The sequence below is a fragment of the Ranitomeya imitator genome, chromosome 2 (genome assembly GCF_032444005.1).
Source record: "Ranitomeya imitator isolate aRanImi1 chromosome 2, aRanImi1.pri, whole genome shotgun sequence".
In the NCBI taxonomy this organism is placed as follows: domain Eukaryota; kingdom Metazoa; phylum Chordata; class Amphibia; order Anura; family Dendrobatidae; genus Ranitomeya; species Ranitomeya imitator.
The window spans coordinates 834596046-834668134 of record NC_091283.1 but is presented as its reverse complement, the minus strand read 5'-3'; the positions used below and the strand labels follow the sequence as shown (position 1 = coordinate 834668134).

At 43.0% G+C, this 72089-nt stretch overlaps 2 protein-coding genes across 2 annotated transcripts; one reads left to right on the top strand and one right to left on the bottom strand.

Annotated features, from left to right (window-relative positions):
• The first annotated feature begins 9740 nt into the window (after positions 1-9740).
• Positions 9741-11346, top strand: LOC138667830 (single-stranded DNA cytosine deaminase-like). Its single transcript, XM_069755918.1, has 3 exons — positions 9741-10157; positions 10304-10419; positions 10644-11346. The coding sequence occupies exons 1-3, from the start codon at positions 9857-9859 to the stop codon at positions 10695-10697; spliced, it is 471 nt and encodes a 156-aa protein (XP_069612019.1). The 5' UTR covers positions 9741-9856; the 3' UTR covers positions 10698-11346.
• A 17895-nt stretch (positions 11347-29241) lies between these two features.
• Positions 29242-67198, bottom strand: LOC138666076 (solute carrier family 2, facilitated glucose transporter member 3-like). Its single transcript, XM_069754199.1, has 10 exons — positions 67045-67198; positions 60790-60888; positions 43144-43304; positions 41986-42226; positions 41108-41270; positions 35249-35436; positions 35050-35154; positions 34360-34461; positions 33022-33231; positions 29242-32453 (listed from the first exon to the last, which is right to left on the bottom strand). Exons 1-10 carry the CDS (start codon positions 67057-67059, stop codon positions 32244-32246), a joined length of 1494 nt encoding a protein of 497 aa, XP_069610300.1. The 5' UTR covers positions 67060-67198; the 3' UTR covers positions 29242-32243.
• Between the last annotated feature and the right edge of the window lie 4891 nt (positions 67199-72089).

Sequence of the window (72089 nt, the reverse complement as noted above, 5' to 3'; positions counted from 1 at the left end):
AATTACAGGCTTTCTGCTATATCGCGCTGGATGAAATATTAATATATATACATATATGTGTCTCACTGACTTATATATATATATATATACCTATTCTATGTGTACACATTTATTCGACCTATTCTATTCTAAGCTGTCAGTGTGATTTTACTGTACACCGCACTGAATTGCCGGCTTTTCTCTCTAACAGCGCTGCGTATTCCTCGCAAGTCACACTGCTGGTCCGTGTGTGATCCGTATTTTTGGGGCTTCCATAGACTTTCATTGGCGATTCTCGGCCGCGAAACGCTGACAATCGCAGCATGCTGCGATTTCACTCGGATCCTGAATACGGCCGAGAAAATATCGGATGATGGGAGCTGCCCCATAGATTAACATTGGGACGAGTGCTATGCGATTTTTTATCGCATTGCACTCGTCCGTATTACGGTCTAGTGTGACCCCGGCCTTAGACTGATAAGTTTACCTGTTTCGTAACCGTTTGTTCTCACCCTGGCCCTATACCCAGTTTGACTCCCCTCTTATCCCCTTCTCTCCCTGCGAGGAGTATCCCTTGTAATAAATCCTTTAGCTCTTGTTCTGCCTCCTGCTCCCCACTGCATCCCGCCTTCCTGCTATTTTACATATGTATACAGTGAGGTGAGGCTGACCTCATTGAGGAAGGTTGAGGGCTGCAGTCTGTGTCCACCTATGGCTCCCGGGTGATGAGCCACCTCTGTGAGTATGAAGAAGCGACCAAGACTATCAGGAGGCTCCGGGAGGAGCTGCGCTGCACTAGCGCCATTGCTGCAGACGCCTCCAAACCGAGGAAGACAACTCCAGGCGGAGGTAAAAAAGAAAAAAAACATGAAAATTTACATTAATGAGCTGGAGGTAAGAAAAGCGTTTATCAGATAAAAAAAGTGGACCATTTAAAGAAAAACTACTGAATGAAGACAGATTCAGAGAAATAGCTGATAACAGAGAGCAAAGGCCAGGGGGTTACTGCCCTTATTGCTGTATGGAGCTCAGTGAGCAGCAGTACAGAGGGGGGCCCAGGACCCCATCTTGTGCTTATCCTCAACGGGCCCCATTGTGCAATAAAGTACTCTGCGCAGTGCAGACCTCAGCGTTGGGACCTTCTCCCGGAGCTCCACAGCTGTCTTACCTGGACGGCTGCGCAGCTCCAGCTCCTTCCGCCTTGTCTGGACTTCCGGTCAGGTGGTGGCGCGTGCACGATGACGTCATCACATACGCACCATCTTGTAGGAGGACACCAGAAGCGGAGCTGCGCCTGCAGGGGAATATCAGTGAGGTAACTATGAAAACTTTTTTTTTCTTTTTTTATAAAATGAATTAATTGGGTGAAGGGAGAGTTGGAGGGGGACTGCAAATGATGGAGAGGGACTGCAAATGATGAAGTGAGTGGGACTGCATTATATGCTATGAGGGGCCTGCATTATACTCTATGAGGGGGCTGTATTATTCTGTGTGGGGGGGGGCTGCATTATATTTTGTGTGGGGGGGGCTTCATTATACTATATGTGAGGGGGCTGCATTATACTGTGTGTGGGGAGTTTGCATTATACTCTGTGTGTGGGAGGGCTGCATTATACTGTTTATGAGGGGGCTGCAATATACTGTTTGTGTGGGGAAGCTGCATCATACTCTATGAGGAGGCTGCATTATACTCTATAAGGGGCTGCATTATACTCTTTGAGGGGCCTACATTGTACTCTATGAGGGGGCCTGTATTATACTCTATGAAGGGGCTGCATTATATTCTGTAGGGGGTTGCATTATACTCTGTGTGGAGGGGCTGCATTATACTGTATTTGTGAGGGTCTGCACTATACTGTGTATGTGGGGGGCTGCCCTATACTGTGTGTGGGGGGCTGCATTATACTGTGTGTGCGGGGGCTGCATTACACTGTGTGTGGGGGGGACTGCTTTATACTCTGAGGGGGCTGCATTATACTACTGTATATGAGGGGGCTACATTAGAGTCTGTGAGGGGGCTACATTATACTGTGTGTGGGGCTGCATTATATTCTGAGGGGGCTGCATTGTACTGTGTGTCATGAGAGCTGCATTATACTCTACGAGGGGGCTGCATTATACTCTATGAGGAGACAATATTATACTGTGTGTGTGGAGCTGTATTATTCTCTGCGGGGGCTGTAATATACTCTGAGGGAGCTGCATTATTCTCTGAGGGGGCTACATTATACTGTGTGTGGGGGGCTGCATTATACTCTGAGGGACTGCATTATACTCTATGAGGATGCTGTATTATATTCTATGAGGGGGCTGCATTATACTCTATGAGGGGCCTGCATTATAATCTATGAGGGAGCTGCATTATACTGTGTGTGTGTGTGGGGGGCTGCATTATACTCTGAGGCAGCTTCATTATACTCTGAGGGGGCTGCATTATAGACTGAAGGAGCTACATTATACACTGAGGGGGCTACATTATATACTGAGGGGGCTGCATTATACTCTGGGCGGGCTGCAGTATACTCTGCAGTAGGTGTTTGGGTAAATTACTGGTACTGCCTGATCTGACTTATGGACGTTAGACATGGACTGATGCATGAGATGCAGTACCAGCTCTCAGGTCAGTGCACGAGTTGGGAATGGTGGGCTTGAGTGTGGGGGTATTTAGTTTAGTCTTGTATACATTTGTATAGTTTGTATTTATTCGATATACAGCATATATATATATATATATATATATATACTAGATGGTGGCCCGATTCTAACGCATCGGGTATTCTAGAATATGCATGACAGAACTTGTTCAGTAAACGTAGCATATAACAGCCCACGTAGCATATAGCACCAATCGGACGCGACCAATCAGCGATGCGGGATTTCCGTTACAGTCTGTCTGTTTGTCTGTAACGGAAATCCAGCATCGCTGATTGGTCACGCCAGCCGGCTGTGACCAATCAGCAATATTGGTGCAGGATTTAAACACCTGCGATATTGGCGCAGGATTGGCAGACCAATCAGTGAAGCGTGGTTCAAATGCTGCACCAATTCGAGGCCTGTCGCTGATTGGTCGCGGGCGGCTGGCGCGACCAATCAGTGACACGGGATTTCCGTTACAGACAAACAGACGGAAATAGACCTTAGACGATTATATATATAGATGTTTATGTATATAGTTTTACAGGCTATTGTTTATTATATTTATTATTTGTTGGTTATTATTATGTTTGGTAACCGGACCAGAAGTCAGATGTGTAAGTCATTATTATTCTGTATATGTTAATAATATGTGTGTGAGGATAGAATGAGCGGCTGGGACAGTTTCATTATAGTGATTATTTTCTGGTTGATATTTTTGTTATGTTTCTTTTATTAATATTGTTATGTTTTTCATTTTCAAATAAAAGATCTACAGGATGTAACTCCGGATCAGTACAGGATAAGTAATGTAATGTATGTACACAGTGATAGCACCAGCAGAATAGTGAGTGCAGCTCTGGGGTATAATAAAGGAGGTAACTCAGGATCAGTAATGTAATGTATGTACACAGTGACTGCACCAGCAGAATAGTGAGTGCAGCTCTGGAGTATAATACAGGATGTAACTCAGGATCAGTAATGTAATGTATGTACACAGTGACTGCACCAGCAGAATAGTGAGTGCAGCTCTGGAGTATAATACAGGATGTAACTCAGGATCAGTAATGTAATGTATGTACACAGTGACTGCTACAGCAGAATAGTGAGTGCAGCACTGGAGTATAATACAGGATGTAACTCAGGATCAGTAATGTAATGTGTGTACACAGTGACTGCACCAGCAGAATAGTGAGTGCAGCTCTGGAGTATAAAGCAGGAGGTAACTCGGGATCAGTAATGTAATGTATGTACACAGTGACTGCACCAGCAGAATAGTGAGTGCAGCTCTGGGGTATAATACAGGAGGTAACTCAGGATCAGTAATGTAATGTATGTACACAGTGACTGCACCAGCAGAATAGTGAGTGCAGCTCTGGGGTATAATACAGGATGTAACTCAGGATCAGTAATGTAATGTATGTATACAGTGACTGCACCAGCAGAATATTGAGTGCAGCTCTGGAGTATAATACAGGATATAACTCAGGATCAGTAATGTAATGTATGTACACAGTGACTGCACCAGCAGAATAGTGACTGCCGCTTTTTTGATACCGTATATCCCCATCATTACACTGCAGCTGTGTGTGTTTTGTGGCATGGCTTCCTATTTTTAGTCTACAGAGAAAGTGAGTTTATATCTGTGGAGAATAGGCGGTAGTGGGGTGGGGTCGGGGTGCAGAGCTCGCCCTATGAGAGCACATAGCGCTAGATACAAACTTTCTGTGACGGGAAATCAGACCACAAACCATGTGCCTTCTGTAATGTAACTTCTAGCCCCTTGCTGCCGGCATTTACATAAAGCTGTTACCTATATTATTGATAAATCACAATTGATATGAAGGTGAAAAATGAAGGATAAAATCTATGACTAATATGGTAAAGACTCATCCTTAAAAACAAACACATTTGCAGAATTTTTTTGCTGTTTATTTTAATTCCTTTGACTGTGGCTTTTGCTGTTAACATACCCTAAACTAAAACTAAAAGTTTAGAGTATGTATGCAATGACTAAGGACATATACCGTAGTCTAAAACGTGTCTGATATTACTCTATGTCTGGAGTTTATATCGATTGGCAACAAATAACATTTTTTAATGGGATCACTATCACTATTATAATACTACTCCTATGTACAAGAATATAACTACTATAATACTGTTCCCTATGTACAAGATTATAACTACTATAATACTGCCCCTATGTACAAGATTATAACTACTATAATACTGCTCCTATGTACAAGAATATAACTACTATAATACTGTTCCCTATGTACAAGATTATAACTACTATAATACTGCCCCTATGTACAAGATTATAACTACTATAATACTGCTCCTATGTACAAGAATATAACTACTATAATACTGTTCCTATGTACAAGAATATAACTACTATAATACTGCTCCTATGTACAAGAATATAACTACTATAATACTGTTCCCTATGTACAAGATTATAACTACTATAATACTGCCCCTATGTACAAGAATATAACTACTATAATACTGTTCCCTATGTACAAGATTATAACTACTATAATACTGCCCCTATGTACAAGAATATAACTACTATAATACTGCTCCTATGTACAAGAATATAACTACTATAATACTGTCCCTATGTACAAGAATATAACTACTATAATACTGCCCCTATATACAAGAATATAACTACTATAATACTGCCCCCTATGTACAAGAATATAACTACTATAATACTGCCCCTATATACAAGAATATAACTACTATAATACTGCCCCCTATGTACAAGAATATAACTACTATAATACTGCCCCCTATGTACAAGAATATAACTACTATAATACTGCCCCCTATGTACAAGAATATAACTACTATAATACTGCCCCCTATGTACAAGAATATAACTACTATAATACTGCTCCTATGTACAAGAATATAACTACTATAATACTGCCCCTATGTACAAGAATATAACTACTATAATACTGCCCCTATGTACAAGAATATAACTACTATAATACTGCCCCTATGTACAAGAATATAACTACTATAATACTGCCCCTATGTACAAGAATATAACTACTATAATACTGCCCCTATGTACAAGAATATAACTACTATAATACTGCTCCTATGTACAAGAATATAACTACTATAATACTGCCCCTATGTACAAGAATATAACTACTATAATACTGCCCCTATGTACAAGAATATAACTACTATAATACTGCCCCTATGTACAAGAATATAACTACTATAATACTGCCCCTATATACAGGAATATAACTACTATAATACTGCCCCTATGTACAAGAATATAACTACTATAATACTGCCTTCTATATATACAAGATCGGCGAGGGTGAGAAGTAGCGGGGTTTGGAGACCTTTTCGGAGTTTATTTTCTGTGTCTTCACAAGAATCATTTGCTCTTGCTTCCATCTCACTTGACAGATACACCATATGTATATTACACTAAAATTATTGAGAAATGTCATTCAACCATTGCCCAGATCTCGTTAGCGTGGTCACTGCCTTTCCGTTATGCAATAATTAGGGACTACTAGTTTCTCCCATCCCAGGTAGAAGACCAAGCAATGTTGGGAGATGTTTGCGTTGGGTCACAGGATATCGCAGTACAATGGGCGAGGAGCTAATCGCCGAGAACATCATTCAGATTTACTTCTAGAGGAGGAACTGATCGGGTTGTAAACAAGTCTTCGGATGCTTTGTACATTTTTGAATCCTGACCGTTGACTGTGACAAATAAATGTGGGGTTGGGTGACGTCACACGGGGTATTTTAAGGATGCTACGTGCCCCGGAGTGACTCAGAGGCACCTTGGAGAGCCCCAGAAATGGACAGGTGAGACCCCCATCATCCCCCCTAGTTCCACTATGAGTCTTCGTTCCACTAGCTGAGTTTTTTTTTATTCTTAGTCATTGTCAGCAACACAAAAATGTACAATTATTTTTAGCAGTTTGCAAATAGCTGCGGCGCCTTCTCTTACTAACAACGAGAATGTCAACATTTGTTGTAAATTTGATGGACTCATCTCAGTCCTCCCTGACTCAGAGCGAAGCTTTTACAGTGATTCTCGCAGATGAGTGATTATACAGTAAGTAGGGCGCTTATTAATAATACCATACGGTACACAGCAGAGTATACCGCTATACATTCAGAGGACAGCTCTTTTCTTTAGTTCAGATTTTAGTTTTAAGAGTTGTTTTATGTTATTTTTAATTTCCGCCTTTTTGAATATTTTTGGGCTGCGCTGATTTTCTTGGTCCTACTACTTGATGTTATTTTCTTATTCTTTCTTTATTATTAGTTTTTACATCATTTTTTATCTTTCAGTAAATAAATAAATAGCTCCTTCTTGTCATCTGTCTTGTATATGTGTCCTGTTACTTACAGAGACCACTGTAAAAATGTTCAGTTTGTCTGATGTTTCTCTTTATGGGTATATTTTGGAGTAAAATGTAAATTGTTCTTTTATTCTATAAACTACTGACGTCTCCGAATTTCGAAGCAATAAATTTTGTATTTTTTTTTCTGAAAAGGAGAAATGGTCACAATAACCAAAAAAAAAACAAAAAACAACCCAGTGCTTTCAGACCTCAAATAATGCAAAGAAAACAAGTTCATAATCGTTTAGAAACAACAATACTAATGTTTTTAAGGAAGAGTTCAGAAATCAATATTTTGTGGAATAACCATGATTCTTAATCCCAGCTTTCCAGCATCTCGGCAGCTTTCCACCAGTCTCTCACACGGCTCCTGGTACAATAATGTCAGCAGTTCTTCTTTGTTGATGGCTTGTGACTTTCCATCATCCTCCTGATTACATTCCAGAGGTTCTCAATGGGGTTCAGGTCTGGAGATTGGGCGGCCATGGCAGGGTTTTCATGTGGTGGTCTCTTAATATTTGCCAGAGCTGTTGAGTGTAAGGCTGTGTGCACACGTTGCTGATTTTTCACGTTTTTTTTTTCACGATAAAAACGCTATAAAACCACAAAAAAACCGCATACAATAAGCATCCCATCATTTTGAATGAATTTTGCATGTTTTGTGCACATGATGCGTTTTTTTCCGGTAAAAAATGCACCATGTTCATTAATTTTGCGGGTTTTTTTTGCAGATTTCCCACTATAAAATGCATTGGGAAATGTCCGGATAAAAACGCATCAAAAACGCATTAAAAACGCGGCAAAAACGCAGGTTTTTCTCAGGAATTTTCTGCAAGAAATCCTGAACGTGTGCACATAGCCTTAACCTACAGCAGACAAAGAAGCATGGGATTTATCACAGTGGAAGAAAACTCTTAGGCTATGTGCACACGTTCAGGTTTTTTCGCGTTTTTTTCCGCGTTAAGAACGCTATAAAAACTAATTAAAAATGCATACATTATGCATTCTATCATTTAGAATGCATTCTGCATGTTTTGTGCACATGGATGCGTTTTTTTCTGTGAAAAAAACGCATCGCGGTAAAAAAAATGAGCATGTTCATTATTTTTGCGGATTTTCTGCATTTTTCCCGCAATTCTATGCATTTGGGAAAAAACGCACAAAAACGCGTCAAAAACGCGTCAAAATCGCGGTGAAAACGCATGCGGATTTCTGGCAGAAATGTCCGGCTTTTGTCAGGAAAATTTCTGCAAGAAATCCTGACGTGTGCACATACCCTTAGGGTATGTGCACACGTCAGGATTTTTTCCTGACAAAATCCGGAGAATTCTGCCAGAAATCCGCGTGCTTTTTTCGCGCGGATTTCTCGCGGAATTTGCGCGTTTTTTGCGCTGATTTTTTGCTGAGTTTTTGCAGATTTTTCCGGAATGTCCATTTTGATAGGAAATCCGCAGAAAATCTGCAAAAAGATAGAGCATGTCCGGATTTTTTGCGGTATGCGTTTTTTTTGCGGAAAAAACCGCTAACATCTGCACAAAAAATGCGGAATGCATTCTAAATGATAGGATGCATAATGTTAGCGTTTTTTTAGCGGATTTATAGCGTTTTTATGGCGAAATTCCGCAAAAAAAACGCTAAAAATCCGGACGTGTGCACATACCCTTACTTAGCACCAAATTTTCCTACAAAGCCATGCATCCTGTATACTAAGGCATGCTCCTTATATTTTACCATCAGTAGAAAGACGAATCTAATCTAGGCTGGCATTATACGCTGTCCACTGGTGCACCCCATTCTCCATTATAAGAGGCATAGGGGCAGATTTACTATCCAAAATGCAGCGGGATTCTGGAAGCTGTAAGGTACACCACATTTATTAAAGGGGTTGTCCAGGACTGATTTATTGATGACCTGTCCCTGGCATCATTTTCAGGAGAGTCTGAAAACCAGCACCCCCCCCGAATCATCTGCCACCAGCTCCAGCGCTGCCTGGATGTCTACATAGTAAAAAACTGGAAAACAGCACAGCGCCATGCACTGCATAGTGGCTGTCCCCCGGTACTACAGCTCAGCTCCTATTGAAGTCAATGAACACTGAGCTGCAGTATCCAGGAATGGCCACTACACAGTACATGGCGCTGTAGTGTCCTCGGCTTATAACTAGCATAAACCTAATTCCAGGCCGCCTAAATTACTGCAGCATTAATCAATCTGCCGCAAGTCAGACAACCCACAGCTGAGGCTTTGTTACAGTTGCATCCAATCCTCTGTCACCTGCACTCCACACTGATACATTGTAGCAAACATTATGCCCGACGATGTTTTTAGCTCACAGATGATTGTCCAGACTGGATACAATTGTAGCAAACCCTCAGCTGTGACTAGTATTGGATGTACCCAGTGTCGAACCGGGGTCACCAGTAACTAACTCCAGGTCCCCACCTTTCAGCTACGTTGAAATGTGATATTATCCTCTATCACACATTTTTATAGCAATGATCTGGTAGATTGTTACATGAATAAGATGCCGCTTTTGTCTGTACATAGTGAGTCAAGTGTATTGTGCCAAGTACAGCTCATATAAGAGGGTTGCGGCCCACCAGAGGATTCTCCTGCTCTCCTGCCGGCCAGTCCAGCCTGGATGTACTGTATACAGTTTTATGCATGCAGCGTGTCCTCCATGATCCATCTTACATTATAAACTCCCTTCACCCTCTAGTTTGCTCTTGAAGCGCCACAAGTTCCTGTACCACTACAAGAACCTCCGTTGGGCCCGAGGTCGGCATGAGACCTACTTGTGCTACATAGTGAAGCGCCGGTACAGCTCAGTCTCCTGCGCCATGGACTTCGGCTACCTGCGCAACCGAAGTAACTGCCATGCAGAGATCCTGTTCCTGCGCTACCTGTCCATCTGGTTGGGGCATGATCCAAACAGGGCGTTCCGGGTCACCTGGTTCAGCTCGTGGAGCCCGTGCTGCGACTGTGCGCGGCGCACTGCCGAATTTCTGCGCAACCACCCTAACCTTACCCTCCGCATCTTCAGTGCCAGACTGTACTTCTGCGAGGAACAGAACGCGGAGCCCGAGGGTCTGCGAAGGCTGCAGAGGGCGGGGGTACGACTGGCAGTCATGAGTTACAAAGGTAAGAAATGAGAGGAGAGATGGCGCCCATATATCGGATTGTCATCATAGCTTCGGTTAAATGACACATTCGACTCTGCTACATCTGCACGGAGAATATCATTTCTCACATTTGTAATCCTTTCTTACATTTTTATTCCTTTGTAGATTACTTCTACTGTTGGAATACCTTTGTGGAGACTCGTGAGCGAAGATTTGAAGCGTGGGATGGACTGCATGAGAACTCGGTGAGACTCTCCAGAAAACTGAGGCGCATCTTAGAGGTAAATACAAGTATATACATATATATATATAATGTAAAGGACTTTAATGGGATAGTCACATTAGAAAAACTTGGCTTATAAATATATTTAGCGGAATGCAGCAAAATTTTAAAAATGCAGCACCACTGGCAACCACTAGATGGTGCAAAGAGACCATTTACAATTAAAATATTATATTTCAGGTTCTCTTGAAGACTAACCCAATATTCCTTCTTTCCATACAGCCTCCTTATGACATGGAAGACTTACATGAAGCATTTGATCTTCTGGGACTTTAGAGATGGAGACAAAACAGATTCAAATTCATTTTTTTCAGATGAAATAGGCACAGAATCTTCAGTAAATGTAACCTGCAATTAGCAGAATGTACATCCAATGTCAACAGAGAACATTCATGCAGATGAAATCCAAAGTGGTTGCATTTTATCCTCTGAAAACTTAAAACTAGCATCACTGGTATATGTATTATGAAAGCTACAGGTGCCATAAACCTCCCAAACTAGTAAATAATAATAATATGCAACACCATTGTAAATAGGGAGCAGTATTATAGTAGTTATATTCTTGTACATAGGGAGCAGTATTATAGTAGTTATATTCTTGGACATAGGGGCAGTATTATAGTAGTAATATTCTTGTACATAGGGGGCAGTATTATAGTAGTTATATTCTTGTACATAGGGGGCAGTATTATAGTAGTTATATTCTTGGACATAGGGGCAGTATTATAGTAGTAATATTCTTGTACATAGGGGAGCAGTATTATAGTAGTTATATTCTTGTACATAGGGGGCAGTATTATAGTAGTTATATTCTTGTACATAGGGGGCAGTATTATAGTAGTTATATTCTTGTACATAGGGGGCAGTATTATAGTAGTTATATTCTTGGACATAGGGGCAGTATTATAGTAGTTATATTCTTGGACATAGAGGCAGTATTATAGTAGTTATATTCTTGTACATAGGGAGCAGTATTATAGTAGTTATATTCTTGTACATAGGGGGCAGTATTATAGTAGTTATATTCTTGGACATAGGGGCAGTATTATAGTAGTAATATTCTTGTACATAGGGGGCAGTATTATAGTAGTTATATTCTTGTACATAGGGGGCAGTATTATAGTAGTTATATTCTTGGACATAGGGGCAGTATTATAGTAGTAATATTCTTGTACATAGGGGAGCAGTATTATAGTAGTTATATTCTTGTACATAGGGGGCAGTATTATAGTAGTTATATTCTTGTACATAGGGGGCAGTATTATAGTAGTTATATTCTTGTACATAGGGGGCAGTATTATAGTAGTTATATTCTTGGACATAGGGGCAGTATTATAGTAGTTATATTCTTGGACATAGAGGCAGTATTATAGTAGTTATATTCTTGTACATAGGGGCAGTAATATAGTAGTTATAGTCTTGTACATGGGGGCAGTATTATAGTAGTTATATTCTTGTACATAGGGGGCAGTATTATAGTAGTTATATTCTTGTACATGGGGGCAGTATTATAGTAGTTATATTCTTGTACATAGGGGGCAGTATTATAGTAGTTATATTCTTGTACATAGGGGGCAGTATTATAGTAGTTATATTCTTGTACATAGGGGGCAGTATTATAGTAGTTATATTCTTGTACATAGGGGCAGTATTATAGTAGTTATATTCTTATAAATAGGGGCAGTATTATAGTAGTTATATTCTTGTACATAGGGGGCAGTATTATAGTAGTTATATTCTTGTACATAGGGAGCAGTATTATAGTAGTTATATTCTTGTACAATGGTGGGCATTATTATAGTAGTTATATTCTTGTACATAGGGGCAGTATTATAGTAGTTATATTCTTATAAATAGGGGCAGTATTATAGTAGTTATATTCTTGTAAATAGGAGCAGTATTATAGTAGTTATATTCTTGAACATAGAGGGCAGTATTATAGTAGTTATATTCCTGTACATAAGGGCAGTATTATAGTAGTTATATTCTTGTACACAGGGGAGCAGTATTATAGTAGTTATATTCTTGTACATAGGGGGTAGTATTATAGTAGTTATATTCTTGTACATAGGGGCAGTATTATAGTAGTTATATTCTTGTACATAGGAGCAGTATTATAATAGTTATATTCTTTTTAGTATATTTTAGTATAATATTTTAGTAGTTACTGAACGTACAGAAGCATTCATTTCTTCATGTCCTCATCTTATAATTTTAGAATATTTCTGATATCATTGATGTGAATTTTAGTGTCACATAATGCTCGTTAATTCATCTTTCTTGATTGTATTTTCTTTTTGATATATTGAACATTGTTGATGTAATATATATGTATCATATATAAATAAATAAATAAATAACAACAGAGAAAATTGTGTGTGAATTGATTTTTTTGCTGAAATTTTTATAAAATTCAGAGCAACTGTATTGTGTATGCAGATGATCAGTAAACGCTGCGGGTGTGCAATACTCAGGGACATGGCCAAGGTAAGGAAGGCTGAAAAATGACCACCTTTGAACAAGAAATGAGTCGCCCGCCAGGGCCATGGGATTTCCGGTACCAGGTCCGGTGTTCACAGGGGGATGTCACGGTGACGACCCGGTCCGTGGCCCTGGGTGCCCATGTAAAAGGGGAAATTGAATAAAGTTTATGTTCGTGACGCCACCTGTGGTATTCGGTCAGTGGGGAACGACGCTGCTTTAAGGGGTCCTCTGGGGTGATGTTATGGCAGCTAGATGGTATAACTTCCCACAGGTGAAGTGTGTCCCCAGGGCTCCCGGTGTGTAGATGGAAGACCCACGACCCACGATCGCCAGGGTAAAGGTCCCTGTCCGGGTGTTCTTCCCAGAGGTGGGACTCCACGTCTCTCCTATTGATAAAGATCTCCGCGTACAGGCCTGGCTCTTTAATGAAACCCCAACCTTTCTTTAGTCTGAAGGCTACCACTGTGCCCTGCTTCAGCGGGGCCTGGTTTGTCTGGCGGTCCTTGCGGGCCTGGGCCTTAGCACATAGGTCCCTCTCATCAAAGGCTTTGCGCCGGGCCTGGTACTCCTCCTCTTTAGCTTCCCATTTATGGACAAGTTGTTGTTGGTATTCCTCCTAGCTCAGAACCTCTAGGACCTCTCCTTCCTTCTTTTCTGCCTTGGGGAACCTTATAAGATCTGTCCCAGGGTTCACCCAGCGGTAGATAGTCCTTTCCGCACAGATTTCACTCGGCAGGCTGGTGGGCTGGATCGGGGTCTTCATGAAATGTTCCATCCCCGTGGCCTGGTCCCATTCCCCCAGGATCTGGATCCGTATGAATCCATAGCGGGGTGGTGCAGCTAGCGGGCCCACTAGGAGTTCCTCGGCTACTGGGGCAGGGTCGGTCTCCTTACCTTCCGCTGCAGTGTCTCCGGTGCCGATCTCCTCTGTTGGTATCGGGGGCCGTTGGACGGGACGCGATTCCTGCAGCTCTTCTCCTGGCGCCACCTTGCACGTGGTCCCGGCGTCCAGCTGCATCCGCAGAAGCTGGTCTATGAGTCCTTCCACTCCGGTTTGCAGGAGTTCAGGGACGGCTGGTGACGGCTCGCCGCGGCTTCCATCCAGGTGGCTGGGGGAGTCCTCTGCTTCCACCCCCCGCTCTGTTTCCGGGCTGCTTGCCATGTCGTCCTCCACGTTGCTCTCTGCGTCCTTCTCCGGTTCCCGCTCTCTCCTTTGGGGGCGGAGCTTCTTCTTTCTCTTCCTTCCGCCATTCAGGATCATGAGGTGGATCTCTGTTGCTGATGGACATGTCCACATGGTACAATAGTACTTGGAGTAGGCAGCCATTATTTTCACGCCCCACAGTTAGTTCCTGCCCACGACTTTTCTTTTCCAGGGCTCCTCTTGGCGCTATTGTGGTGGCAGTTTTGGCGGCATTTCACAGTGCACAGTCTCACAATTAAACACAGTTAGGCACAGTCTCTTAGGCGCACATGACCCGATTCTCAGGGTCAGTCCATCCTGTTCGTGATGCCAAGATGAGTCGCCCGCCAGGGCCGTGGGGTACCCGGTACGAGGTCCAGTGTTCACAGGGGGATGTGATGGAGGTGACCCGGTCCGTGGCCCTAGGCGCCCATGTAAAAGGGAAAATTGAATAAAGTTTATGTTTGTGACGCCACCTGTGGTATTCGGTCAGTGGGGCCCGACGCTGCTTTAAGGGGTCCTCTGGGGTGATGTTATGGCAGCTAGATGGTATACCTTCCCACAGGTGAAGTATATCCACAGGGCTCCCGGTGTGTAGATGGAAGATGGTGAGAGGTGCAGTAAAGAACGAGGACACAGGTTTGCAGTCTCTTTACCTGGTTTACTGAGGACTTCAGGCAGCCACTGTCCAGGGTACCAGATCACAGGGTAGGCAGGGTCTGGCCGGTTTGGAAGCAAATCCAGAGTCCCCTTTACCAGGTGGAGTTAAAAGCCTTCCTCTAGCGTGGTGGTGTTGTAGTCCCTTACTGCCTATGGCTTCAGATAAGGTCCTCACAGTTCTTCTCTCTGTCCCTCATATAGGATAGGACAATACCTGTATGACAGGTACAGGGACTCTATCACGCCCCAGGCTCTATATGTTACTGTGTCTTCAAGTGTGTGTGGCAGACAGGTAACTTGCAGTTCAGCTGTCCTGCTGGTTTCTGATGTAAGTCTTAGAGTCCCTTACAACCTCGGTGATCTGGCTACCGGTTATCTGTGCTTTGCCAGGGAGACAGTCTTTTCGCTGCTGTCCTCCCCCTGGTGTCACTCTCCTGTGCTTTGCTTTCCTGCACGCTCACTGAACAATGTTCGGCTTTCTGTATGTCTCTATCTTTAGGAGCTGTAGTACTTCAGACTACACGGCCCCTTCGTATGTTCTTCCTGCCTCAGACTGCTCCAGTCTGCTTCCTGGCACTTTCTGACTAACTTTCCCTCCAACCCACAATATATATGCATATGCAGGGGAGTCACCTAGGAATAGGATCAAAAGCTCCCCCTTGTGGCCTGGAGTGTGAACATATTGTGTGTATGGTGATTACCTGATAAAAGATATCCTTCATTGCTTCCAAACGTAACATCACTCTCCCCGTGAGGAAAGCAATACTACTGTGTTTACCAGGACCCTGGGGCGCCACAGAAACATAAGATAAAACCTCAAGACTGGGCCAAGAGATATCTTAAGACTGACTTTTCAAAGGTTTTATGGACTGATGAAATGAGAGTGACTCTTGATGGGCCAGATGGATGGGCCAGAGGCTGGATCAGTAAAGGGCAGAGAGCTCCACTCCAACTCAGATGCCAGCAAGGTGCAGGTGGGGGACTGGTATGGGCTGCGATCATCAAAGATGAACTTGTGGGACCTTTTCGGGTTGAGGATGGAGTGAAGCTCAACTCCCCGACCTACTGCCAGTTTCTGGAAGACAACTTCTTCAAGCAGTGGTACAGGAAGAAGTCGGTATCGTTCAAGAAATATATGATTTTCATGCAGGACAATGCTCCATCACATGCCTCCAACTACTCCACAGCGTGGCTGGCCAGTAAAGGTCTCAAAGAAGAAAAAATAATGACATGGCCCCTTGTTCACCTGATCTGAACCCCATAGAGAACCTGTGGTCCCTCATAAAATGTGAGATCTACAGGGAGGGAAAACAGTCCACCTCTCGGAGCAGTGTCTGGAGGCTGTGGTGGCTGCTGCACGCAATGTTGATCGTAAATAGATCAAGCAACTGACAATCTATGGATGGAGGCTGCTGAGTGTCACCATAAAGAAAGGGGGCTATATTGGTCACTAATTTTTGGGGTTTTGTTTTTGCATGTCAGAAATGTTTATTTCGAAGTTTTGTGCAGTTATATTGGTTTACCTGGTGAAAATAAACAAGTGAGATGGGAATATATTTGGTTTTTATTAAGTTGCCTAATAAGTCTGCACAGTATTAGTTACCTGCACAAACAGATATCCTCCTAAGATAGCCAAATCTAAAAAAAAAAAAAAACACTCCAACTTCCAAAAATATTAAGCTTTGATATTTAGTCTTTTGGGTTGATTGAGAACATAGTTGTTGATCAATAATAAAAATAATCCTCTAAAATACAATTTGCCTAATAAATCTGCACACAGTGTATTGCAGATTATCAGGCGGACATATTCACAAGTCCTGTACTGAAGGAAAATGTCGCCAATTTTTCAAGACTTCCCATGCAAGATCTTTTACTCCCACGTTTGCAGATACATGTGAATTTAAGCATCGGCTATGAACTACAATGAGGATAAAATATTTGAAACCCTATTCTATGTACATAGTCTAGATGCGACTCGTGAATCAAGAGCTGCGCTTGCCCCATCAGTCTGGGAACCCGGTGGTGACGTCACCTGTGAGTGACGGTGTGTGAAGATGCAGGGTGTGTATTACTGGGGGTTTACGATAATTTTTGGGGCATATTTGTATCAGGCACAATGAGAGTTTTTGCTTTATTTTGCACCTAGGACGGCATATTTGCCTTGACTTACACAGTGTGGGGCAATATTTATTCAGTATGAGGGTCTTTTTTATTTACCGACTCAAAGTAAGGCATTATTTATTTAAAGGTACATCTTGTGACATATTTATGTTCAGGGGTAAATTTTTGGGCATGATTTTACCCAAGAGAGACATTTTGGGTTTTTTTTTTTATTCAAGGGGGACATTTAGAGTATATTTTTATTCAATGGCCGTGCAGCACCCCAGGTAGCCGATTGCTGCAGTGATGTTGCCTTCCCTTCGGGGAGGGTGATTTCATGCTTGGAGGCAAGGGGGATTCTTTCTATCAGGTAAGGGACTTACATTCAACACATCTGAATCCAGGCCAGGAGGGGGAGCTCAGGACCCGGATTCAGGGGAGCTTCCTTACATGTATCCTGGTCTGGAGAAGGAGCTAGCTAGTCTGAGGGAGACACAGTAGGGGGAGACAGTTGATCTGCAGGAGAGGAGAAGGACATCTGAAGCAGACGTGGGGGCCGAGCAGCCACGAGTGAGCTGCTAACCCTGGAAAGAGAAGCAGAAAGAGAGTTGAATTGTGGAGGAGCTCAGGGCGAAGAAGCACAGAGGAGGAAGTGGCTCAGCAGGGGAACAGCAGAAGGACAACCTGGCAGTCAGAGTGCAGAACCGGGTAGCGGGAGCCCGAGGTCGTGTTGTTCTCCAGGACGCGCGACAGAACCAGAGGGCATAGTACTATATGTCAATTGCCTGTAATAAGTCTGAGGTGAAGCAGTGACCTTAAGAGCCGGTACATCTAAGAGATCCTATAAACAGGCTCAAACTGCCTATCGTACAGACATCTGTCTTAGGACAGGAGAGAGGGGACCCTGTCAGCAAGCTTTAAGCCGCAGGGACCTCGCCATCTGGCGCAAGTAGGAAAGGCTTACGGACCTCACCTGGTAGATGGATCTCCTATTGCCTCCAAGCCGGCCGGACTACAGCTACCCTACACCTGGTACCCTGGACTGAGGACTGCTACCATCAGTAAACCAAGTAAAAGACTTTGCAAACTTGTGTCCTCGTTCTTTGTGCATTCATCAGCTTACACCATCTTGCCATACACTTGGGAAGCCCTGGGGACCCCGCTTCACCTGTGGGAAGCGTCACCATCTTGCTGCATACCATCACCCCAAAGGACCCCTTTAAGCAGCGACGGTCCCAACTGACCGAACACCACAGGTGGCGTCACGAACATAGACACTACAAAATCCCTTTAAAGACCTTTCCCTTTACTTGGATGCCCAGGGCCCCAGACTGGGTCGCAGCCATCGTGACATCCCCTTTAAGACTGGACCCGGTACCGAGTAACCCGCTGCCCTGGTGGGTCACTCCAGCCGCAATATGGGGCATATTTTTATTTTATTCAAGGGCATATTTAGGGACATGATTTTACTCAAGGGGCACAATATTGGTAACTTTTTTTATTCAAAGGGACATTTTAGGGCATATTTTTACTTAAGGGGCACAACATGAGGTATATTTTTATTCAGGGGCACATTTAAGGGCAGATTTTTACTCAAGGGGTGCAAAATGGGGCATGTTTTTATTCAGGGGCACTTTGTAGAGCATTATTTATTTGTAGATATGGTGTAGGGTAGATTTGTGTTCATGGGGAGAGTTGTGGGACATGTTTTTATAGGCAGGGTATAGTGGGGGTATGTTTTTATTTAGGGCCTAAAGGGTCTGCAGATGATCAGAAAGAAATGACAGTGACTGGTTAATTATTATTTGTCACTTCATACTTCCTTCTGTCAAAGGCTTGTTTTCATAGCAGCCATGTATTTTGCTTCCATTGAGGGTATGCCGCTTTATAATTTTAGGGCCTTTACTAAGAAACTAAACAAGAGCGCACAGTAGGCCTCACTGAGGCATATTAAAACTGTCTCTCTGTAAAACTGTCTTTGTTGCATATAGCAACCAATCACAGCTCAGCTTTCATTTGACAAGAGCAGTTTAAGAAATGAAAGATGAGCTCTGATTGGTTACTAGGGGCCACAAGAACAGTCTTACTGTGAGGCAGATTGCATAACTGAGGCCCAATATCTCTATGTTTTATAAGTAAAAATCACTTATATAAGGCAGAATGTGTTTTTTACTGAATGCCTTTGAATCAAATAATTCCCTCTACTACACTATTCCAAAAAAGATATATCAGTGTACACCAACCCTAAAGAGGTCAAAATGTCTTCTGTGAAGAAGATAAAGCCTGGGCATTATTGGACCTTCTAACAGGACAATGATACCAAGCACCTCACAGTCCACTAAGGCTTGGTTTCAGAAGTCCTGGAAGATTCTGGATCGGCCGTCACACTCGCCTGAATTGATTTCCATAGAAAATTTATGGAGGGATTTGAAGAAGGCAGCTGCAGCCCGAAACCCAAGATTATTAGTGTCCTGCAGGCCTTTGCTTATAAGTTATGAACTAAGATTCTTCAGGATCGCTGCCTGAAGCTGGTGTCTGGCTATTCTTCATGATTGCAGCAGGTCATAACAGCCAGAAGGGCAGCAGGTCATAACAGCCAGAAGGGCAGCAGGTCATAACAGCCAGAGGGTTTCCACTAAGATGTTTGTCACGAAGAGTGAATAATCCCGAGACTGTAAAAGTGGAATTTTGCAGTGAATTTGTAGAAAACACTTGTTATATAGGTTAAATTAGTAGTGTTCGTTCATCAACTTACATTGTTCATTGATCTATTGCAAACAGCAAAACTTTGGAAATTTGGCTAAGAAAATGAATTTGTGATGGTGGTTTAATAATTTTGATTGCATCTGTATATACACACACGACAGATGTATATGCAGCGCCCCAGGGTCCTGGTCATTGCAGTAATATCATTCTCCTCTAGGGGGGAGTGATGTTACGTTTGGAGGCAATAAAGGAGATCTCTTTACCAGGTATCACAAACATGCAACACACTTCACACTCCAGTCCACCAGGGGGAGCTATGTTGGGCACTCTTCACAATTAGGTAAAGCTGGTGGTCTGGATAGGAAGTTAGACAGAAGCTGGCTGGGCTTCACCCAGTGAGCTGCTATCTGAGCTCCGCTCAGGTAGTGGGTCCCTGACAGGGGTGGGATCCTGTCAGAGGCCTAGACAGAAGGCCACGGAGCTGCGACTGCCTACCGATGCGGCAGCATCCTAAGAAAGAGACATTGAAGGAGAATTGTATTGTAGAGGGTGAGAAACGAAGTCATAGCAAAAGGAGAGGAAACCAGAAGGAGTTCTGCCCTGCAACAGGCTGCCTCCTTCTGAGGCGCAGAATCCGGTGGCCGGAACACCGAGGGAGCAATCGTCTCCATGCCTTGCTCCAGAGACCGGCAGGACAGTTAATTGCACATTGCTGATCCGCACCTATACCCAGGAGGCACGGTGGCAACTATGGGAGGCCGGGGCGTGCTAGAGTCCCTGTAAAAAGCCTCAAGCCACCGGTCATACGGGTTTGTCCTATCCATCTGGGGGACAGAGAGAGAGAGACATAAAATCTACAATAGTTGTGAGGACCTTACCGAGAAGCTCAGCAGTAAGGTACTACAACACTCAGGCGCTAGAGGAAGCTACTGATTTCCACCTGGATAAGGGGACTCTGGATTTGCCTTCAGACCGGCCGAAGTCTGCCTGCCCTGTGGTCTGGTGCTCTGGACTGTGGATGCTGAAGCCTTCAGTAAAGGTAAAGAGACTGCAACCTTGTGTCCTCGTTATTCACTGCGCCTCACACCATCCACTATCTACACCTCTGGGAAGCCCTGGGGACACACTTCACCTGTAGGAAGGTATACCATCTAGCTGCCATAACATCACCCCAGCGGACCCCTAAGCAGCGTCGGTCACCCTGACCGAACACCACAGGTGGCGTCACGAACATTATCCCTTTAAAGACCTTCCCCCCAATTTACAACGGACCTCCCGAGTGCCACGGACCGAGTCAGCCACCGTGACATCCCCTTTGAGAACCGAAGGGCCCGGCTCCGAGTACCCCGCCACCCTTGGGGGCGCTCCACCCCCTCTAAAGTTGCTACTCTGCAGGACTCAGGACAGAGGAGAATGCTTCGCTCTCTCATTAACTTTTTTCTTCATTAATGCTAAATTGACTGCTTGGGAGTTCACCTGTCAGAAAAGTGACGATCATCTGATCATCAGCCGATCCCCATTTAGAAAAAGTCCTTTCTGCTGCATTATTCTTAAAAAAAAAAGGTAAGTGGGGAGCCCTTTTACTGAGGAATTAGGCTTTCAATGATTTCCAACAATCTGGATGATACCCCCACCACCCCCCAGTTACAGGGGCAGCGTTATTGGTGAAGAACATATGGCACATAGGAGGCTTTGGTTTCCGCTTTCACACTATAGTTAATTGTTTACTCATGTTTGTTTTTTTTTGTTTTCATTGTTGTATTCAGTTGCACTACGCCAACCCCCCATCCTCTAGTTTCAGATTCTGCTAAGAATGGGACCCTCCACTGCAGAAAGACGGAATTGAAACCACAACTTGTCTTGCCCACCCCTTCCTACGCACACATCCATTATATTCACATTTTCTATGGTCAGATTTATACGAGAACAGTCACCACATACCATGTCCCCTTATAAAATAAATATAAAGGAGTCCTCTAGACTGGAGGAGCAATTTACATAAATTGTCCAGTAGGGAGGCCTGAGCCTCAAAGTTAATGCAGAAGTGTGCACACAAGGGTCCTATGCAGAGCTGAACTCCTCTGCTGGTCACTGAAGAGTGGCGGAGGTCCATTGGTAAAACGTTTGATAAGCCCCAAACCACCTGATCGAGGTCGGACCACCCCCATACCAATGGCCTTTCCAATGAAGTCTAGGACTCACCAGTGCCATTGACTCACTTAGACCGAAGATATTTATACCTATTCTTGGATAGATAAAATTGTTGTCAGGCATCAGGCAATTAGGGGACCTCTATTATCTTGAGATTTGGGGGTCCCAGAGGTGAGCAGTCTTAACCCATATAGAAAGTTATGTGAAGATATCTCCCCCTAACCATCCACCTCTGCCATAGCATAGTAGAATAGCATGCTGTCTATATTCATATAGTACTGCCATATTGTTCCAAATAATAATAGTGCCACGTAGTACCTATCACACAGTGTAGGTTTTGGTGTTGTGGGGACCTTGTACCCGTGCAGGCCACCTGTAGCCAGGAACATGGATTCCACAGATTAATAAAGGAGACTTCAGTTTAAATATGAGGGCTTTACTGCACTTGATAAGGGTTATATACAAGGGTTAGCGGGTACACGAAACACGAAACGTGTAGCCAAACTCACGCAGGTCATGGTGTTGTCTTCATGGAGCTCATGATTTTTCATGTTTTTATATTTTCCCAATAAAGTTTGTTTATTTTACCTTTTGGAGCTGGAACATCGTGTTTTTTTTTTTTTTTCCATTGGTTCGCATCGTGTCAGGACTTGGTTCCGTGCTCTGCTGGATATGGTGAGCCCCATCGGGGACAGTGATGATAATGTGTGCAAACTGTAAAGCGCTGCGGAATATGTTAGCGCTATATAAAAATAAAGATTATTATTATTATTATATGGTGAGCTGGCTTTTTTTCTTTTTTCTTTGCATATATTTCTATCTGCATTACACAGTATGGGGAACTAATGCAGGGACCATTGTACAGTTTGAAGGCTAGTGTGTGGCCTACTGTGGAGGCCATTACACAGTGTGGGTTTTACTGCGGGGGCCATTATACAGTTTGAGGGCTTCTGTGGGGGTCATTATACTATTCTTTGAGGGAGCAGTGGAGACATCATACTATGCATAGAGGAGCTGTGGGGACATCATACTCTGTATAAGGGAGCTGTGGGCCCACCATACTGTGCAGAGGTCAGCTGCACATTGGGGACTCAGTGGATATTATCTAATGTTAAGTGGGTGAGAAACATTGTAGTTATAGGGGAACATAGAGTAAGAGTATTGTGGCCGTCAAAGGGGCAAAATGTGGGCACTGTTTTCTAGGGCATTTGCACAGGGCATTCATATTTTCTAAGGGGAGATTTACATTCTACTGGGCGCAAGTGAGGCATTATTATTTTGTAATGGGCACAGTGGTGGCATTATTATGTGGGGCACTAAGAAGAGCGCTGTTATTGTGCCAAACAGCAGGTGCAGTAATAAGGACACATACGGCAGCAGCGGCTCAGCATCGGGGTATCAGCAGGATGAGGAGGTTGTACAGGTTGGGAATAGACGGTGATAGGGCTGAAAATATGAGAAGTGAAATGTGTCTTTGTTGTATTTTCTGCAGCTGAGTCCAGGCTGGAGAAGTCGTCATATCGGTCTGGGCAAGATGGAAAAGACGGGAAAAATGAAATAACCCCGTCACCTGTAGGTCACTATATACTCTATAACTTACTATGTACTGTATAATTATTATTATTATAGCACTTGTATGTTCTGCCAGACTGATATCTGCCACGATATGGTCACCACACGGCGGTAATATCAGTGTGCCTCCATAGTTGTAACCAGGGCAGCCAGTTAGCCACTCAGATGTTCCTCCCTCAAGCTGAACCCCTAAGCTACACCGCAGATGATACTAGAGGGGTCCGGCTAACATACATTTTTCCCCATACCATAATCCTAACAGTAGGACCAGGATGACGTTTCCTCATGAAGGCCTCATGTGGTCTCCAGAAGAATATCAGAGGCTGGAATGGAGCAAAGAAGGCTGGAATGGAGCTCTGTTCAGCAATGAATCGCACTTTTGTCTTGGCCATGCCCCTTCCGTTACATAACGATCACCTTTTAAACTTTTGCTGACCATGGTGCAAAAACTGAAAATTATTTGCAAATTGCAATTTTTTTCAAGTTTTTTTTTTAAATTGCAATATTAAGGTGTCTTACTATACAAGAAATGTGGCAGAAACTGCTTGATAAATGTGGTCCATCTATATATATATATATATATATATATATGTATATATATATATATATATACTAGCTGAAGAGCCCGGCATTGCCTGGGCAAAGTAAATATCTGTGGTTAGTTATAGCACGTCACTTCTCTTATTTTCCCATCACGCCTCTCATTTTCTCCCTTACACCTCTCATTTTCTCCCTCACTCCTCTCATTCCCCCCTAACACTTGTCATTTCGACCTCACATCTGTCATTTTCCTATCACTACACTATTTTCCCTCACTCCTCTCATTTTGCACTCACACCTTTTCATTTTCACCTCACACCTCAGTATATACATGTTTGTAATCTCCCTTATATATAGTATACACCTGTATGTCATCTCCTGTATATAGTATATACCTGTATGTCATCTCCCCTGTATATAGTATATACCTGCTGTGTGTCATCTCCCCTGTATATAGTATATACCTGTATGTCATATCCTCCTATATATAGCATATACCTGTATGTCATCTCCTCCTATATATAGTATATACCTGTATGTCATCTCCTCCTATATATAGTATATACCTGTAGGTAATCTGCTCCTGTATATAGTATATACCTGTGTGTCATCTCCTCCTGCATTTAGTATATACCTGTATGTCATCTCCTCCTGTATATAGTATGTACCTGTATGTCATCTCCTCCTCTATATAGTATATACCTGTGTGTTATCTCTCCTGTATATAGTATATATCTGTGTGTCATCTCCCCTGTATATAGTATATACCTGTGTGATCTCCTGTATTAGACCTCGTTAACACGTTATTTGCTCAGTATTTTTACCTCAGTATTTGTAAGATAAATTGGCAGCCTGATATATCCCCAGCCAACAGGAAGCCCTCCCCCAGGCAGTATATATTAGCTCACACATACACATAATAGACAGGTCATGTGACTGACAGCTGCTGTCTTTCCTATATGGTACATTTGTTGCTCTTGTAGTTTGTCTGCTTATTAATCAGATTTTTATTTTTGAAGGCTAATACCAGACTTGTGTGTGTTTTAGGGCGAGTTTCGTTTGTCAAGTTGTGTGTGTTGAATTGTGTTTGTGGCGACATGTATGTAGCGACTTTTGTGAGGAGTTTTGTGTGGCAACATGCGTGTAGCAACTTTTTGTGTGTCGAGTTGCATGTGACAGGTTAGTGTAGCAAGTTGTGTGCAGCAAGTTTTGCGCATGGCGAGTTTTGCGCGTGGTGAGTTTTATGTCTGGTGCCTTTTGAGTATGTGCAAGTTTTGTGTGAGGCAACTTTTGCATGTGTTGCAAATTTTGTGCATGTGGCAATTTTTCCGCGTGTGCAAGTTTTGCGTGTGGCGAGTTTTCCATGAGGTAAGTTTTGCACTTGTGGCGAGTTTTGCGTGAGCCTAGTTTTTGCATGTGGCGAGTTTTGCGCGTGGTGAGTTTTGAGCGGCGACTTTTGTGTTTCGACTTTTATGTGTCGAGGTTGGTGTATGTGTGGTGAAATGTGTGCTGAGGGTGGTATATGTGTTCAAGCATGTGTGTGTTTTAGGGCGAGTTTCGTCTGTCAAGTTGTGTGTGTTGAGTTGTGTGTGGCGACATGCATGTAGCGACTTTTGTGAGGAGTTTTGTGTGGCAACATGCGTGTAGCAACTTTTTGTGTGTCGAGTTGCATGTGACAGGTTAGTGTAGCAAGTTGTGTGCAGCAAGTTTTGCGCATGGCGAGTTTTGCGCGTGGTGAGTTTTGCGCGTGGTGAGTTTTATGTCTGGTGCCTTTTGAGTATGTGCAAGTTTTGTGTGAGGCAACTTTTGCATGTGTTGCAAATTTTGTGCATGTGGCAATTTTTCCGCGTGTGCAAGTTTTGCGTGTGGCGAGTTTTCCATGAGGTAAGTTTTGCACTTGTGGCGAGTTTTGCGTGAGCCTAGTTTTTGCATGTGGCGAGTTTTGCGCGTGGTGAGTTTTGAGCGGCGACTTTTGTGTTTCGACTTTTATGTGTCGAGGTTGGTGTATGTGTGGTGAAATGTGTGCTGAGGGTGGTATATGTGTTCAAGCACGTGGTAGTGTGTGGCGCATTTTGTGTGCGTGTTCATATCCCCGTGTGTGGTGAGTATCTCATGTCGGGGCCCCACCTTAGCAACTGTACGGTATATACTCTTTGGCGCCATCGCTCTCATTCTTTTCATTCTGTTACTTATGACTTTTGTGTTTGAAACTGTTAAACTGTAAAGCGCTGCGGAATATGTTGGCGCTATATAAATAAAGATTATTATTATTATTTATTAAGTCCCCCTTGTTCACATCTGGCAGCTGTCAATTTGCCTCCAACACTTTTCCTTTCACTTTTCCCCATTATGTAGATAGGGGAAAAATTGTTTGGTGAATTGGAACGCGCAGGGTTAAAATTTCACCTCACAACATAGCCTATGACGCTCGCAGGGTCCAGACGTGTGACTGTGAAAAATTTTGTTTCTGTAGCTGCGACGCCTCCAACACTTTTCCTTTCACTTTTTTCCCCATTATGTAGATAGGGGCAAAATTGTTTGGTGAATTGGAACGCGCGGGGTTAAAATTTCGCCTCACAACATAGCCTATGATGCTCTCGGGGTCCAGACGTGTGACTGTGCAAAATTTTGTGGCTGTAGCTGTGACGGTGCAGATGCCAATCCCGGACATACACACACACATTCAGCTTTATATAGTAGATATATATACAGTGGGGCAAAAAAGTATTTAGTCAGTCAGCAATAGTGCAAGTTCCACCACTTAAAAAGATGAGAGGCGTCTGTAATTTACATCATAGGTAGACCTCAACTATGGGAGACAAACTGAGAAAAAAAAATCCAGAAAATCACGTTGTCTGTTTTTTTATCATTTAATTTGCATATTATGGTGGAAAATAAGTATTTGGTCAGAAACAAAATTTCATCTCAATACTTTGTAATATATCCTTTGTTGGCAATGACAGAGGTCAAACGTTTTCTGTAAGTCTTCACAAGGTTGCCACACACTGTTGTTGGTATGTTGGCCCATTCCTCCATGCAGATCTCCTCTAGAGCAGTGATGTTTTGGCTTTTCGCTTGGCAACACGGACTTTCAACTCCCTCCAAAGGTTTTCTATAGGGTTGAGATCTGGAGACTGGCTAGGCCACTCCAGGACCTTGATATGCTTCTTACGAAGCCACTCCTTCGTTGCCCTGGCGGTGTGCTTTGGATCATTGTCATGTTGAAAGACCCATCCACGTTTCATCTTCAATGCCCTTGCTGATGGAAGGAGGTTTGCACTCAAAATCTCACGATACATGGCCCCATTCATTCTTTCATGTACCTGGATCAGTCGTCCTGGCCCCTTTGCAGAGAAACAGCCCCAAAGCATGATGTTTCCACCACCATGCTTTACAGTAGGTATGGTGTTTGATGGATGCAACTCAGTATTCTTTTTCCTCCAAACACGACAAGTTGTGTTTCTACCAAACAGTTCCAGTTTGGTTTCATCAGACCATAGGACATTCTCCCAAAACTCCTCTGGATCATCCAAATGCTCTCTAGCAAACTTCAGACGGGCCCGGACATGTACTGGCTTAAGCAGTGGGACACGTCTGGCTCTGCAGGATCTGAGTCCATGGTGGCGTAGTGTGTTACTTATGGTAGGCCTTGTTACATTGGTCCCACCTCTCTGCAGTTCATTCACTAGGTCCCCCCGCGTGGTTCTGGGATTTTTGCTCACCATTCTTGTGATCATTCTGACCCCACGGGGTGGGATTTTGCGTGGAGCCCCAGATCGAGGGAGATTATCAGTGGTCTTGTATGTCTTCCATTTTCTAATTATTGCTCCCACTGTTGATTTCTTCACTCCAAGCTGGTTGGCTATTGCAGATTCAGTCTTCCCAGCCTGGTGCAGGGCTACAATTTTGTTTCTGGTGTCCTTTGACAGCTCTTTGGTCTTCACCATAGTGGAGTTTGGAGTCAGACTGTTTGAGGGTGTGCACAGGTGTCTTTTTATACTGATAACAAGTTTAAACAGGTGCCATTACTACAGGTAATGAGTGGAGGAAAGAGGAGACTCTTAAAGAAGAAGTTACAGGTCTGTGAGAGCCAGAAATCTTGATTGTTTGTTTCTGACCAAATACTTATTTTCCACCATAATATGCAAAAAAAAATGATAAAAAAACAGACAATGTGATTTTCTGGATTTTTTTTTCTCAGTTTGTCTCCCATAGTTGAGGTCTACCTATGATGTAAATTACAGACGCCTCTCATCTTTTCAAGTGGTGGAACTTGCACTATTGCTGACTGACTAAATACTTTTTTGCCCCACTGTATATATATATATATATAAAAACGAGTGTATGTATGTGTGTATCGATGATGGTTGCCATGGTGAAGATGATGTCATAATGGTTGTCATGGCGATGATGATGTCATAATAGGTTGCAGTGGTGACAGTTATGTCATAATGGTTGCCATGGTGACGATGATGTCAGAATGGTTGCCTTGGCAAAGATGATGTCATAATGGGAATATGGGCATCGGACTATGGGATGGAGGATATGCATGATGGGAATATGGGCACGGGACTATGGGATGGAGGATGTGTGATGGGTATATGGGCACGGGACTATGGGATGGAGGATATGTATGATGTGTATATGGGCACAGGACTATGGGATGGAGGATATGTATGATGGGTATATGGGCATGGTGCTTTGGGATGGAGGATGTGTATGATAGGTATATGGGCATTGGACTAGGGGATGGAGGATGTGTATGATGGGTATATGGGCATGGGACTATGGGATGGAGGATGTGTATGATGGGTATATGGGCACCGGACTATGGGATGGAGGATGTGTATGATGGGTATATGGGCATGGGACTATGGGATGGAGGATGTGTATGATGGGTATATGGGCACGGGACCATGGGATGGAGGATGTGTATGATGGGTATATGGGCATCATGCTATGGGATGGAGGATGTGTATGATGGGTATATGGGCATCATGCTATGGGATGGAGGATGTGTATGATGGGTACATGGGCACGGGATGAAGGATGTGTATGATGGGTATATGGGCGCGGGACTATGGGCTGGAGGTTATGTATGATAGGTATATGGGCACGGGACTATGAGATGGAGAATATGTATGATGGGTATATGGGCACGGGACTATGGGATGGAGGATAATCATTATAATTTGTTATAACTAACCACAGTTAGTTACTATGCCCGGGCAACACCAGGCTCTTCAGCTAGATAAATATAAAAATGGGCCATCCCTTTTAGGGGAATATTATTTGAGTTCTTTCAATCTTTTATATATGCCATCAGTATATGATCTGTTAATGACACTATTAATTTGGCACTATATTGCAGCATTAAGTAGGGTGAGACTAAGAGCCTAGGCAATAAAAGACACATCTATGGTATTATTTAAAAAAAAATACTCAGAAAATTTTTTTTTATTACTTTTTGGCAATTTTTAAATGTTTAGCATCATGGGATTTTTTTTTATGACTTTCATTTTGACCTAATAGTGCTTTTTTCCCCACAAAATGTAATTTTTGTTGTTGTAAACAGAGAAAATTACATATATACATATATTATAAAATGAAATACATCGTGTAGTATATCCGTACAGTAAACAAATAATTTCCTCACTTTCCATAATATGATACAATTTTAAAAACTGATAAATTTGCTTTTACAATTTTTTTTATTAGAATTTTTTGGACCCACTATGAAATATGTATATATTTAGGCTGGATATTTGCAAATCAGCAGCTCTAGTATGATTGGGACAGTGCTGGGAACCATCTTCCAGACTCATGGTGCTGGTCCAACAGTCATGGTGGCCAGAAGAAACCATCCAAATTTATTTTTTGGATGACCATTGCTATCATTATTAGGGCTCATTCAGTTGTCCGTGCACATTAGTCCGGAATGATAGCAATGGTCATCTAGATAAGCTTGAACAATGGGCAGCGACTAATAGAAAGGTATTTAACAGGAAAGAAAAAAAACAACATTCTACATCTGGGCAAGAAAAATGAAAATTGCATCTACAGAATGGGAGGAATGGAACTAAGCAACAGCAAGTGTGAAAAAGATTTAGGTATATTAATAGATCACAGACTTCACATGAGTCAACAGTGTGATGCAGCAGCAAAAAAGGCAAACACAGTTCTAGAATGTATTAAGAGAAGCATAGAGTCTAGATCACGTGAATTAATTATCCCCCTCTACTTCTCCTTGGTCAGACCTCATCTGGAATACTGTGTCCAGTTCTGGGCATCACATATTAAAAAAGACATTGAAAAACTGGAGCAAGTTCAGAGAAGAGCGACCAGGATGGTGAGCGGACTGCAGAGTATGTCCTAAGAGGAACGGTTAAAGGATCTGGGAATGTTTAGCTTGAAAAAAAGAAGGCTAAGAGGAGACTTAATAGCTGTCTACAAATATCAGAAGGGCTGTCACAGTGTAGAGGGATCATCATTATTCTCATTTGCACATGGAAACACGAGAGGCAATGGAATGAAACAAGGAGAGAAGATACAGATTAGATATTAGAAAAAACTTTTTGACAGTGAGGGTGATCAATGAGTGGAGCAGTTGGCCACGAGAGGTGGTGAGTTCTCCTTCAATGGAAGTCTTCAAACAGAGACTGGACTGACATCTGTCTGAGATGGTTTAGTGACTCCTGCATTGAGCAGGGGGTTGGACACGAGGACCCTGGAGGTCCCTTCCAACTCTAACATTCTAGGATTCTATGTTAATTCATAGACTGGCTGCGGCTCTCCTGACTCGAGCTAGACCGCTTCATGTATTTCTATGAGGCTGTCTCTCTCGGGTCAGGAGAGCCACAGCCAGTTCATGCATTGCAGTCCAATATTGGATCAATGTGCATGGACATTTTAATGAGCCCTTATTGGAATCAGGACCCCACCTGCAATCATAGCCCGCTCAATTACATGAATATAAAGCGATCCAATGGTAGAATGACTAGTTACACTTGTAATGAGTCCAGACACCATTCATAAGGGATGGCCTAAAGAAAGATTCAAGCTAAAAAAAAAAAAGGATAAGTAACAAATGGAGCAAAAATGGTGGCAAAATAGAATTTATTCTTTAATCTATTCTTTAAAAAAATGGATTTGTTTGAAAATTGATGAGATAGTTCCCATTGTGCATCAGTTTTTATTCTGATTTTATGAGTCTCCGAACACTTCTATTGTTCTGTGCATTGCTTATAAAACAGATGCACTAATGGATGATATAATGGATGACCCTTCAGTTATGATCCGTGAAAAGATCTTTTTTTAGGGTTGGACCAAACCAAAAAAGTTGAGCAGACCACGTTTTATGTTTCATGGTTCTAAGGTATGGCCGTACATGATTGTAATGTCTCTAGGATGTGGGGAGTAAGCTTGACGGCTCACTGTTCTCGAAGGCAAAGGATGGAACATGCTGAAATTCAGCATGCCCAAGCACTTCTTCACCCGATATATGCAAAACGAAACAATCAATAGTGCACCTGAAAATAAGCTGAGAAATCTTTCTCCTCCTGGACTGATAATTCATTTTCAGTTCAGGGTAAGATCTGTAAAATGTGTATTCAATGAAGGCACAATTTCGCGTTAATGAGATAACAGAGAACAGTTGGTACTTTTAAAATTCTATGGAGGAGCTAGAGGCTAGAGGTGAGGGATATTCCACTCTCACAGTTCCAGTTCTCCATGGAGCTTTATGAGCACCAACGGTCATCTCTTATCTCAGCAATAGGAAAGTCTGTATTTACTGAGTCATATTTTACCCATAAATACGATCAGCGCAAGAGGAGAAAAAATGAAATTTCCCTGATGAGATCTATTACAGTTTCTTATTTTCATGTGCACTATTTATTTTTGTAAAAGAAAATTAAACCGACGGTCACTCTTTAACACTTGCTGTAGATTTGCTGAATATTACTGCTAGATACACAGGGGCCCTTCTAGCAAACAGGGATCAATCAAAGTGGACAATCCCTTTTATTTGAATATATAATGTAGCCGTGTCTCTGAGATAAGGGAAGGGGGGGAGATGTTTCTGCAGAATCGTGTGAGCCGACAAGATAGAATAGCAAATATATAAAAAATATCTTCTTGAATACACTTTAAATAAATAAAACTAGACGAAAAGTTCTTGATGATCCTGGTCCTGATCATTTGTACCAGGAGGAACAAGGCTCTCCATTCTTATAATACTATACACTATATTCAGGAAATCTGGTTCTGATGGATCCAGGGGCGTTCAGATCTGCAGAATGATGCCACTTTTTCCAAGACTTCCATGTAATCCTTGCAGAAAAAAATAAACTTTCCTGAGATGTTTCAGTTCATGGTCTGATCGTGTTTGGAGCATGGTGGACATCTACCATCGCCTCATGTTCTGCTTACTCCAGAGGATCCTGCGGCACCTTAACACCGGTCAGTTCTACGCTGTTGCGCTTCCCGGCAGGTTCTGGACGACTCTTTTTCTGAAATTCCTGGGCTATGTCTTCGAATGTCCGACCCCTTGTTTCAGGGACTTTGAAGAAAGTGAAGATGAAGAAGATGATCAAAAAGCCCATGAATATGAGGAAGACAAATGGACCGCATCCTTTCTGTAGTTCGGAAAGAGGTGGGTAGAGGAAGAAAAAAAGGAAATTTATGAAGTTGAGAGAACGCGATTATGGAGCTCGTTCTTTAAAGAAGTTTTCTGCCAAGAGCTGAGACTTTCAATTAGGTCCTACCCTGAGACAAGTAACGGGGCTGACAACCCATGTCCAAAAAAATCTATTCCGAAAAGCAAAAAGATTTCTGGTACCTAGCTCCGATCTCTGGTTTGTTGAGGTTGGGTTTCACTTCTTTGGCCAGCTCGGAATCTCCTGGCACCACTGTTGTTTCCATGTCAGGATGTTGCCCGGGGTATCGCCATACACAGACATCATATAGTAACCTGGAGCCTAGGAAATGACCAAGGCGCCCTGGATGCCGGGCCAAGGACGCCGGCAAAAGAAGTCCAACTGGCTACAAGTGGACCGGACCAGAGGTCGGAACTGGGTAACGTAAATCTTTTTGCTCACCCCTATGATCCAGTACTGTCCTAAGTGTGGACAGGATATTGGATATGGTCCATCCACTTCTTGGTGAATATCCCCTTCCGATATCTAGACCACCTTTCCAACTCACCAGTGCATAGGGAAACAACATGCCCACTAGAAAGTTAGCCGTCCAGTTGGAACATCCAGATACAGCCATGGCTGCCGGCCGAGGACCTTGACTGAAGAGCTCAGCTACGATGAACCAAGGAATGGGTCCTGGGCCGATCTCAAACAAAGCCACAAACCCAAAGACTGCTGCTATGCTGACGTAACTCCATCCTATTACCTGGCCGTCGTTCTGGAACAACAGGAGGAAAAATAAAAGCGTTATCACTGTCATCAAGGGATCACGCTACCTTCCTCAGGAACATGGGCATCACTATAATTGGATGGTGTTAGACTGGTGGCGGCGGTATTACTACATAGGTACTGTCATTATAGCATATATTGGTAATATTATTTCAGGCAATATACAGTGATGCAAATTGGGGACTAGGATATTATGATTTAACCACTGTACGGTGGTCTTATTTGGGCACTGTATGGCGGTATTAAGTAAGCACATTATGGTGGAGTTCTTTGACAATCTTAGGGCAATATTATTCATATGTGTTATTATTAGTTATGCTATTAATACCCTCTTTATAGTGTTTTTTTAGCACTCTTTAGTGGTATTATGTAAGTACTATATGGTCGTGTACCGTGATTTTATGTATTTGTTAACCCCTTGACATCGCAGACAGCTATGCATAACTTTTTACCATTTTACTATCGATATACCCATATTTATTTTTTTGTGGGACAAGTTGTATTTTTTTGTCGGCTCAATTTAAGTGACCATATAACGTAGCGCAAGCTTTTTTTGCGGTATTCATTTTGCGAGTCAGGACTATAATGACAATCTAAAAAAAGAATTATGTTTTTTATACAGTTAGTTAAACTTTTACAAGTTGGTTAAACTTAAAAATTTGGTTTGCGATGCCATCTTCTTGGCTCAAAACTTTCTCATGTTTTGTGTGAGTTATAAATTGGTCTACGATGAGCTGTACTTGTTCTAGCTATCATTTTCGCCTTCATATGGCTTTTTACTCAGTTTTTATTCCATTAATTGGGGGGATGTGAAGCCACTAAAAAGCAGCACTTTTTTTTTTATCTAGTGCTATCTTGGGACACAGAACATGGGATATATTGACCACAGGTACAACAATATGGTGCAATACAGACAGACTGCCTTAATTGGAGCATTAGCTTAGCAGATACTTTCTCAGTTGCCTGTAATTAATTATTTTCCCATATACTGTGAGCTCCCCCTGGTGGTGGCTGCAGGTAATGGAGTCTATCCCAAATATTGCTCTTGGGCCCCATGACTGTGGAGTGGGCCCCAGTTCTAAGGAGATAAATGGCTAGGAGGGAGTCATGGTCTTACATTTAGTTTCAAGGAAATTGTCATGATTACTGCAAACACTGCCATTCCACCAAGACCAACTAGGTGCAGAGTCCGACGTCCGGCGCGTTCTACAACCAAGAGCTGGAAGAAATGACAATATTATTCACATTTGCACATATATTAGTATATGGAGTACTAACGAGCAAATCTTCTGTAGTGAAAATTGGGAAATTTGCTCCAATTTGGTCAAAAAATTCAACAACAAATACAAATCAAATGTAGATTAGTTTGGTTTGATCACCAAACCCCTGCCCATACTAAATATATATAAAAACAAATAAAAGAATTATACCTGCCTTCACCTGTCCAGTTGTCAAGTCGCTGGTGTGGTCTGCATTGGGCCATCCTTGGTGGCAAAGATGGCCCAGTGCAGACCACACCGGCGATTGGACCAAAGAAGACAAGTGAAGTCCAGGTGAATATTATGTTTCTATCATTTTTTACTCTCCCTACACTTTTTAATCCAACCGAAAGGCGGCTGATCAGCCACCTTTTTAGTGGATTCACGTGTCTCAAATTGCAAAAAAAAATCAAAACGCATTTTGTCAAAGCCAATTATTTTGTGAGATTCGAGTTGAACTCAATGAGTCTCAAAGTGATTGGCTCGTGTCTAATATGGGGATATTACTAATATGATGAACTAAGCTCACACTGTGGGTCAATACTCACCGACACTACCGTAAAAACAGTATTCACCACACCGGCACCAATGGTTGCATAAACCGGATTCGGAACATTTGCGGCCTTGAAGATACTTGTGGAATAGTAAAACACCTGTAAAGAAAACCAAAGCGGTCAATCAGAGGCTAATAGTGAAAAAAAAAATGAAAAAAAGAAAGAACAAAGGCTGAAAAATAAGATGACTTACTGCATTAATGCCAGATAGCTGCTGCGAAAGCTGCAGAACGATGGCGATAATAATGGGCTGCCGGTACCGACTGAAGCGGAACAGTTCTATAAAGGACACGGGTTTCTCCTGTGCCATGCGGTGACCTTCTTCCTTCATCTCTTCTATGTCAGAGGCCACGTCCTGAGTGCCCCGAAGTTTCCGAAGAACTAAAATCACATATGAAGTCCGTCAGTATTAAACAAAAAGTAGTGACAAAGTTTCTCCAAACTTTATGTTGAATTTATCAAGTCAATAAAATGCAAAAGGCGAAGCCTCAGAAGCCGAGAGGCATGAAGGCAAAGATTGGGCAATGGTGCCATCAGTTGCCAACTTCTTGGGGCAATAGAAGTCTAGTTTTTGCTTCCTTTTTCCGACGAACCATAACTTTTTTATTTTTCCCTCTACACGGCCGTAGGAGACCTTGTTTTTTTGCAGGACGACTTGTGGTTGTGAATGACACCATTCACTTTACCATAAAATGTATTGAAAAACGGGGGGAAAATACAAGTGCAGTAAAATGGTGAAAAAAAACAAAAATCCATTTTTGGGGGGAGGGGATTTTTGGAGGGGATCCCCAGTTTACAGCATTTATTGTGCAGTAAAAATAAAGTGAAAACTTGATTCTCTAGGTCACTACAATTATGACAATACTAAACTTGTTTGGGGAGGTTTTTAAAGGGAAAAAAACAATTTTGTCATTTCCATTTTTTTACTCTGTACAGCATTTACCATACTGGTTCCTCAATGATATTTTGATATAAAAAAAGCAACTCTAATGTCTATTACATGGAAAGAACACAGAACACAATGGTGCAGGACTACTACTACCACCATTACAACTACTACTGATACTTTTACTTCTACTTATTTATTATTATTTTTTTTATTCTACAACTACTATTTCTACTTCCATAACTTCTATTATTACTACTTCTACTACATCTCAGTAATTATTATTATTATTCCATTACTACTAGTTTTTCCACCACTACAACAAACACTAGTAGTAATTATTATTATTATTATTATTATTATTATTATTATTACTATTACTACAAGTGTGTCCATAAAGTCATGGTGTACTTTTGACCAGTCACTGGAAAGCAACAAAAAACAATAGAAATGTGAAATCTGCTCCAAATAAAATAAAAACTCTCCCAGTGTCATACCTATTCAGTGCAGTTCGATGTCGGCTCCATTTGTTGCCCTACACACATCCAAACGATAGTGAAGTTCTTGCCACACACGGGTAAGAAGGACGTCTAGTGTTACAGAGTGAATAACATCTGTGATTCTCTGTTTTAAGTGATTAATGTCGTTGATACGTTCAATGTACACATGTTGCTGAGATGATCTGAGCACATGTGAGTTTTATCTTTCTTCTTTAATCCATGTTATTTTATAATTGCTTTGTACATACATACTTTGTTTCATATTGTAACATTTTTATATACCTTTTTATAAACACTGCCTGATCTTTATGGAGTAAAATATTTAAAATACTAGCTTCGTTCTCCTGCTCTAAAACGAACCCTAAGTCTTCTGAAGGGAATTACACTACTGTTTTGGGTTAGCGGTGGACCCGTTAATCGAAGTTGGTGGCAGCATACCTTGTCCTGCGCTTTTGGGAGTCGTTGTAGCGACGGCGGCGTTGATAATTATTGTTCCTGCCTGAGTGGGAGTAGTTATATCGCAAACAATGGTGGTGTAGTGTGAAGGAGCGCCATCCTGTTGAAAAAGATTGAACAGCAAAAAACTTGAGGGCACTACAAAAATTCTAAAGGGGATCACTGAAGTTATATGGGTGATCATGACACTGCTTTTTTTCTGCTCTTTCATGGTCCTTTTGAAAGATGACACCTTCTGGAAATTGTGGCACTGCATACAATTCCAACATGTCAAGATACGTGTTTGCCGTCACCAGACCGCTACGCGAAAAAAAATGGGCCTATCACCTTACCATGCATCAGGCCACACCACACGTTCACTTTAGTGGTGTTACGTTCATACTCAACGTAGGCATGAGGATGTTCAGCAACCCATATTCGGACGTTATGGCGATGAACATGTCCATAGATATGGAAGGTCGCCTCATCGCTAAACACAATCTTCTGCAAAAATCTTGCACCATTGTGGATCTCATGAAGCATATCTGTAGCAAACGCGCATCGTTTGGGTCTATCCACCGGTTTGATACCGTGCAACAGCCGCAGTTTGTACCCCGTAAATCAGAGACGTTTCTTTAACACCTTATGAACTGTAGTCTTGCTTCGGTGTAATTGTAGAGCACACACACTCACAGATTTTTTAGGGCTCCTTAGGTAGCTATCCCGTATAGCCTCTACAGACTCGTCACTGACTGATGGCCTACCAGAACGGGGTTTCTCCACCAAACTGCTGGTTTCCTTCAACTGCTTATCCCACCGAGTAATGTTATTCCTATGTGGTGGCGCTTCGGTATAAACGCGCCGATATTCACGTAGCACTTTGGTCACGGATTCGAATTTAGCGAGCCACAGAACAGACTGAACTTTCCTCTGTACAGTCCACATCTCGACTGGCAAGAAAAACCACACAGCTGGCATACGCCTGCGGTTGCATGATGTCACAGACCTGGCAGTGTATTAATCAGAGTTCAGTTTATCAGGGGTTAATCTGACTGGGGGATCAGCACCAGCTTAAATGAGTTTGTGTTGTTTGATTGGTTCTTGTTATCTCTCCTCATGAACAGGTCTGATATGATTGGGCCAGAGAAAGGGCGCCAAAATGTAAACTATAAATAGATCCTGTGACTGGTCAAAAGTGCACCATGACTTTACGGATGCACTGTATTATTGTTATGTCACCACTACTTCTACGAATACAACTACTTATTCTACCATTACTTCTACGTTTTCTTCTACTACCGCCACCATTACAGCTACTACGTCCTCTAATACAACCACTACTCCTTCTTTTGTACAGTTTTTATCATTGCTCCGATCCTGCTCTGTCTCCTCTACATTGCGGTCATCTGACACATGGTGCTTGTTTTAATATTAGAAGTTAGGACAATCTCGATGGGGATACCTTGTCGCGGTGGGACGGCTTTTACGCTTTTTTTTATCAAGAACAGTGTTTACCAAGTATCCTATGTTATTTATATGCACTATTACTTACTATTTAATTATGGCTGGGTAATGGGTATATGTTCATTTTGTTTCTACTTTTACTTTTTTTACTACTTTTTACTATCACTACTTCTACTACTGTTACCACTACTTCTTCTCCAACCACCACCACTATTTTTACTATTACTTTCAATACTACTACAACTACTTCTTCTACTAACACTATTAGTAGTAATAATATTAATATTCTACCACAACTACTTCCACTACTACCACCAACGCTACTACAAATAACTCTACTGTTTCTTATCACTGCTACTTATTCTACCAGCACTACGAGTACTACTACTTCTACTACTATCATTACAGCTACTAGTTCTTCTGATACTAGCACTATTTGTTTTATTACTACTTATGCTTATACTACTGTGTATTATTCTGCTACCACCATTACTTTTACTACTACTACTAACACCACTATTGTATTACTTTGTATTCTTCTACACTACCACTACTACGTCTTCTTCTACTAATTCTCCATTACTAGTCCCTCTCCTACCACTACTACATCTTCTTCTACTAATTTTACATTACTAGTCCCTCTCCTACCACTACTATGTCATCTTCTACTAATACTCCATTACTAGTCCGTCTCCTACCACTTGAACGTCTTCTTCTACTAATTCTCCATTACTAGTCCCTCTCCTACCACTTGAACGTCTTCTTCTACTAATTCTCCATTACTAGTCCCTCTCCTACCACTAGTATGTCTTCTTCTACTAATACTCCATTACTAGTCCCTCTCCTACCACTAGAACGTCTTCTTCTACTAATTCTCCATTACTAGTCCTCTCCTACCACTAGAACGTCTTCTTCTACTAATTCTCCATTACTAGTCCCTCTCCTACCACTAGAACGTCTTCTTCTACTAATTCTCCATTACTAGTCCCTCTCCTACCACTAGAACGTCTTCTTCTACTAATTCTCCATTACTAGTCCCTCTCCTACCACTATTACATCGTCTTCTACTAATACTCCATCACTAGTCCCTCTCCTACCACTGCTATAACTCCTTCTACTAATACTCCATTACTAGTCCCTCTTCTACCACTGCTATTACTTCTACTAATACTCCATTATTAGTCCCTCTTCTACCACTGCTATGACTTCTACTAATACTCCATTACTAGTCCCTCTTCTACCACTGCTATGACTTCTTCTACTAATACTCCATTACTAGTCCCTCTTCTACCACTGCTATGACTTCTACTAATACTCCATTACTAGTCCCTCTTCTACCACTGCTATGACTTCTTCTACTAATTCTCCATTACTAGTCCCTCTCCTACCACTATTACATCGTCTTCTACTAATACTCCATTACTAGTCCCTCTTCTACCACTGCTATGACTTCTTCTACTAATACTCCATTACCAGTCCCTCTTCTACCACTACTACATCTTCTTCTACTAATACTCCATTACTAGTCCCTCTTCTACCACTACTACGTCTTCTTCTACTAATACTCCATTGCTAGTCCCTCTTCTACCACTACTATGTCTCCTTCTACTAATACTCCATTACTAGTCCCTCTCCTACCACTACTACGTCTTCTTCTACTAATACTCCATTGCTAGTCCCTCTTCTACCACTACTACGTCTCCTTCTACTAATACTCCATTACTAGTCCCTCTCCTACCACTACTACGTCTTCGTCTACTAATTCTCCATTACTAGTCCCTCTCCTGCCACTACTACATCTTCTTCTACTAATACTCCATTACTAGTCCCTCTCCTACCACTACTACGTCTTCTTCTACTAATACTCCATTACTAGTCCCTCTCCTACCACTACTACATCTCCTTCTACTAATTCTCCATTACTAGTCCCTCTCCTACCACTACTACATCTTCTTCTACTAATTTTACATTACTAGTCCCTCTCCTACCACTACTATGTCATCTTCTACTAATACTCCATTACTAGTCCCTCTCCTACCACTACTACGTCTTCGTCTACTAATTCTCCATTACTAGTCCCTCTCCTGCCACTACTACATCTTCTACTAATACTCCATTACTAGTCCCTCTCCTACCACTACTACGTCTCCTTCTACTAATACTCCATTACTAGTCCCTCTCCTACCACTACTACGTCTTCTTCTACTAATACTCCATTACTAGTCCCTCTCCTACCACTACTACATCTCCTTCTACTAATTCTCCATTACTAGTCCCTCTCCTACCACTACTACATCTTCTTCTACTAATTTTACATTACTAGTCCCTCTCCTACCACTACTATGTCATCTTCTACTAATACTCCATTACTAGTCCCTCTCCTACCACTACTACATCTTCTTCTACTAATTTTACATTACTAGTCCCTCTCCTACCACTACTATGTCATCTTCTACTAATTCTCCATTACTAGTCCCTCTCCTACCACTACTACATCTTCGTCTACTAATTCTCCATTACTAGTCCCTCTCCTACCACTACTACGTCTTCGTCTACTAATTCTCCATTACTAGTCCCTCTCCTACCACTACTACGTCTTCTTCTACTAATTCTCCATTACTAGTCCCTCTCCTACCACTACTACGTCTTCTTCTACTAATACTCCATTACTAGTCCCTCTCCTACCACTACTACATCTTCTTCCACTAATTCTCTTTTACGAGTCCTTCTCCTACCACTACCACCGTCAGATTCTCCAGACACTCACTGGTCTCAGCTTGCTCATGCTCCTTCTTTACTATCAGTAGATATCGGGGGCTCTCCGGGCAGAACGGCAGCAGCCCGCACTGAAGGACCGACAGGATAACCGTGATCCCCAGTAAGAGAGGCCAGAAGGTGGCCGACCCCAGGATGACTTCCAGCCCGAAAATCTAAAAGAGAGAATACAAAGACCAATCAGGATGTGAGATACTTAGTAGACAACGCAATCTCATTGATCCATGTCCTATGTTATGGGCACACCTGATATCGGCAAACTTTAGTCAAATGTGTATGGGGGCCTTTAGAGGTGAGATGAGGTCCTGAAGGGTAAATCAGACTTCTCACAGCCATAAATGTTACGAATAATTGTATAACACAGTTATTGGATTATGGTATGGATGGAGGCCATGCTATTTGAGCACTTTATGGCAGTATTTACACACTACAGAATAACAATTAAGAAGTGTATATTGGCCTCCATGGGAAATGCCAGCTGAAATCACAGTACCGCACAGGTCTAACATAACACTTGGTACCCACTGTCAATAAGCTAGGGATGGATTATGGCTTGAACCGCGTGGGAGTTTATTCTATGGATGTATTATGAAGATGCCATAACCAGTTGGTTGGAAGCCAACTCCCGACTCTGCAACTGATCATCTGATTGAGGGTGCTGCAGAGCTCCATCCATGGTGTTGTGGCCATGAAAGGTACTGCAGACTTTCTTTCATTCACTTCTACATGCAGTACCACTCATGGCCACTACAAAATGTACGGCGCTGTGGCTCTTCAGGTGCACTGTAGCACCTCCAATCACTTGCTCAGACGTAGGCTCTTTAGGATTAGGATATACACCGATCTTATTGCACCCTCAAGCCAACCAACCTGCGCTATCAATATTCCCACTACGATGCCAAGCTGGTTCAGAGTGCCTAGAGCGCCTCGGTAAGCAGTCGGTGCCAGCTCCCCGATATACATAGGTATGAGACCGGTGCAGAATCCAGAAAATACTCCAATGATGAATCTTCCAATAATAAGCATCTCAAAGGACCAAGCAAGCTTCGAGAGAGCCATAAGTGCTCCCCCCACCAAGGCGGCGACATTGACCAACAGCATTGAATTCCTCCTGGTAAAGAGAATGTGATCAGATCAATCGATGGCTTTAAAATGAGTCAATCATGTTATTCTGCATGAACACAGAGTCAATTGACACCAAAACGTCACAAACCTACTGAAACTGGAGATGTTTTTGTACCAGAGAGTCAGGTCAATTGGCCCCGGAATGCGTTGTCATCTAATAGAACCTTATTGTGTAATTATGACTGAGGATTTCATAATTTGGTCCCGAAGAGCGCTGCAATTAACTGGAACTGGATCAGATTGTGTAATTAGGCCTGAAGAGTGTTTTAATTAGCTTCAGAATGTGTGGCAATCTAGTAAAGTGGCACAGGTCCCTTTTAAAGCCCGGAAAACCGGCCCGAAACGCGCTTCAATCAACTGTGAGTGTTTTATATAAAAAAAAGTGTTAATTAAAAAGTTACGCAAGTCGCGAAGGGGTTATTCCAAAAATAACACGTTATCCCCTATTCATAGGATGAGTGATAACTTACTAATCGTTCAGGGTCCGACTAATTGGGACTGTAGGGCCCTGAGAACCGGGCTCTGCTGCCCCTTCTGGAAGGGAGCTGAGGTGCACATGCTTCATCTCCGCTCCATTCTCGGTCTGTGTGACTGCCGGAAATAGCTGGATGCTGTCCTTTTCTTTTCTCCTGCAGCCCCTGTCAACCAAGAATGGAGAGGAGACCAAGTATGCGCACCTCAGCTTATTCGGGTCAGGGTTCCGATGGTCCCAGATGACCAAAGGATCCCCAGCGATCTGCACGTTATCTCATATCTTATCTATTTTTGAAAAAAAAACTTTAATAAACTAATTTGCATTCATTTTATTTACACCTTTGCTCGACAAGGCACGTGATAATAAAAGAATTGTGGCTTGAAATGTACCAACAGTGACAGTGACAGTGACAGTATCCCCGCTCTCACCTCCCAAATCGGTTGGCAAAATATCCAACAGAAAGAGATCCAAACATCCCCCCGACGGAAAAGATAGCCACGGAGAGGGACCACAGTGAGGTGAGCAAGCTCTCCGACATCGGCGTCCGATATCGATGGATGTACGCGTCATTATAGAAGGCTTTGATGATCTATGAAAAAACAAGAAACCATTTAGAAAGACAGAATGATAAAATCACCTCTTTCAGAAAAAAAAAATATCATATAATCTCTGTTACATCTTTCTTTTTGTCAACGGCCAGTAGCTCACCTACTATCAACGCCATCAACTATCAACGTCTACTTGCTAACGCTTTCCAGTTTTCTATCATTTCTTAGTTTTTCTTTAAAAAAACTTGAAAATGAGACTATATAGCACTGGATGAAGCATGAGAGAAAACAGCCGTATACAGTGTCACCTAAAGTATAATTAGATATTGCTGCCATACTGTACAAATAAATAATGACGTAAACAATGCAGCATCCACAATTAATACTAACATACACCGTGCAATCAAATATATCTCTACACGTAAAAAGCTAATATATACTGTACACACAAAGAAAGTCTTCAGGTACAAAACACGTACTATATAATGTGTGCATATAAATACAGTAATACTACTATATAGTGCAGATAAATTATACTGCAATATACTGTTAATGTATCACTCTTTATATGATGAAATATAATTGTGCTACAATGTACAAAATGCAAAGTAGCACATACAGTATTCACGTGAGGATGTTAAAGGTCTCCGTTTCATGTACAAAGTCAGTTCCAGAAAAGTTGGGTCGCTGAGTAAAATGTAAAGAAAACAATAATGCAATAAATTTGAAAATCTATTATAGCCATATTTTATTCAGAACATAGGACAGAGATAAGGAAGTTGAGATAAAGAGATAAAGTAGTTGAACATTGGTAATTTTTCCATTTTATTTTAAAAAAATAACTCATTTAGAAATTGATGACAGCAACACATCTCAAAGAAGTCAGGGCAGAGATGGTAAAAGGCTGGAAAAGTAAGCGCTATTAAGGAAAAACAGTCGGAAGGTCAATATATAACTAAGTCACATGACTAGATTAAAAGAGCATGTTAGAGAGGCAGAGTCTCACAGTAGCAAAGATAGTCGGAGATCACCAGTGTGTGAATGACTGTGTCTACAGATTGTGGAACAATTTCAGGAAATTATTTTCAGAATATATATATATACACACACACAGCGGTATGAAAAAGTGTTTGCCCCATCCTGATTTCCTTTTTTTTGCATATTCGTCACACTTAAATTATTATTATTATTATTATTATTATTATACATTTGTATAGCGCAATTTGTTCCATGGAGCTTTACATGTGAAAAGGGAGCAGATATACAGCTGTTGCCAAAAGTATTGACACCCCTGCAATTCTGTCAGATAATACTCAGTTTCTTCCTGAAAATGATTGCAATCACAAATTCTTTGTTATTATTATCTTCATTTAATTTTTCTTAAATGAAAAAAACACAAAAAGAATTGTCCTAAAGCCAAATTGGATATAATTCCACACCAAACATAAAAAGGGGGTGGACAAAAGTATTGGCACCGTTCGGAAAAATCATGTGATGCTTCTCTAATTAGTGTAATTAACAGCACCTGTAACTTACCTGTGGCACCGAACAGGTGTTGGCAATAACTAAATCACACTTGCAGCCAGTTGACATGGATTAAAGTTGACTCAACCTCTGTCCTGTGTCCTTGTGTGAACCACATTGAGCATGGAGAAAAGAAAGAAGACCAAAGAACTGTCTGAGGACTTGGGAAACCAAATTGTGAGGAAGCATGAGCAATCTCAAGGCTACAAGTCCATCTCCAAAGACCTGAATGTTCCTGTGTCTACCGTGCGCAGTGTCATCAAGAAGTGTAAAGCCCATGGCACTGTGGCTAGCCTCCCTAGATGTGGACGGAAAAGAAAAATTGTCAAGAGATTTCAAGGCAAGATTGTGCGGATGTTGGATAAAGAACCTCGACTAACATCCAAACAAGTTCAAGCTGGCCTGCAGTCCGAGGGTACAAGTGTCAACCCGTACTATCCGTCGGCGTCTGAATGAAAAGGGACTGTATGGTAGGAGACCCAGGAAGACCCCACTTCTTACCCCGAGACATAAAGCCAGGCTGGAGTTTGCCAAAACTTACCTGAAAAAGCCTAAAACGTTTTGGAAGAATGTTCTCTGGTCAGATGAGACAAAAGTAGAGCTTTTGGGGCAAAGGCATCAACATAGAGTTTGCAGGAGAAAAAAAGAGGTATTCAAAGAAAAGAACATGGTCCCTACAGTCAAACATGGCGGAGGTTCCCTGATGTTTTGGGGTTGCTTTGCTGCCTCTGGCACTGGACTGCTTAACCGTGTGCATGGCATTATGAAGTCTGAAGACTACCAACAAATTTTGCAGCATAATGTAGGGCCCAGTGTGAGAAAGCTGGGTCTCCCTCAGAGGTTATGAGTCTTCCAGCAGGACAACGACTCAAAACACACTTCAAAAAGCACTAGTAAATGGTTTGAGAGAAAGCACTGGAGACTTCTAGGGTGGCCAGCAATGAGTCCAGACCTGAATCCCATAGATCACCTGTGGAGAGATCTAAAAATGGCAGTTTGGAGAAGGCACCCTTCAAATATCAGGGACCTGGAGCAGTTTGCCAAAGAAGAATGGTCTAAAATTCCAGCAGAGCATTGTAAGAAACTCATTGATGGTTACCGGAAGCGGTTGGTCGCAGTTATTTTGGCTAAAGGTTGTGCAACCAAGTATTAGGCTGAGGGTGCCAATACTTTTGTCTGGCCCATTTTTGGAGTTTTGTGTGAAATGATCAATGTTTTACTTTTTGCTTCATTCTCTTTTGTGTTTTTTCATTTGAGACTAATTAAATGAAGATAATAATACCAAAGAATTTGTGATTGCAATCATTTTCAGGAAGAAACTGAGTATTATCTGACAGAATTGCAGGGGTGTCAATACTTCTGGCCACAACTGTAGACAAATACAACTAAACATGATCAAAAAACAAGGCATACAGGTACATAAGGAGGACCCTGCCCACGAGGGCTCACAGTCTGCAGGGGATGGGTGAGGATACACTAGGAGAGGGTAGAGCTGGTTGTGTGGCAGTTCAGTAGGTTGAGGATCACTGCAGGCTTGTCGGAAGAGGTGAGTCTTCAGGTTCTTTTTGAAGGTTTCTATGGTAGGCGAGAGTCTGATGTGTTGTGGTAGAGAGTTCCAGAGTATGGGGGAAGCACAGGAGAAGTCTTGGATGCGGTTTTGGGAAGAAGAGATGAGAGGGGAATGGAGAAGGAGGTCTTGAGAGGATCGGAGGTTGCGTGTAGGTAAGTACCGGGATACCATGTCTCAGATGTATGGAGGAGACAGGTTGTGGATGGCTTTGTATGTCATTGTAAGGGTTTTGAACTGGAGTCTCTGGGCGATAGGAAGGCAGTGAAGGCCTTGGCATAGGGGCAAGGCTGGGGAATAGCAGGGAGACAGGTGGATTAGTCGGGCAGCAGAGTGTAGGATGGATTGGAGTGGTGCCAGAGTGCTAGAGGGGAGGCCAGAGAGTAGGAGGTTGCAGTAATCAAGGCAGGAGATGATAAGGGCATGCACTAGTGTTTTTGTGGTGTCGCGGTGAAGGAATGCGTGGATCCAAAACATATTTTTGAGTTTGAGATGGCAGGAGTCAAGGGCTTGGATATGTGGCTTTAAAGAGAAGGCAGAGTCAAGGATCACCCGGAGAAACCGGGCGTGTGGGACTGGGGCAAGTGAGCAGCCACTGACATTGATAGACAGGTCTGTTGGAGGGGTAGAGTGAGATGGGGGAAAGATGATGAATTCTGTTTTGTCCATGTTCAGTTTTAGAAAGCGAGTAGAAAAGAAGGCCGAGATAGCAAACAGACAGTGTGGGGAAAAGGAAAAGGAAAAAGGGGAGACACGAGAGGTGGATGATAACAATTGTTTTCGTTATTCGGACCAGCCATAGTGTAAGGCTTGGGTGTTCATGTAAAGCTGCATGAACCCGTTAACTGCCTAAATATGTAACAGTACAGACAGAGGGCTATTAACTGCATAAAGTGTATGAGCACATGATGCGAGGAACCTGATTATGGTTTAAGTTTTTTTTTTTTTTTTTTTTAATGGGCCACACAGGAATAATTAGGGTAATGCGTTGAGGCAGTAGGCCAGTCTGAACAAATGCAGGGCACGCTTAACCCTTTCAAGACGCGGCGCTTTTTTGTTTTTGCATTTTTGTTTTTCGCTCCCCTCCTTCCCAGAGCCATAACTTTTTTATTTTTCCATCAATATGGCCATGTGAGGACTTATTTTTTTGTGGATGAGTTTTACTTTTGAACGACATCATTGGTTTTGCCATGTCTTGTACTAGAAAAAGGGAAAGAAATTCCAAGTGTGGTGAAATTGCAAAAAAAGTGCAATCCCACACTTGTTTTTTGTTTGGCTTTTTTGATAGTTTCACTAAATGCTAAAATTGACCTGCTATTGTGATTCTCCACGTCAGATGTTTCAGATCACCAAAAAAATATAAATATTAGATAAAGATAACACAAGTAAACACAAAATGCAGTTACACCTATACGTCTGGTCACTTAACTAACAATATTTTCTATTCAGTTTCTTATAAACATAGTCATCCTGTCGATCTTATTACAGGCTCTCGATACTGCAGTACCGTCACTATTTTTTCTGCTTGTTTTGATTTTTGTCATTCTGTAACATACACTAGTCACAAAAAAGTTAGGGATATTTGGCTTTAGCGTGATGAATCAAAAATGCCCTCCAACCTTTTCAGATGAACTTAATGTGACCTCCTCTAACCTTCTGAATGCACACGTCCAACTGTTCAATGTCTCAGGACTTTTATCACAACTTGCTGTTTTCTAACAAGGACCTTAATGGCAAAATTCACCACAAGTGTTTGATCCATTAATCAGCCAATGAATTTCGGGGTACAATTAGAATTGGTATTAAGCAGTCGTCCACATCACGCTCTTCACATTTTGACATCACGAGACCAAGACGACAGCTAATTAATGAATGGTACCTCGTCATTGCGAGGCTTCACGCAGGATGTTCTCATGGATGGAAGTGGTCACCGAGCTTAGAGGGTCACAGAATCATCAGCAATACCGGGAGACTGGAAGAGTCACAAAATAGCACAGAAGTGGACGTCCTATGTGTTGGAGAGTGCGTCTTCTTGCAGTCACCGCTGTACTTAGGAAAGCTTCAATCAGCAAGATATCTTGAGTAAACAGTATTTACTTCATACTGGATAAACATGAGATACAATTCAGTGTCACACAGTCCGTGCACTGAAGACAACACATTCATGAAGAAAAGCAAAACCGAAAAAAAGAAAACAACCAACCACTGAGAGCTTCCCTCCCCACATTACAGCAAGTATATAACTTTACACACTATCGCCATCTGCTGTCTGGTTAGTATAAAGTCCTCCTTTCACTTATAATAAGTCCCAATCTGTTGCATATGCCAACACCTTTTCTCAACAGTAAGGACTTATTCAATCAAACCCAACTTTTTTATTAGTCTCTGATGTTTATCAGCATTCAACGCCTTCGTGAAAATGTCTGCTGTCATTTCTTCAGTAGGACAGTACTCTAACTTCAAGACTCCTTGTTCCTGATGATCTCTCAAGAAATGATATTTCACATCAATATGCTTGGTTCTTGGATTGACTCTTTCCATCTGAGCAAGAACAATACATCCTTGATTGTCCTCTTTTAGTTTTGTTGGTGCCAACTGTGGTTGTCCTAATTCTGTCAACAATTGTCTTAACCACAGTACTTCTTGACTCGCATGTGCTGCGGCAACATAGTCTGCTTCTGTTGAAGATAGTGTCACAATTGACTGTTTCTTACTTGTCCAACTTATTGGTCCACCTGAGAGGAAAAAAATATGTCCACTGGTAGATCTTCTGTCAGTTGGATCTCCAGCCCAATCTGCATCAACATATCCTGTTAAAATGCAATCATCGCTTGTGGGTAATTTCAGCTTAACATTGCTAGTTCCTTTCAAATAACGTATTACTCTCTTCACGGCATTCCAATCAGCTTTATTTGGTTTTGATACCTTTCTACTCAGGATTCCTACTGCTGCTGCGATGTCTGGTCTTGTAACGGTTGCTAGGTACAGTAGTTTTCCTATTGCTGTTCTGTATTCATTATTTGGTAGCATATTTTGTTCACTGTTCATCTCTTTGAGATAATTAGTTTCCATTGGAGACTTTACTGTTTTTGCATCTTTTAATCCAAATTTTTCTGTTATGTCTTGAATCATGTGATTTTGATTCAGTAGGAAACTTCCATCTTCTTCTCTTTCTACTTGTATTCCTAGATATTGTTTTACATTTCCCAAGTCTTTGATTTCGAAATGTTGCTTCAGGATTTTTAGAATGTTTTCGTTATCCCTTTCTTGTTCAAAACAAATCAAAATGTCGTCTACATATATGAGTATGTAAATCCATCTATTAATCAGCCTTTTTGTGTATAAGCATGGATCAGCTTTGCTTCTTTGAAATTTTTCATTTGTAAGTACTTCCGTGATTTTGTCATTCCACGCTTTAGCTGCTTGCTTTAAACCATATATGCTTTTCTGTAGTTTACAAACTTTGTTTGGATTTCTTTCATCTTTGAATCCTGGAGGTTGTTCCATATAAATGTCTTCTGTTAAATCTCCATTCAGAAAAGCTGTCTTTACATCCAGATGTCTCAGTTGCATCCGTTTCATTGCTGCAACTGTAAGTAAAGTTCTTATTGTAGTGTGTTTGACAACTGGAGCAAATGTCTCATCATAGTCTTCTCCATATTTTTGAGAATACCCTTTAGCTACGAGTCTTGCTCGGTATCTTTCAGCTGTGCCATCTGTTTGGTATTTAACTTTAAAAATCCATTTACATCCTATGGTTTTTCTTCCTTCTGGTAAATCTGTTAGTGTCCATGTATTTGAATCTTGCATGGATTTAATTTCTGTTTCTGTTGCTTCTATCCATTTATTAGCTTCTTCCACTGGAAGTTTAGATATTTCCTCCCAAGAAGTAGGCTCATAGATTTTTCTTGTGCTTGTCTTGTATGAGAGACGTTTTGGTGGTTTTCCTTTGTTCTCTCTCATTGAACGTCTTGGTTCTGTGTCTGTTTGTAGTTGTGATTCTTCACTTTCAGTATTTTGTTCTTCATTAACTTCTACTTCTTTCTCATCAGATATTTCTTCAGTTGTGTCATTATTGGTTTTCTCATTTTTTGTTTCAACTGAAATCATAATGTCTTCATTCAAATCTTCAATGAATGTCACACTGTTACTCACCGTAACTCTGTCTGTTTTGGGATCTAGGATTCTGTATCCTTTGCAATTTTCACTATATCCAACAAATATTCCTTCCATGGATCTGTTTTGAAGTTTGGAACGTTTTTCTGTTGGAATGAATATGAAAACTTTACATCCAAAAACTTTTAAATGATTGACACTTGGTTTCATACCTTGCCACAGTTCATATGGAGTTTTCGTCAGTTTTCTGGAAAAAAGTCGGTTCTGTAGATAAGTAGCTGTCATTGCTGCCTCACCCCAATATTTCTCTGGTAGTTTGGAATCCGTCAGCATACATCTTATCATCTCTGTTAGAGTTCTGTTTTTCCTTTCTGCTACTCCATTTTGTTCAGGTGTGTATGGAACCGTTTTCTGGTGTTCTATTCCATTTTGTCTTAAGTAGTATTCTATTCTGTGACTTGTAAATTCACCTCCATTATCACTTCTGATGACAATTGGCTTCCTTTGAAATTTGTTACTTGATCTTGTTACATAGTCTACAAGTTTATCAAAAACTTCACTTTTGTTTTTAATTAAGTATGTGACTGTGTATCTTGAGTAATCGTCTATAAAAGTCAACATGTATCTATTGCCTCCTGATGTAGTCACTTTCATGGGTCCACATACGTCAGTATGCACCAAATCAAGTGGTCTTTCGCTTTTCATCTCACTTTCTTTTGGAATAGATATCCTTGTGGCTTTGGATTTTATACAACAATCACATCTTATGGTAATTGAGCAATCTGATATCTTTAAATCTTTTGTCAATTCTTTTCTCTGTAGTTCCCTTATACTGTCAGGGTGTCTATGTCCTAGACGTCTATGCCACATGTGAATGCAGTTTTTGTGATCATGTGTACATACCTTCATCTGTTCCTTTGGTGTGTCAAAATGATATAATTGTTCATCTGCCTTGACTTTGGTTATCACCTTGTTTCCTGCAATAATTGCACACTCATTGTCTTTGAATTTCACTGTAAGTCCTTTTGCTGTTAAACGTTTCACAGATAATAATCCGCCTTCCAATTTTGGAACATACAACACATCTTGTACAAGTATCTTTGAATCTTGTCCGAATTTGTTTGAACAATTTAGCATACCTTGTCCGATACCTTCTGCGGTTATTTTGCTTCTATCTGCGAGATAAATGGCTTCTTTCTTATCTAAATCAAGATCAGTAAAGAAATTCTTGTCACTTGTCATATGACTCGTTGCTCCTGAATCAATAAATCAACCAAGTGATGATTTCTTGTCTGTTACTTTAAATGTGCCATTCCAATTATTCTCACATGAATTGGAAATTGTGTTTTTTACTTTCTCTGTATGCTTTTTATGTTGTAATTTTTGTTGTTCTGCTTTCCATATGGTACAGTCTTTCTTTAAATGACCTTTTTTCTTACATCTGAAGCATTCTCTTGTCTCTTTATTATAGGGTTTTTTGAATTCTGTAGCTTTAAGAGCGTTTTCACTGTCCTTTTCAGTAGAAGAATCATTTCTTTGTTCTTTTCTTCTCTGATATTCATCTATTAGTCTTGTTTTCACAAAATCTAATGTAATGTCAGTTTCTGGTCTCGTCTCAAGGGCATTTATCAAGGCTGTATACGAATCTGGTAAACTGCACAACAATATAGCTGCTACATGACTTTCTTTAATATCTTCACCAATAGATCTTAGCTGTGATATCACTTCCATCATTGAGAATATGTGCTTCTGCATATCGTCATTTGCACTCAATCTCATACTGTACAGCTTTCTTAATAAAAACAACTTGTGATTCAAGCTAGGTCTTTCATACAGTTTTCTTAATGCTTCCCACATTCCCTTAGCTGTTTCTTCATTTCTTATATGTATTAATTGAGCATCATCCACTAATAAGCTAATGGTGGCTCTCGCTTGTATATCCTTCTTATCCCATGTCTGATTATCTTGATCTGGTCTTGCTGTAACAATTACTTCCCATAGATCATCCTTAGATAACAACATCTCTACTTTGAATTTCCATAACTGATAATTTTCACTATTCAATTTAGCTACTGTAAATTTCAGTTCTGTGTTACTCATCATCTTTATATAGTCTTAAGGCCCCTTCACATTAAGCGACGCTGCAGCGATACCGACAACGATCCGGATCGCTGCAGCGTCGCTGTTTGGTCGCTGGAGAGCTGTCACACAGACCGCTCTCCAGCGACCAACGATGCCGGTAACCAGGGTAAACATCGGGTAACTAAGCGCAGGGCCGCGCTTAGTAACCCGATGTTTACCCTGGTTACCATCCTAAAAGTAAAAAAAACAAACAGTACATACTTACCTAACGCTGTCTGTCCTCCAGCGCTGTGCTCTGCACTCCTCCTGTACTGTCTGTGTGAGCACAGCGGCCGGAAAGCAGAGCGGTGACGTCACCGCTCTGCTTTCCGGCTGACCGACGCTCACAGCCAGTGCAGGAGGAGTGCAGAGCACAGCGCTGGAGGACAGACAGCGTTAGGTAAGTATGTACTGTTTGTTTTTTTTACTTTTAGGATGGTAACCAGGGTAAACATCGGGTTACTAAGCGCGGCCCTGCGCTTAGTTACCCGATGTTTACCCTGGTTACTAGTGAAGACATCGCTGGATCGGTGTCACACACGCCGATCCAGCGATGTCCACGGGAGATCCAGCGACGAAATAAAGTTCTGGACTTTCTTCAGCGACCAACGATCTCCCAGCAGGGGCCTGATCGTTGGTTGCTGTCACACATAACGATTTCATTAACGATATCGTTGCTACGTCACAAAATGCAACGATATCGTTAACAATATCGTTATGTGTGAAGGTACCTTTACTTGTTTAGAGAGTTGTACTGAAGATATTCTCCTGTATGTCCTGTGAATTCTCTGCAATTATATCCAGCTCCTGGGATGGTAAATTCCTCTGTCACTCTGTATCTGGATTTAGTTCCTTCTGTTTACAGAGCTTATCTGTGTGCTCCGTTATCTGGGCTATAAACCAGGATCCTTCTGCCTGAGCTTGTAGTGCAGACCTGTAGTGTCTGGAGTGCCTGGGTTGCCTGGAGTTATCTGGGGTGCCTGTGGTTATCTGGGATTATCTGGGGTTATCTGGGCCCATAACCTGTTGCAGAGTGCGTCTTCTTGCAGTCACTGCTGTACTTAGGAAAGCTTCAATCAGCAAGATATCTTGAGTAAACAGTATTTACTTCATACTGGATAAACATGAGATACAATTCAGTGTCACACAGTCCGTGCACTGAAGACAACACATTCATGAAGAAAAGCAAAACCGAAAAAAAGAAAACAACAAACCACTGAGAGCTTCCCTCCCCACATTACAGCAAGTATATAACTTTACACACTATCGCCATCTGCTGTCTGGTTAGTATAAAGTCCTCCTTTCACTTATAATAAGTCCCAATCTGTTGCATATGCCAACACTATGGCCACATCCCACGCTGATGACCGCTTCATTGTGATGAATGCCCTTCGAAACTGAATGATGAATGTCACAACTCCAGGCACATTTAAGAGAGGTGAGAGGCGCCCAAGTGTCTCCTCAGACTATTCGAAACCGTTTACATCAGGGTGGTCTGCGTGCTAGATGATCTGTAAGGATACCTGACCACACCACCCGGCACAGGTGTCATCTACACTGGACGAGGGACCAGTGGACTCAGTGCTGTTCACAGATGAAAGCCGATTCACGCGGAGCAGAAATGATGGCCACCAACCATGTTAAAGACATCCAGGAGAACGCTATGCATCAGCCACCGATGTCACCGGACAAGACTTTGGTGGCATAATAGTGTCAGTAGAGGTTAAATGAAGAACCATAGAGAGTTTGAATATCCCAATAATTGTATGGATTGGCCTCAAAATGAGGACATATATATTAAAGACTGGTCATGTCAAAGGTACAAAAAGACATCTTTATTAATCAATAAATACACATGAACAAGACAGTAATAATGGGAATAAATCCATACATCGATTTATCTATAATAAAAGACAGGCGGGCAGAAGTGCAACTGCGGGGCAGCAGAAGGCAATTAGTATAATAGAATTAGTGGGGAGACCATAGAAACCCGGGTCAAAATTGTTATCATATATATTAACCATTATGAGAAACATACATAATAAGGTTTCCCTACAAAAATTCCTAAAGTGGGAAGAGAAATTGTGTCAAACAAAAGAATTTGGCCATTCCAATTCTCTGAATCGTAGCAGATGCAAAGTATGAGTATATGAAATAATGCCAAACAGCTTCATTATGATATAACGATTATATAATGACGTATATGCATATGGAAGAGTAGTAAATATATCTCTTACCCATGATGAATATGCCTAGCCGTTGAGCTGAAGCACAGAGGTGTGGGCAGAGGGGTCTAGTCCATACAGAATTACCCTGCATTTTCGAGAATGGTACAGTGACAAGTCCCTACTACTAGAATAATATCATTAATCCAGTAATTGTGCCTCTGTACGGACAACACGGGTCCAATTTCATCTACATAGACGACCATGCTCCAGCTCATCGAGGTCATATCATTAGGGAGACTGGGGGTCCTCACATGGAGCGGCCTCTAGGGAACGGCTGCTGGAAACTGGGGGCCCTCACATGGAGCGGCCTCTAGGGAACGGCTGCTGGAGACTGGGGGCCTCACATGGAGCGGCCTCTAGGGAACGGCTGCTGGAGACTTGGGGCCCTCACATGGAGCGGCCTCTAGGGAACGGCTGCTGGAGACTGGGGGCCTCACATGGAGCGGCCTCTAGGGAACGGCTGCTGGAGACTGGGGCCCTCACATGGAGCGGCCTCTAGGGAACGGCTGCTGGAGACTGGGGCCCTCACATGGAGCGGCCTCTAGGGTGCGGCTGCTGGAGACTTGGGGCCCTCACATGGAGCGGCCTCTAGGGAACGGCTGCTGGAGACTGGGGGCCCTCACATGGAGCGGCCTCTAGGGAACGGCTGCTCGAGACTGGGGGCCCTCACATGGAGCGATCTCTAAGGAACGGCTGTTGGAGACTGGGGGCATTCACATGGAGCGGCCTCTAGGGAACGACTGCTGGAAACTGGAGGCCTCACATGGAGCGGCCTCTATGGAACAGCTGCTTGAGACTGGGGGCCCTCACATGGAGCGGCCTACACTTTCTCCACACCTGAATCCCATAGAAAAACCCATGCCGTGTAGAGGCTCATAACTCTGTACCTCAGATGTGCCTCACATGGAGCGGCCTCTAGGGAACGGCTGCTGGAGTCTGGGGGTCTCACATGGAGCGGCCTACACTTTCTCCACACCTGAATCCCATAGAAAAACCCATGCCGTGTAGAGGCTCATAACTCTGTACCTCAGATGTGCCTCACATGGAGCGGCCTCTAGGGAGCGGCTGCTGGAGACTTGGGGCCCTCACATGGAGCGGCCTCTAGGGAACGGCTGCTGGAGACTGGGGGCCCTCACATGGAGCGGCCTCTAGGGAACGGCTGCTCAAGACTGGGGGCCCTCACATGGAGCGGCCTCTAGGGAACGGCTGCTGGAGATTGGGGGCCTCACATGGAGCGGCCTACACTTTCTCCACACCTGAATCCCATAGAAAAACCCATGCCGTGTAGAGGCTCATAACTCTGTACCTCAGATGTGCCTCACATGGAGCGGCCTCTAGGGAGCGGCTGCTGGAGACTTGGGGCCCTCACATGGAGCGGCCTCTAGGGAACGGCTGCTGGAGACTGGGGGCCCTCACATGAAGCGGCCTCTAGGGAACGGCTGCTCGAGACTGGGGGCCCTCACATGGAGCGGCCTCTAGGGAACGGCTGCTGGAGACTGGAGGCCCTCACATGGAGCGATCTCTAAGGAACGGCTGTTGGAGACTGGGGGCATTCACATGGAGCGGCCTCTAGGGAACGACTGCTGGAAACTGGAGGCCTCACATGGAGCGGCCTCTCTGGAACAGCTGCTTGAGACTGGGGGCCCTCACATGGAGCGGCCTCTAGGGAACGGCTGCTGGAGATTGGGGGCCTCACATGGAGCGGCCTACACTTTCTCCACACCTGAATCCCATAGAAAAACCCATGCCGTGTAGAGGCTCATAACTCTGTACCTCAGATGTGCCTCACATGGAGCGGCCTCTAGGGAGCGGCTGCTGGAGACTTGGGGCCCTCACATGGAGCGGCCTCTAGGGAACGGCTGCTGGAGACTGGGGGCCCTCACATGGAGCGGCCTCTAGGGAACGGCTGCTCGAGACTGGGGGCCCTCACATGGAGCGGCCTCTAGGGAACGGCTGCTGGAGACTGGAGGCCCTCACATGGAGCGATCTCTAAGGAACGGCTGTTGGAGACTGGGGGCATTCACATGGATCGGCCTCTAGGGAACGACTGCTGGAAACTGGAGGCCTCACATGGAGCGGCCTCTATGGAACAGCTGCTTGAGACTGGGGGCCTTCACATGGAGCGGCCTCTAGGGAACGACTGCTGGAAACTGGAGGCCTCACATGGAGCGGCCTCTATGGAACAGCTGCTTGAGACTGGGGGCCCTCACATGGAGCGGCCTGTAGGGAACGGCTGCTGGAGATTGGGGGCCTCACATGGAGCGGCCTACACTTTCTCCACACCTGAATCCCATAGAAAAACCCATGCCGTGTAGAGGCTCATAACTCTGTACCTCAGATGTGCCTCACATGGAGCGGCCTCTAGGGAACGGCTGCTGGAGTCTGGGGGTCTCACATGGAGCGGTTTCTAGGGAACGGCTGCTGGAGACTGGGGGCCTCACATGGAGCGGCCTCTAGGGAACGGCTGATCGAGACTGGGGGCCCTCACATGGAGCGGCCTCTAGGGAATGGCTGCTGGAGACTGGAGGCCCTCACATGGAGCGATCTCTAAGGAACGGCTGTTGGAGACTGGGGGCATTCACATGGAGCGGCCTCTAGGGAACGACTGCTGGAAACTGGAGGCCCTCACATGGAGCGATCTCTAAGGAACGGCTGCTGGAGACTGGAGGCCTTCACATGGAGTGGTCTCTAAGGAACGGCTGCTGGAAACTGGAGACCCTCACATGGAGCAGCCTCTAGGGAACGGCTGCTGGAGACTGGGGGCCTCACATGGAGTGGTCTCTAAGGAACGGCTGCTGGAAACTGGGGGCCCTCACATGGAGCGATCTCTAGGGAACGGCTGCTGGAGACTGGGGGCCTCACATGGAGCGGCCTCTAGGGAACGGCTGCTGGAGACAGGGGGCCTCACATGGAGCGGCCTCTAGGGAACGGCTGCTGGAGACTGGGGGCCTCACATGGAGCGGCCTCTAGGGAACGGCTGCTGGAGACTGGGGGCCCTCACATGGAGCGGCCTCTAGGGAACGGCTGCTGGAGACTGGGGGCCTCACATGGAGCGATCTCAAAGGAACGGCTGCTGGAGACTGGGGTCCCTCACATGGAGTGGCCTCTAGGGAACGGCTGCTGGAGACTGGGGGCCTCACATGGAGCGGCCTCTAGGGAACGGCTGCTGGAGACTGGGGGCCTCACATGGAGCGATCTCTAAGGAATGGCTGCTGGAGACTGGGGGCCTCACATGGAGCGATCTCTAAGGAACGGCTGCTGCAGACTGGGGGCCTCACATGGAGCGGCCTCTAGGGAACGGCTGTTGGAGACTGGGGGCCTCACATGTAGCGGCCTACACTTTCTCCAGACCTGAATCCCATAGAAAAACCCATGTCGTGTAGAGGCTCGTAACTCTGTACCCCAGAACCTCAATGACCTGAGGACCGCCCTTCAAGAAGAATGGGACGCTGTGCCTCAGCAGACAATAGCTCCACTTGTGAGCAGCAGGAGATGTCGTCAGCTGTAATTGATGCTGAAGGCCACATGACAAGATATTGAGACAGTGACATGTCTAGTTGGGGTACACTCACCGCTGGTGTTGGCTTCTGACTCAATACATTGTTTGAGATGAGGAAATCACCATTGCTGCTTCTACTTAATGCCAGACTGTCAAGATAAAATATCACTGTAGCGGGAACTTTTTTTCCCCAGAAATTTCACCCAAAAGTCGAATATCCCGAACGTTTTGTGAGTCGTGTATTTGCTGTGTGGTCTCCTACCGTTGTACAGAACTATGTGCAAAGACTCAGCAGCCCGGGGGCAAAGCAATCAACCCAACGAGTTCATAGCACGTGAGAGAATCTGCACTGATCAAGGGGAGAAAACGTCAACTCAGACACGGCTTACAAGCCATCATGTCTAAACCCCATTCTGGGGAGCGGAATTCCACGTTACCCTCCATTTGCGATGTATCTCCAAAGGTTTATGTTTTTGTCTAGAGTCAGTAGTTTTCCTGTGTTAGTAAATTCCAGAACATTCTGTGATTTTCGGTCAGGACTGATCAAGAATCCAAACAAAAATGTAACTGTAACAAGTTGAATCATGAAACCCATTCATTCCACATACAGGCAGCCGGCAGGAAGAGGAGCCAGACAGATATATGACCGTCAGGTCAGGAAGGGTCACAGGAGGCATATAGCATCAGTATAATGGTGGTTAAATGAGGTGGTATTATAGCACTAATATTATTGTATATAGATGGTGGTCTGACGTGATTATATGCTTGTACAGTATTATAGTGGTTATATTCTTGTACATAGGGGCAGTATTATAGTAGAAATATCCTTATACATAGGAGCAGTATTATAGTAGTTATATTCTTGTAAACAGGAGGCAGTATTATAGTAGTTATATTCCTGTACATAGGAGCAGTATTATAGTATTTATATTGTTGTACATACAGGCAGTATTATAATAGTTTTGTTCTTGTACATAGGGGCAGTATTATAGTAGTTATATTCCTGTACATAGGAGCAGTATTATAGTAGTTATATTCTTGTACATAGGAGCAGTATTATAATAGTTCAAATCTTGTACATAGGAGCAGTATTATAGTAGTTATATTCTTGTACATAGGAGCAGTATTATAGTAGTTCAAATCTTGTACATAGGAGCAGTATTATAGTAGTTATATTCTTGTACATAGGAGGCAGTATTATAGTAGTTATATTCCTGTACATAGGAGCAGTATTATAGTAGTTATATTCTTGTACATAGGAGCAGTATTATAGTAGTTCAAATCTTGTACATAGGAGCAGTATTATAGTAGTTATATTCTTGTACATAGGAGCAGTATTATAGTAGTTCTAATCTTGTACATAGGGGCAGTATTATAGTAGTTATATTCTTGTACATAGGAGGCAGTATTATAGTAGTTATAGTCTTGAACATATGAGCAGTATTTTAGTAGTTATATTCTTGTACATAGGAGCAGTATTATAGTAGTTATATTCTTGAACATAGAAGCAGTATTATAGTAGTTTTATTCTTGTACATAGGAACAGTATTATAGTAGTTATATTCATGTACATATAGGCAGTATTATAGTAGTTATATTCTTGTACATAGGAGCAGTATTATAGTAGTTATGTTCTTGAACATAGAAGCAGTATTATAGTAGTTTTATTCTTGTACATAGGAGCAGTATTATAGTAGTTATATTCATGTACATATGGGCAGTATTATAGTAGTTATATTCTTGTACATAGGAGCAGTATTATAGTAGTTATATTCTTGAACATAGAGGCAGTATTATAGTAGTTTTATTCTTGTACATAGGAGCAGTATTATAGTAGTTATATTCTTGTACATATGGGCAGTATTATAGTAGTTTTATTCTTGTACATAGGAGCAGTATTATAGTAGTTATATTCTTGTACATAGGGGTAGTATTATAGTAGTTATATTCTTGTACATAGGAGCAGTATTATAGTAGTTATATTCTTGTACATAGGAGCAGTATTATAGTAGTTATAGTCTTGTACATAGGAGCAGTATTATAGTAGTTATATTCTTGTACATAGGAGCAGTATTATAGTAGTTATATTCTTGTACATAGTGGCAGTATTATAGTAGGTATATTCTTGTACATAGGGGCAGTATTATAGTAGTTATATTCTATAAATAGTATTTATTCTATCACTATACAATAAGCTACACTATGTAGCAATATTTTATTATTTTGTGATGTAGTAGTGTTTTGTAGTCACTTTTCTTCTTCAGATTTAATGTTATTCCCCTTTGGGGGTCTCTCGTCCTGGGTTGTAGTTCAGAATGGGGTAACACTGAGCACATGAGAAAGCTTCTACAAGAGAATGTGAAATCTTCCCCTTTGATTGCTATTAGGAGGACATTTTGAATGATACATGTTTATCGGATCCTACATGTTGACACCATCATTATCGTTTCTCCTGGACTTATTCCCTTTACCTCTTCGGGAGCGTTGATGACTCCTGTGTTGTATCCAAACTGCAAGGAACCAATTGCTGCCACAATTACAGCGAAAGCCAAGGAACACGTCAGACCTCCCTGCAGAGAGACAAAGGAAATATATTATATATACTTTACCTATTTTAAAAAGGAAAAATATATTTGTTTCTATTTCTTTTTGCATTTATTTGATCAACTATATTATTTTTATATTCGTTAAAGGGAATCTGTCACCAGATTTATGATACCCCATCCGACAGCAGCAAGATGAAGGGGCAGTGACCCTGATTCCAGGGATGTGTCACTTACTTTGCTTCTTGCTGCAGTTTTGATAAAGTCACTGATTTATCTGCAGCAAATCTAGCAGTCCTCTGAAAGCCGAGCTCTGTATAACCCCACCCACATCACTGATTGGCCACTTTCTGTGTACACTGCGCGGGAAGCTGCCAATCAGTGGTGGGGGCGGGGCTATACACTTCTCATGGCAGCAGGTTTGCTCGTCCTCTAGTGATAATATTCTGCTGACGATACAGTGATTTTTAACAAAACTACAGCAAGCAGCCCAGTAAGTGACACATTGCTGGAATCAGAGTCTCTGTTTCTACATCATGCTGCTCTCAGATTAGGTGGCTTAAACCTAGTGACAGATTCTCTTTAAATGAGAGGGGTGCTTAAAGGGGTTGCCAGTGGTCAAGCATGCTCACTACCAATTTATTCACACTTTTGGACAGCAGAGATCATTCATTTGTCATGATGAGATTTCTGACTGTAAATGTCGCTGTCCTCCTAAATCTAGTATTTTTTCTTTCATTTTTTCCCTGCCCCTCTCTGTTCCTGAGATAAAGCCCCCCGCTTCCCTTCATAGAATTCTAGCCTTTTTCAGCCAAAGGGGCGTGGTATTCAATAAGACACCCACAGAGAAGGGTTAGGACCACTCCCACTTGGCTAATAAGACCAGATTTATAAACAGATAAGAAACGGCCATATGTCAGGAACAGAGAACAGCAGGGTCATGTTAAAAAACAACGCCGGATTCAGGAGAACAGCGACATTTACTCCAGGTAAAAAAAAAAACTTTTCTGCGCTTCCTTGTTTCTGCCTGTAGGTGGCGCTCTGCATGCATCATTAAAAAGGCTTTAGGTTCTCAGATGTGACTTCCACATATCAAATTATTAGTGCATTAAGGCGGTGACGAAGACAGAATATAAAATCCTGGAGCCACGATCAGGAATCTACAGAACTGTACACAACATGTTTAAAGGGATGGGAAATATTTGCATTGATTAAATAAAAGACTTGCTGTTATCAAAGCCTGAATATTTACATGGGACTGCTGATAACCTATTCATGTCCTATTTACCCGAAGCTGAGCTATGGGGAGCTGCTTGCAGCAACCTCACACTGTTTATAGGCCATGGTTTTGTTTACCTCCTGACGTGTGACTTTATAATTCGGGTGGAATTGCCCTGTAAATTGCCGGTAATTATATGTTCTATGTGATATTATGCAGATGTTATAATTCCTTACTAATGGCCGGGACTCTAGCTCCCACATTGTATGGGAAGATGAGATAGATGGAGGAGAGCGCTTCTTGCTGACAACAGAGGAATTTGCTAACACAAGAATTCATTTGGAACGTTCGTGGTGAAACATGTTTCCCTCACATTTTTACAATATCTTCATTACTTTTTTTCTTCTTTTTACTTTTCCTTTTTAGTCTCTATAATTTAGGGTTAAAAAAAAACTGCTGTAATCCGTAAACTATCAGCAAGCAGGGTTATTGCTGATCTTTAGTAATGATTGATTCTATCCGCTCAATCGGGTCCGACCCTTGGATACTGTGTAGGCCAGATCTCCCCTTGCTTCCCCATTTTCCACAGCTTCTTCCAACTTCTTGATGTCATTTCAGAGTTATTTTTGATGGTGTCCAACCAACGGGCCTTCAGTCTCCCATGTTTCCATTTACCACTGACCATTACCGTGTTCTTTCTTGTGAATCTACCTTCCTCACATGTCCAGAATAGGTCAGTCTTTGGTGATCTCAACTTCCGGGGACATCTTTGTTCCTGATCCTCGCTGTCCATGGGATTTGTGGAAGTCTTCTCTAGTTCCACAATTCAAAGGCATCGATTTTCCTTCTATCTGCTTTCGTGAGTATCCTCGTCTCATGGCCATATATCCCAAGTAGGGACACAATGGCCATCATCGGTTTTCGTTTAATGGTTATTGAGAAGTCTTTGAACTTCCATATTCAGTCCATGGCTGCACACCCCAGTCCTAATCGATGCTTGATCTCTGCTGCGTGCCACCATTATTATTAATTAGGGACCTAAGAAAAACTAAGCCGTTCCACTTCTATTTCTTCAATGTTGATCTTACGTGAACCTCATCGTTGGTGGTAGTCAGGATTTTCGTCTTCTTCATGTTGAAGTAAAGTCCAATGTTCTCTCTTTCTACTTTCAGAATCAGTTTCTTCAGAGCCTCCTCACTTTCTGCTAACAGAGTTGTATCATCTGCTTTTCTCAGATTGCTGATGGTTCTTCCACCTATGTTCACAACACTTGAATCATCTAAGTACAGTTTCTAGAGGTTGATAAGAAAAGGAGAGCTGATGCATCTTTTTCTTGTGTCCTTTTTGATCTTGAATCCTTTTGGTTTGCGATGTGCTCATGGGTTCCTCTATCCTTAGACAACCCAGCTTGGGCATCAGAAAGTTATGAAGGATGTTGACCAAGATGCTTCAGGATGACCTTCTGAAGAATCTTAGGGACATGGGGGATCAGGGTGATTGTACTATAGTTGACTTCATCCCTGGCGTCACCTTTCTTCTATAATGGGATGAACACTGATCTTTTCTGGTCCTTTGGCCAAGTGCAGGTCCTAGAGATCTTCTGGCATTGTACTGCCAGTGCAGGGTTACCCTCAATGTCAGCTGCTTTTCCTGTTTGCCAGCTGCCTCCGTCTCCAATGTACTTCACTTTCCAAAAGGTTTGGTTCTGGTTCCTCTCGTCCCCCACGCTCCTCATGATGGTCAATGCTGAGCATAGTTCCTCCGATCTCTGATTGATATCCTGCTGGTCTCTAATTTCACTGCCATACAAGTCTTTGATGGCTGCTTGGCATACCAAGAAAGACTTTTTCACGTGTGTCACTACGGCAAATAATTCCTTGTTGTGGCCATCCTTCTAGGCTTCTTCGAGGTTCGTGGGTCTTCTCTTTGAAAGTCGGAATTGAGTCGCCTCCCCTCGTGAAATCTTTCCTAATCCGCTCTCCTTCTTACTTTGGTGGACGGTGATTTCCGTTCACTAGTTTGTGCTTTAGTAATACTTCAGTACGTTACTGGAATTTATTTTTGATACTTTTATTATTATTGGAATTGCTGCTAATTCTATCAATCGCTTATAAAACAATTCCACAATTCATATTAGCGCGGAGGAGTTCGTTAGGTCCTACACGTTGCAGCCATTTCTCATTCTCATCATCTACATAACTGTCCGGACAGAATGTGGTGTCTGAATTACCTTTATATGGTAAATAGGAGTTTCATGTATTACTAGATGGCAGCCCGATTCTAAAGAATCGGGAGTCTAGAATCCATATATACTTGAAATTCGGCAGGAGCTTGAAGAGCAACGTCACTGGGCCCGCCTCCACGCAGTAGAAACTTGCTGTGAGGTAAAAATTCAAAAATCACACCAAAATGGCGGGCGGAGTGTGTCACAGTACGGCACGTTTCTGATTGGTCGCTCGCAGCAGGCGGCAACCAATCAGACACTGGACACTGTTGACGTCACTTATCTCCGGACATTAGCTCCGGACATTAGCTCCGGACATTAGCTCCGGACATTAGCTCCGGACAAAGCCACGGAAGTTGGCACAAATTGCAGGAAGTAGTATTCTAGGCAATTATATATAAGATGTTTTTATATGACAGATCCCTAACTGAGAGAAGAGCAGGAGAATTCCATCCAGGAGAACCATATTCTCCAACTCTTCCATAAAGAAAGATCTCCTGGACTCCTGAAGGAGCCATCAGATTTCCTGATTCCAAACATACTCACCTCCCGCCCATCCTACACTTCCCTCCAGGCAGTAGAAGGACTTTGTCTGCAGGAGGTAAGAGTAGGAGCAGGAGGGTGAAAGACGTTATTGGGATCTGTTAATGGGAAGCTTTTGTCTGTCTCTACATAGGTGGTCCTGGTCTGGGGTTTGAATAAAGGACTTAGTGGACATCTTAAAAAAGGGGAAATCTGTATAAATGTTAGTATAAAAGGTGGTTTTGGTCTGGGGTCTGTATCTTTATTTAGCGGGTCTGGCGTATACTCGACATTTGTTTAGCGGTCTGGCGTATTTGTTTAGTAGGGGCTAACTGAAGGGGGTCATATGTACAATATATCGTTTACATACTATAGGTAAAGGATTTGTCCTATAAATATGGGAGGGCCAATCTTCCTGATGCCCCTTCCTAAACGTTTGACAGGTATGTCCCGAGTCGAACACTTGGTTCTGAATTCATCAGTTTTTGACAGAATTCTGTTGTAAAACTGTTTGAAATGTTGCCAGATTTTTAAGTAACTTGCGGTTGTGCAATTACACTTGCTTTGGACAGTTCCACCCAATGTTTCTAAAGTGAGCGAAAGAGAGCAAGAGGGGACGTGAGTAAGTGCAGCCAAGAAAGTGATCACAATTTACCCCTCAAAATTATGGCCGAAATGTACTCCAGTCCATGGTGGAGCATGGCAGCTGAAATATGCACCAAATTCATTATTTAGGGTTTATTACTCATGTGCACCATGCATCAAGACTGGAGCGAAAAAAGAGAACGAGGGCGGATGAGATAAAGAGCAAGAGATAACGACAGAGAGAAGGAGAGAGCGAAAGAATGAGAAAATAACAAGAGTGTAAAAGGGGAGAACGAAAAATGGAACACAGAGAGTAAGAGAAAGAGACAGGGATGATGAAAGAGTGAATGAAAGAGTCAGAAAAGAAGAGAAAGAGGATGATAGAGTGCTACAGAGAGAATAAGAGTGTGACAGGGAGGATAAGAGTGAAAGAAAGAGTCAGAAAAGAAGAGAAAGAGGATGATAGAGTGCTACAGAGAGAATAAGAGTGTGACAGGGAGGATAAGAGTGAAAGAAGAGTCAGAAAAGAAGAGAAAGAGGATGATAGAGTGCTACAGAGAGAAAGACAGAGGAGAAAACAAAAACTAAGAATCAGAGGACTACAAAGAGAATGAGCGGCAGGAGAAAAATAGAGGGAATATATGAAAAAGAGTGTTAGACAGAGGCAATAAAAGAGTGAAGGAGAGACAGAAAGAAAAGAGGCAGAGATCTGAGACAGAATGAAAAATGCAACAGAGAATTAAAGAGAGAAAGTGTGAAAGAGAATGAGACAAAAGTGATTAAATAATAGAGTGCTATAGAGAGAAGAGACAGAGAGAGTGAAAGAGAATAGGAGAGACAGAGCATAAGAGACAGAGAGAATAAAAGACAGAGAATATGCAATAACAAAAAATGAAGAAGCCACAGAAAAACGTGAAGAAATGAAGCAGAATAAAAGAAGATACAAGGAAAAAACAAAACTGGTAAGATCAAGAGACAGAGATTGAGAGATGGAGATGGATAAGCACAGGAAGTCGTGTAATATCAGCCAGAACATGTATCTCTACCCCCATATTATCATCATTACATGGATAAATTGTATCTTTTCTGCTTCCTACAGATATTTAAAGACCCCCCCTTGTAGTTGTAAAAAAGCACATTTTATCCGGGATGCAGGACCTCGAGAGCGCAAAATAGACCCATCGTCACACTGAACGGACCACATATCAGAGCTGGAATCGCCCTTTTAATAAATGCCCTGGAGAGAGCGCCCATCGCTGTGCCCTGAGCTCCAGGCTGTGAGGGATTCTAATGAACAAGCTGCTGTAATACGTAAATACGTGTTCAACATTTGTAGTGCAAGGGTTCAGCTAGTAGACAGCAGCAGCACACGATGGCCCATGTGCACACGCTATACTCCATGTACACACTGGGTTAGATACTAGTTCTGCAAGTCAACAGCTCTTCTCTCCACGTAGGACTCGAACTGCAGTAATGACTTTTCTGAAAAAGTCCTTCACATCAGCAGCATATACACTCCTTTACATAATAGTATATTAATAAAACTATGCAGTCAGATCTACAGTGCCCCTGACGTTATCTAATGGCAGCTGTTACCCCTGATAAAGGCAGTTAAAAAAAGGCAATAACGCACCTTTTTAGGCTCCATCTTGCAGATTTTTTGCTCCTTTTAGGGTTAAATCCAAAACCACTAGCAAAGGACCATGCCAAATTTAGCAAGTTGTGTCCTGCCGTAGTGCAGACGTTCCCAGGGTCACCGCTGTATGAGCTGCTTAACTTCCACTCTCTGAAGATATGAGAGGGTGTGTATATATAGGTAGGTTTTGAGGGCTGGGTCTGTTGCATTATTACTAAATGATTATTCTCTATTCCACAAAGTATATATAGAGTTATCATTAATTCATATGACATTTCTTAGGGAACTGCCATGGGCACGTTCATCAGTGCTGCATACATTCTGATTTATAAAGCAAAAAGGAAAATGCAACTAATTAACATTATTAGTAATGCAGGATAGAGGAACCTATTAACCCCTTTGGCTATGCAGGCCAAGTGCATGCAGAGGTAGAAACTGACAGTAGTGGGCCCATGTTTGAAATCATTTAATTAAGTCATGTGGCCTTTCACTCCCATTGCCTCCAGTGTTCAACATCCAGTCCCTCTCACCCAGTGTATACCATCTGGCCCCTCATCCCCAGTGTATAACATCCAGCCCCTCACCCCCAGTGTATAACATCCAACCCCTCACCCCCAGTGTATAACATCCGGCCCCTCACCCCCAGTGTATAACATCCGGCCCCTCATCCCCAGTGTATAACATCCAGCCCCTCACCCCCAGTGTATAACATCCAACCCCTCACCCCCAGTGTATAACATCCGGCCCCTCATCCCCAGTGTATAACATCCAACCCCTCACCCCCAGTGTATAACATCCAACCCCTCACCCCCAGTGTATAACATCTGGCCCCTCACCCCCAGTGTATAACATCCGGCCCCTCATCCCCAGTGTATAACATCCGGCCCCTCACCCCCAGTGTATAACATCCAACCCTTCACCCCCAGTGTATAACATCCGGCCCCTCATCCCCAGTGTATAACATCCGGCCCCTCACCCCCCGTGTATAACATCCAACCCTTCACCCCCAGTGTATAACATCTGGCCCCTCACCCCCAGTGTATAACAACCAGCCCCTTGCCCCCAGTGTATAACATCCAACCCCTCACCCCCAGTGTATAACATCTGGCCCCTCTCCCCCAGTGTATAACATCCGGCCCCTCACGCCCAGTGTACAACATCCAGCCCCTCACGCCCAGTGTATAACATCCAGCCCCTCACCCCCAGTGTATACCATCCAACCCCTCACCCCCAGTGTATAACATCTGGCCCCTCACCCCCAGTGTATAACATCCGGCCCCTCACCCCCAGTGTATAACATCCGGCCCCTCACGCCCAGTGTATAACATCCAGCCCCTCACCCCCAGTGTATAACATCCGGCCCCTCACCCCCAGTGTATAACATCCGGCCCCTCACCCTCAGTCTATAACATCCAGTCCCCCACCCCAGTATATAACATGCAGCCCATCACCCCCAGTGTATTACATCCGGCCCCTCACCCCCCGGTGTCTGCCTTTAATAATATGTGACAGCACGGCCGGTCGTGTAAAGCTCATTGAAACCAGTAACAAGTCCGTCCATGACATTTTTTCCTCCTGAATCTTCCCCCAACACCTATGAGTGATATTATTGAGAAGTGGAAGGAACCGCAGCAACTCAGCCATGAAGCGGAGACTCCGTAATGTTACAGAGTGGGGGTGGGGGTGGGGGTAGAGTGTTGAGAAGTAAAGGGCAGAAAAGTCAACCCTGCACTGCTGACCCCATAACTGCAGAGTCCAGACCTCCTCTGTTATAACATCAGCACAAATGATGCACTTTCGCCAGGAACTTCATGGCCGAGCAGCTACATGCAGCCGTACATCACCAAGCACAATGCTGAGCGTCAGAAGGAGTGGTGTAAAGCCACCAACACTGAACTCTGGAGGAGACGTGTTCTGTGCAGTGATGGATCACTGGTGGAGAAGTCTGGGTTTGGTGATCCCAGAATGTTACCCCTGATTGCATTGTGTCCCCTGTAAAGATGGTGGAGGATAATGCTCTGAGCTGCTATTAGGGATCACCATAGGCCCCTTAGATCCAGTGGAAGAAAATTTTAATGGTTCAGCACAAGACATAGTGGACATTTGTAGCTTCAGCTTTGTCGGAACAGTTTAGGGAAGACCCTTTTCTGTTCCCTATGACCTCGCCCAGTGCACAAAGTCTATACAGACATGGGGGAGTTTGGTGGAAGAACATGAGCGGCCGCACAGAGCCGGAACCCATCCTACAGTGTCTCATCTCATAATGCTCTACTGGATAAAGGGTCTTGTAGTGGGAGCTGTTTCATCTGCAAAGTGCCAATTTGGAACAATGTTTAGGAAGACTATAGACATCTTCAGAGTTAACCCAGGGCATGCAAAGTTTTAGTCGGCTTTCGGAAGCATTTACCATTGAGACCATTTCTGGGATGTTCTTCCTGATTTTGTCATACATACAGCAGGCTTCCTCTTAGCTCATCGCTCTTTTCCTTTTTTGTAAACCTCATTGCGTTGCAGTCAGAACATCCGCGTTTCCTCATCACCCGATTATCCCACAGTGAATTTACAGTATCTGCTTGGGCAATGAGAGCGGCACTGGACAAGTGTACAAATAATAAGAGAATACACACAAACTCGGACTTACATACAGATAGCCGATGAACGACCAGAAAATTAAATGTAAAACCAAAGTTTATTAGTAAAGATTAAAATAACACATTTAAAATAAAAATCTCAAAAGCAGAGTGCCTATAAGGGGCAAGAAAAAACCGGAACGAAACCAGAGAGCCAACATCGCTAATCCAAATATCGAAAAATGTGCAATACATATGAGTTATGTATGGCACACCCCAATGCACGTTTCGCCATCGCTTCTTCCGGGGGCATGTCCAGGGAGGAAGAAGCGACGGCGGAACATGAGTTGTGGTAAGAGGCAAGCGCCATCCATACTGACTGCGTGCTCCTGCTCCTACTTTAGGTATTGTATTCTGGCACTTTTCTTATCATGTACTCTCTAATCATGTACTTGTTTGTATGTACTCCTCTCTGATCTGATACCTTTTGTCATATTCTCTGGTACACTAGCAGGCCATATAACATCTATATAATCCTTATATGTATTGCACATTTTTTTTATATTTGGATTAGCTATGTTGGCTTTCTGGTATCTGTGAAATCTTGACAGACCCCATAAATGTGTTATTTTAATCTTTAATAAAAAAAATTGGTTTTACATTAAATTTTTAGGTCCGCTTCATTGGCTATCCGTATGTAAGTCCGAATTTGCGTGTACACTACGGTATGAAGTGCCAGCTATTGATTCTATGGACAACGTTTGATAAATTAAATAATAAGAGAAGAAAAACACAAGGACCCAAGAATTCTGAAGTCGCTAAATTTTTGTGCAGTGAGCAAAATGTTGTGACTTTTCTAAATTTCAGCCAGTTACTCCGAACTTTAGCAAAATGGGCTGAACTGGGGCAGGACAAGAGTGTAACAATAGTGTCACACTACATCTTGATTAATTTATGATGAGCTGTGGCATTCCTTATGCCAGAAGTAAGATTTCTAACATGGCACATTTAGGCGCACGCACTTGTTACGCCGCCTAATACTTACCTGTCTAGCTGGTGCGCTCCCGATGCTCCTTCTAGCTCTCCTTCCTCTGGCTTCTCAGGCACTCGTCCTTTCTGCGGTCCGCGCATGCGCAGACACGCTCCTTTCGCCGCTATGGCTTCTGGAGGTCATGACCCAGTGGCTCCTCCCCCATTATGGCGGCGCCCGTTGGGTACTTCTTCCCAGCATCTGTCCAGGTAAGATGCCTTTGCGTCTATTGTGTTCGCTGGCTCCTTGCTGGTGTCTCTTTAGCTTCCTTGGCTCCAGTCTCTGCTCCTCACGCTTGACTCGCCTCTGCTTTCCCTGCCAGTCCTGTGTTTCTGCCATGTCTGCCAGTCCTGCGTTCCTGCCGTCCCTGCCAGTCCTGTGTTCCTGCCGTCCCTGCCAATCCTGTGTTCCTGCCGTCCCTGCCGGTCCTGAGTTCCTGCCATCCCTGCCAGTCCTGAGTTCCTGCCATGCCTGCCAGTCCTGTGTTCCTGCCATGCCTGCCAGTCCTGTGTTCCTGCCAGTCCTGTGTTCCTGCTGTCCCTGCCAGTCCTGTGTTCCTGCCGTCCCTGCCTGTCCTGTGTTCCTGCTGTCCCTGCCAGTCCTGTGTTCTTGCCGTCCCTGCCAGTCATGTTTCTGCCGCACCTGCCAGTCCTGTATTCCTGCCATACCTGCCAGTCCTGTGTTCCTGCCGTACCTATCAGTACTGTGTTCCTGTCGTTCCTGTCTGTCATGTGTTTCCAGCTGTCTCTGCCATTCCTGCGTGCCTGCCTATCCGGGGTTCCTGCCGTATCTACCAGTCCTGAGTTCCTGTCGTTCCCTGCCAAATGTGTCTTTTCGCCATACCGGTCAGTACTCTGTCCTTGCAGTCTCTGCCTGTCCTGTGTCTCCACTATTCAGGTCACCTCGGTGGCTCTGTCTCTCTCATGCCTGCTGTCCTTCTTTGGTTCAGCCTACAGTCGTCCCTTTGGCTCCGGCAGTTGCGGCTTTACCCTCCTTGGGCATGTCCCAAGCACTCCCTGTACAGGGGGTGGCGCTAACTGGTCCGCTCATCCTCGGTGGCTCTGAAGCCGCGACCCAGAGGGTCCACTACTCGAGTTCTTATAGTACACAAAGGCCATGGATCCCGCTGGAGCTGCGGCTGCTCAGAAAGAACTTGTTTTCCTGCAGGAGAATCAGAGTCGGATGATGTCCTTTATGAAATCTATGGACTCCCGCCTCTCAGCTCTCCAGTCCTCTGATCTGGGGAATGCCTCCCAGCTGGCCAGTTTACAACAAGAACTGGCACAGCAGCGTGATGCCCAGTCCCATATTCTGGGTTATATGGCATCTGTCAATAGCCGACTTCTTTCTCTTCAGTCAGCCACATCCGTTCCTTCACCAGCTCTTGCTCCTCATCCCTCTCCCAGTTTGGCCAAATCCCCTCGCTTTAATGGAGTTCCCAA

Bases quoted from the DNA above. Each gene is read 5' to 3' on its own strand.
- LOC138667830 (XM_069755918.1), top strand. From the start codon at position 9,857: ATGGACTTCGGCTACCTGCGCAACCGAAGTAACTGCCATGCAGAGATC. The intron at 10,158-10,303 runs GTAAGAAATGAG...ATTCCTTTGTAG, and splicing joins GGCAGTCATGAGTTACAAAG to ATTACTTCTACTGTTGGAAT. The intron at 10,420-10,643 runs GTAAATACAAGT...CTTTCCATACAG, and splicing joins AACTGAGGCGCATCTTAGAG to CCTCCTTATGACATGGAAGA.
- LOC138666076 (XM_069754199.1), bottom strand. The intron at 42,227-43,143 runs GTGAGAGCGGGG...TCTCTTTACCAG, and splicing joins TTTGCCAACCGATTTGGGAG to GAGGAATTCAATGCTGTTGG. The intron at 34,462-35,049 runs GTGAGTATTGAC...CATTTCTTCCAG, and splicing joins CTGTTTTTACGGTAGTGTCG to CTCTTGGTTGTAGAACGCGC.